The sequence below is a fragment of the Molothrus ater genome, chromosome 7 (genome assembly GCF_012460135.2).
Source record: "Molothrus ater isolate BHLD 08-10-18 breed brown headed cowbird chromosome 7, BPBGC_Mater_1.1, whole genome shotgun sequence".
NCBI classification, from domain to species: Eukaryota; Metazoa; Chordata; class Aves; order Passeriformes; family Icteridae; genus Molothrus; species Molothrus ater.
In genome coordinates, this window is record NC_050484.2 from 24,467,849 (window position 1) to 24,539,937 (window position 72,089).

The 72,089-nt window shown below is 40.4% G+C and overlaps 1 protein-coding gene across 1 annotated transcript; it reads right to left on the reverse strand.

Annotated features, from left to right (window-relative positions):
• Window positions 1-22,858: 22,858 nt before the first annotated feature.
• Window positions 22,859-51,079, reverse strand: GYPC (glycophorin C (Gerbich blood group)). Its single transcript, XM_036386346.2, has 3 exons — window positions 50,919-51,079; window positions 25,988-26,038; window positions 22,859-23,733 (listed from the first exon to the last, which is right to left on the reverse strand). Exons 1-3 carry the CDS (start codon window positions 50,950-50,952, stop codon window positions 23,537-23,539), a joined length of 282 nt encoding a protein of 93 aa, XP_036242239.1. The 5' UTR covers window positions 50,953-51,079; the 3' UTR covers window positions 22,859-23,536.
• Window positions 51,080-72,089: the final 21,010 nt, after the last annotated feature.

Here is a 72,089-nt window from a genome sequence, read left to right on the forward strand (position 1 = left end):
TGTATTTGCAGTCATCATGCCTGTTCCCTTACACCACCTCAGGACTCTGTTCCTGAAGCTTTAGTGGCTCATGCCTGTTTTTGCAGGGCTGCTGTTGGGTTAAAGCTGTTGCTGCAGGCTGCTGTAGCTGCAGGGCTGTAGCTCCAGCCCTTGGACAAACCCTGTGTCAAAGCTGTGGAGCACCAGGCTGCTGCTGTCATGTATGAGGAAGAAGAAGGAATGCCTGTATGACCAATCCACCCCCCCAATGCCGCACCTTGCACTTCCCACTGCCATTCTTCATCCCCTCATCTCTTTTCCCTTTCTGCAGCAGGAATGGTCTGACCCAAGTGATCTCTTGGGTGAAATATTCCACTCTGCCTGCATTTCAGAGAAGTGGCCTTTCCACTCACCACAGTGTAGCACAAACAGGGGCTTCCCCCATAGCTCCCTGCTCTTGGCCATGAGCTGGATGGAAACCATCACTGACAATGGCTCCTCTGGGTTGCCTGATCATCCCACTGCCTGGCCCAGCTCTTTCACAACAAAGCACAGAGACAATCTACACACAAATATACATTTGAAAAATCTAGTCTGGGAGCCAGAGCAAGATGCAAGGCTCTTGGCACCCTTTTTTTAATTAAAAAAAGCCTATTGAAATATTTTACAGCATTTAAACACCTGTCATTCTCAAACTGGTAGATAAAAGAGCACAGCTGTTTATTAACTGTACCACTGCAGAAGTTAGTTCTGCAAAAGCATGCAGACTGGGCAGTTGTGAAATGTTCTTTGATTTAAAAGGCAGAAGAAGCAATACTGAGCTTCACTGCTTAGCTGTAATGTTGATATGTTTCAGTCTCTAAAAGCTTTCATATTTTTTCTAGTTTGTCACAAAACCTCTGTACCTTGCTGTCATAAATGACTGGAAGAGAGGAGCCAGGGGTGGGATCCTGTCAACAATGATGCCAATAGGAAATTCCAAGATGGGGTGCTGCCACACACAGAAATATGATCCCAACCTCCAGGGCAGCTATCTTCATATTTAGCATCATTATTTACATTCCTATTATTTTTCCATTATTTATTCAAATTCCATTTCAAACCCATGTCAGCTTTTGAAATCAATGGCTACGGCAAAATCTGGGCCAAAACTTTATAGCAGGGCTGCCTAGCATAATTTCCTTAAGTTTTCCTTATTTCTTTGCTTTAGATCAATAAAGCTGTTAGATGCAATGCAGCTGAGCTCTTCAAAAGCTAGTGGGAATCTGCCAGGAGGTGCAGGTTGTTATCTCTCTCTCCAGTGCTGCTGCTGGCACAAACCCACAGCTTTCCCCAGAATGCCATTGGTAAAACAGGGTCAATAAATTCCATGTTCACCAGCCTGGAGGGGATCTCCTGCTCGCTCGCCTATAATGCACGTTAAAAGCTTTAACAGGATTTATGTAAAGCTTAGTCCTCAGGTAAAATGTGTGAGTTGGGCTCTGGTTTATCCTTTCATGCGTGAGTTGCTGGCATGCAGAGCATAAATAGCCAAGGAGGAGATATATCTCTGAAAGGACTACACAGTCCCATTCCTGGTTCAGTCCACTGCTTAAATTGCAGTGATCCCAGCTCAGGCATCCTGCTGCTTCCTGGGAGTACCCAGGCATTGATCAGATCATCAGAAATTACCTTACATGTCTCCCAGCTGGCAAGAACCTGTGTTTATGGCAACACTCAGGACAGCAAACTTACAAGGACAGCATTTTTACAGTGAAGTTCAGAGCCTCAGTCAAAAATAATGGACCATAATATTCCAAACTGCCCATTGGTTCAAACAGAGGGTTGGCAGTAAAAATGCTTTCCAGTATCCTGTGTACATCAGACCTATACAGTAATAACCGTGTAAAAAAGAAACATTTAATGAAGTAGCTGAATAAAGGACTTATATGGTACCCATGGAAGTCAGTGGAAACTCCCCTTGATATCATCAAGCTCTGAACCTTCAGCTGTGTCCCACATTATCATGAGGACAGCACATAGTGCTTGATCCCAAAAACAGATGCAGTTTTCAGTAAGGGTAACAATAATTTTTCTATTGCCTCAAAAGTGACAGGCCATAAAAATCAACAGCTTGCACCAAAGCTCTAACAGTGTTTAAAGTGAAAGGACTTCTCTTTTTCCTTCAGTGTACATAGGTGTTTTACCTAGTGCTGGAACAGGAGGGTGTGAGGACTCCCAGCTTCTTTCCCTAACTGTGCCTCAGAATATTTTCTCAGCTCAGAGGGCACCAGTTTTTATTTTTGCTGTGAGTCACACATAATGTTAGGAGTCAGGCCTGGGCCAGATGAAGTCACCAAATACACAGTTTTAATGGTGTCTCGTGGATTTCTTCTGAGAAATCCTCCATCTGCTCCTGATGGCAAATTCCTTACCTAGATTTTATTCTGCCAAAGGCAATGATGAAGAAGGATCTTTTCTTCAGAGTTTCTGCTCTATCTACCTGCTTTTTGTTAAAAACTAAATAATTCTGGTACATCTTCCACAGCTGGAGAATTTGTTTTCATTTTGCAGGGAACTCAGACAGAACTCTGAGGAATTGCTGTGTCACAACAACAGCAGCTGTGCTCTCAACTAATGCCCAAGTGTCAGAGGCTTTGGCTAAGCACACACACAGAGCATGATGCCCAAAATCTGCAGGTCTGATGCAGCATATTGCTGCTTTTAGCAGTGAGTGAGCTGCACTGGAGATGAAACCATGCTATGACACCCTGTACCACATAAGAACATGGGGTAAGGCACACAAGAGATATTGTCCTCCACAAACACCACAGTTTTTATGGAAACAATTTTTTATGGAAACGGACAAAATTGGCATGGGGTAGTTAATCTTGTTTCAGTCAAAAATCAATTTGGTATTTTTTATATTTTATATTTATGCAAACCCATTTTATTTTCTTTTGAAAGACCTTTTAATTGAGTTTTTTTCCTGTACTGGTTATGAATCATCCCCTATGAAAGAACCAAAATTAATCTCCCCTTTCCTAAACCCATGCTGCTTTGAATTTTAGTAAAACTCAAAGTCTGAAAGTCAGGGAGTGATGATCAGCTCAGTGCATGCTCAGCTACAAACAGCTTAGAGAGCTACATGCTTAGAGAACACCAAGATCTGGAAAATAGCAATTTGCGTGGTAAGGATGGGTAATGTAGGATAGTGGCGTCTCTCTTCTCTAATATAACTGGAGAGTCTCTTCAGATTTGTGGCTTTGAAAAGGATGGGGAGGGGCTCTGTCAAATGTCTCTGCCAGGTTTCACTTTGTTAGAGCTTCCTCCTCTCTCAACACCTCCAGTTTTTTCTGTTTTTTCAGGGAAGGACAATTAGTCTTCAAATTACAACAACCCCTTTAGAGAAACAGCAAGATCTCTCAGGGGAGACAAGAGCAGCTCAAACCCTGCCATGCAGGGAAAAGCAAATCTCAAGGTTTCTTTCTAGACTTCCCCTCCCACCTTGTGGCATCCTGCTGCTACCTCCAGCTTTAACCTCTCTGCCTTTCCCTCAAGAGGTTCAATTACTTTAATCTTTGCTTTTACAGGGCTTACAATGACCTGTCACAACATGAGCTCCCAGCAGCAAAAGGGAATATGCTGATTTAGACTGGGGGTGGCTGAAAGCTCACTCCTTTTATTCTTCTTTCAAAATCCCAAATGAAAAGAAGAAGTAAGAGTTTTCAGAGAGGTAAGACCTCCTGGGCTTCCCAAAATCCCAAAATCTGTAGGTGCCTACTTCAGAGCAGTTCATCTGCATTTTACCAAGTATCCTATGATCATAAGTGATTTATGCAATAAATAAAAGCAACCCTGCTATGCTGGAATGAAACTTAATGATCAGGTATCAGACAATTGTATTTAATTCCCTTGCAGGAGGAGGTCAGCAGGTCTAAAATCTGATTATGTTGATATGCATGGTCTATGCTATTTCTATCACCTTTTAGTCACTTGAATCTTAATGTCTCAGTTGTCATAAAGTCACACTGAGATAAAAAGAAATTTATTTATGCTGGGTAGGGAGGGGTGGCTGCAAAAGCCACCCCCAAGTCCATGTCCTCCTGTTTGCACTCATGCTGAACAAAAGCTTCTGAAAAATTACACAGAGGAAGTATAGAAATACCTCCTTCACTTATTTCTACTGTAGTGTTGCCTTGCAGGAAGTGTGCCAGGACTTTTGGCATGTACTGCCCATTGGGCTGAGTTCACAGCCCAGCAAAAGCTAAATTTAGGGTTGCAAAATGCTTAGAATGCTTTGTGTCCCAGGCATGGTGAGAGCTCCCAGTGCTGCAGTGAGCACTTCATCCAAGAAAAGGGCAGGGATCCATTGAAGCATTGCTCTAGGCAAGAGTGATCTAGGGTATATGAGAGAGAAGTTCTTGGGAAAAGGATTTAAAAATGCAGCAGCCTGCATGGACACAGAACAAAAGAAGGTATCAGTGAAGAGCTGCTAACACAAGTGGTCAAAACCTTGCTCTCCCAACTCCAGGAAGCTTAGCAGGAGGTGGGAAGGAAGGATAATCTTGTCATGTTTTCAGTGCACAAATCAGGTGAGAGGTGCAAAACCTGATTAATAGAAACAATTATGATTGTGAACTAGTGTGGGAAAAAAATTCACAACTGCATTTTCAAAGCAGCATCAGTTAGTTCAGTTTTACTTATTTTACTAAAAATCAATCTGCAAATAGAATTTTGATGGAGTGGCCAATAAAATTTTAAGTCAGGTACATCAAAATAGGTAATTTAAACTTTTATTTTTTTCAACAAAGAAGGCTTTTCATGTAGGAGTTTCGTCTAGATAGACTAATTCTAGCTGAAAGCTTTTCTTTCAAAGACAGCAGCCTTTTTTTGAAAGCTAAAACTTTTTGGTAATAGAATTTCCATCTCTCTTTAAAACACCAAAAACTTAAGAAGAACATCACAGAAGTGTTGCTAGAAGTCAAGGTAATGTGCATGAAAAGGTTATTCCGTCTGGTCTGTCACAACTACTTAGGCTGAGTCTCCTGAGAAGTGCTGTAAATTAATCTGTTGAAAAAACCCCACAGAGTACATGCTACTTTTGGAGTTCCTGGACTTCACCTCCAGCTCTCTTGATTTTTCAGGACACATATTAATTTCCCTCAAAACACTTTTGAACTCCTCACAAACGTACCTGGACTAATTTGGTAGGAAGAAAAGCCTCTTTAGGACAATGTGTACAATATGCCTATTTATTTCCTGCCTACTCTGAGGGCTGCTGAAATAAATGAGAGGTTTTCTATTGATGACCTTGGGCTCTGGAGCCAGCCTGTGCTGGGGTGGCATACTTGCACATGGTGGTGTTAGAAAGAAAGGTAGATGAAAACCAAATTTGCTAGAGGTATCTAAGATGGGAGGTAATTTCACTGGGCAACTGAGTTATGAGATAGCAACAGAGAGGTCCTGCTGATTTATAAGTTGTAGATCTCTGTACTTTGCTGTGGGGACCCAGTTTTCTCCTGCCTATTAACTTACATAGTTCAATTTGCAAATAGGCAGACACATGTAAGTTATTTTGGGCGTGCTGCTATCCAATTTGCATAGCAAATAGAGCCTGAGACACGAATGAAAAATTCCCTGAACAAGTGCACACTAGCTTTTTGAAACTTTGGTTCTGCCTTCTTTAGACATGCAGGTGCCTGAGTGTAATCTCAAGGAAAGGATGAGATTTACAACATTCCTTTTACAGGTGTTTGCTCAGAAAATAATATGCTAAGGTTGTTTTGGAGCTCCCTCAGCTTAAAGAATTTATGACACAAAGTGTAGGTAACTTCAGTGCAAATCTGGGGAGAATCTTCACACCCAACACTACAGAAATTTTATTCCTGTATAGAAGTGCTTCCTTCTATGGAAGTGTCATCCTTTCCATGAGTAAATTTGAAGAGGTGTTCATCCAGATTCCCCTTAATCCCCTTAATCACTAATTATAGTGATGCCACACTTCCTTGTCAAGATGCCTTTATTACATTCTGACTAATTCCTGTGGTTGCCATTGGCAGAAGGTCTCAGGTTTCCAGAGTGTGGATGACACGCTGGAGGAGAGGAACCATCCTTTGATGCACTCTGAGCTGTCCTCTCTCCTGCTGTCAGCCAACTCTCCCCATGGCAATCCACATGGCTGCTCAACTGGAAAAGAAACACCAGGAAAATATTTATTCTTTCAGTGTCTTAAAGGAAAATTAGCTACCTGAGAACGAGCAGAAGCCAATCTCAGAATGAAGTATCCTTGGAAGATCACAGACCTCATTTCACTGACCTGTGCTACCTAAATTCATGCATGACAACCTGCCTGGAAGAACTTCCAGCCTTTTGCCATAAGGCAGCCACATGGTGTTCCTGGAACCAAGCTGGCTATGGTAATAACCCCTGTGGCTCCCAGTAAATAATTCCTCCTTGCATACCAGACACACAGAACAAGCAAGATGTACTGCAGCTAAATGACTGCGATGGCAACAGTGATTATGGAACTTGGGAAAAGATTAAACAAATTTCAGACCCCTGAGTCACCTCCTTTTCCCAGTATCTAACTGGGATTAGGCTCTTCATTCTTCAGCTGTGAAATGAGGCCCACACTGCCTCCTTTCAGTGATTCAACTATGCAGCACAATATCTCACTATCAGCAAATTTTCATTAAGAATGAATTTTCCTTCCCTCAGCTTGGTTTTACTAACTTTCTCAGTCAATTTCCTCCCCAAGAGATAGGTCTACATGTCCCAGTTTTTCTAATATTTTCTTATAGATGCTTAGATTAATAATGATACTCTTTAAAACTTATTTTGCCATTTAGATATGTCTACTGCCTGGTAATCTTACCTAGACAGAATTTGAGGATGCAGGACATTTGTCCAGAATTTCTAGCTGTACTATACATATGCATGAGCACAAATGACCCAAACCATCCTGTCTTTCACAGTTTATTCCTGATTTTATCTATTTATAGCCTGGAAATCTCAGCTTGAAATTTAGGAGTCCTGTTGATCAGGCATAATCTCCCATATAGAGTCTGCCATTGCACCAAAACTGAGTAAGCAGCCCAGATCAGATAGAGCAGAATTTCTCAGGTGTGGGGTAGAGCTCAGGTGTACACACAAGAAGTGCCTAAGGCAGGGCTCTAGAAGAAGCTACTCTGTTGGCAACAATGAAACATGACCTTTTGCAGGCAGGGAAAAGGGATCCAGGTTATGGATTTAATTTGGAGGGGTGATCTGTGAAGTATTGTATCTAGGGGAATCTGAGGCAAACAGTATTTGCATCAGCTTCTACATCTCTGCTTTAGGTGAATTCTCAACAGTAAGACTATTCATTAATTAATCTCTTTCATCACCCTATTCGTCATTTCCCTTTTCCTTCTCTACTGAACTGATTCAAGAAAACCATAGCATCTGAAGCATGTGCAGAGAAATTACAGCACCTGTCTTTAAAGTGACCTGCTTTTCTTTTCAAGCAGTTCTACTCCCTATGCAGGCTATGGAGGCTCTTTGCTGGATAATGTAAAATGACACTAACTGGGCTATTTATGTCACTGCAAAGTAGCTCATGATGGGATAATTAGCAATGCTTTATCTGCTGGAGTGAGCGATAACACTGTAACGTGTTTTTGTGTTAAGCAACACAAACAATACCTGCAGGTTAAACAGCACCTGAGAAGCTGAGAGGCCTCCTACACTTTTATTTCCAGGAGGCAATAGCTACTGGCTTCACTCATTCATGAGGCACAGCTATGATGCTGGTTGTATTACTTCTTGTGGTACTTGCCCTCTCTGAAGGAAAGTGATTTTTGCAATCAGGCTTGCTTTGGGCAAGTGTGGGTATTCAAGACATTTTGTGAACAGGGAAGGCTGTCCAGATTTGTATATCTGGTAACAAAATATCACCCTTGGATGGAAAAGACCAAGTGCTTGGCCACTTTTATTCCTGGATGGAGTCCAACAGCCTGAACTGTGTTTGGCTTACATATTGCTTCAGAAATATGTAAGACAGCCAGTCTTGACCTGAATCCATAAAAGTGTGACTGTGATCCATTTAAGTCCACATCTAGGCTGAAAGACTATAACTTTGCTAATGAGAGCCCGTTTTTTTTTTTTTTAAGTATTAGCACAGGCACATAGATGAAGAACTTGCTATGCTCTGATTCTGTGTATTTTGGTGGTTAATCACAGTCATTAAAAATGCTTAATATGAATTTGCTCAATTTCTATTTCCGTTAGTTTTCTGTTATGCCTTTCTCTGCAAGATTAAAAGATGATTTTGTATATTCTGTTTTCTCTTGAGGGAAGTTACTAATCCACCAGTCATGGTTGTCTCAGTACCTCTTTGAGATAAGATCAAATTCGCTTCCCATAAATATTTCTCTCCATCCCTTGAGTTAAGTTTGTGACTCCTCCCTACGCACCCTGTAGTTTTTCAACATCCTCTTTAAAATGTCAACACCAGAACTGGACATGTCATTCCACTATGCAGGAAATGTGTTAGCATCAGGTGAGCAGGGCCAAATAGGGAAAAAAATCATTGCAGTTCTTGTCTGCTGGTGCATCCAAGCAAGGTGCTCACCCTTTATATCACCCTTGCAAAGTATGTTGAGTTGTTTCGTTGTTATGAACTATAAATATAGTTCATGATGGCTATTAGCATTCTGTTCCTCACTTTAGATCAGTAATATTACATTTCACTTAATGAAAATGGACTTCGTGAGATGGACCAAACTTTAAATGTAAAATCTGTAACTATCCTTATTGATCTATATTCATCAAATCACTGATGAGGAGCAATTCTGTATTTACCTCCCACTCACTGATGTGATATCCCATGGGAAGGTGGACTAGGACTTCTACAGGCTTGAAATTCCCTGGTTCTAATGCAGAGCTGATTCATGGTTCATGAAAACACAAGAGAAGTTGTATTTAACATTGGTAAAGAACAGCTTTATGATTGTGAAAAGAAACTGGAGATTGATGTGTGAAACTCCAGTGGGTGAAACATTCTGATAATATTCCCATGCTGTCAGCTAGTGGGAAATTTGCTACCTCCATAACTAGAATTTACCCCACCTGCAGCCTGCAACTGCTTTGTGTTAGCAGAGATTCCTGCCACCAATTTATCTGGATACCATAACCAAACCCATCCAAAATAAGACAAACTTAGGGCTCAAGTTTCTCATGTACCCATCAGTGCTTTGCCTTGCAAATTATCTCAGTTCAGTCCAATGAGTTCTGTTCATTATCTGGGAAAGAGAACAGCTTTACTACAAAGTGTGGAAGCCAAATTTCTTTTTTTTTTTACTATCAAAACTACACGAGAAGACAGTCCTGAAAACCCTCTAGTGGTCTATAATAACATGAAGATTAAAATGCTGTCTGTTGCATAGAAGCCATGGATTGCAGAGCATTATATTCTAGAATAAAGCTGCTGCCACAAAGGTGGTGTCTTGCTGACTGTATTATGCAGAGAATGGATGTCAAGCTTTAAAAGACTCATTGAACAGAAGTTGAGAGCAATACAAAAAAAAATCTAAAGAACGTAACTTTCCAGCTAATTTAACATTTTTTGAAACTGCTGCTGTGGTTTTCCTCACACAAGACATGTCATGTTACTGCTGCTGTTTTAAATAGCTTTGTCGAGGGTCGACAGGGCTTCCAAGTGATGTAAGGACCACCAAGGAAGTTAATGGAAATAACTCTTCCTCATCTGTTCTGATGCAAAGACTATCAGGAGTCTGGTGAGAAACTTAGGGAAAGGTTCAGAACAAAGAAAAGAAAGCACTGCTTTATTAAATAAATAAAATAGTGTAGCTTATTGCTTCAGCATGTCTGAGACACAAAAAAGAATGATGTTAATTCAAAACATAACCTATTATTAATGAATTAAAAATTAATGGAGAAAAAAACTTACAATCTGAAAATAAAACCTTACTCTGATATGAGACATCTCTATATCATAAATATTCAGAGTATGTTTTAGAGAAATTGCACCTGTTTTTGTAGCCTTTCCTTATAGACCTGCTATCAGTAAAGATTTGGAGATGAGGTACCAGGTTAGGTGGACCTTTTTTGTGTCCCACTACAGCTGTCTTACAGGGCTACACCCATTCCCTTCATTACCAGTCAGCCTGTAACTGCTTCTGAAGTTTACTCAGATGTCACTAGGAGGAAGGTGGGAGAGATTTGCTGACCTGAGTAATTAGAGACAAAATAAGCTCAAAGAAAAGCTCACCACACAGGGAAGCAGACTCAGTATTCACTGGTGGGAAGCAACCACTCTGGTAGCAAAGAAACAAGGGGTGGACAAAATCAAGATATTATTGCAGGGTAACAACAGGAGAGCAGGGTAGGAGAGGCACTGCCCAGCACACACCAGAGTGTGTGGGCTGTTCATTCCTCAAGGGGAATGGTGGAATGCTGAGGTCTGACTGAAAAGTCCACTCCACACTGGATGAGGTGAGCACAGAGAGAAGAGAAGGGTGAAAGAAATTGCTCTCCCTCTAAGTATCCTGGTCTGCCAGAAAATCAGCCTTACACAGAAAAGCCATTGAGAATTATATAGAATTATGGATTTGCTCTTTTAATTCAGTGCTCTGTTCTCCAAGAGCTATTTTTAGGTGCTCTTCACTAAACATAACTGTATTTTCACACTACAGTTTTTCTTCCTTCAAACTTTTCTCCATACTTCATCTTTGGCTACAAATACATTCTGAAACCCAAATGAAAACCATGCTGTTTTGCACCCCTCTAGTCAAATCAAATGATGACTGAAAAACTTCCTTATAAAATCTTTTTCCCAGCTGTGACTATTTGCTAAATAAGAGAGGATTTGCTCCCTAGTGGAAGCAAGCGGAGAAAGTTAACTACACCCAGTTGCTGTGCTAGATTGCAAACCCTGGGTGACTCCTAGGATTCGTGACTCTTGGATAATAGCAGCATTTTGGGGAATGAAGTCCAGGTGTGCAGCAATTGAGTCAGTGTTAAGAAGCAAGGTGTGCTGGGAGCTCTGAGTCATTGATAAAATGCTTCTGGTCATTGAAGCCTAAAATAGCTTTGGTGGAATATGAGTTTAGGCGAAATGAGTTTGAGGCACTTAATGGCAAAGTGCTATTGTCAGTCTTAGCAGCAATGCATAAATAAATTTTTGGGTATTGACCCTACTTGTCAGTAAATCCAGGCTTTCTGAGGTACCTCAGGTGCAGAGGTTAGCTCTCGAATGCACCTCTGTTCAATTTTCTCTTAGGTCTAGAGCATCCAGCTGTGTATCTCTATTGCTTACTCTGAAGCAGCTACTGATAGGAAGGCTGCTTCTGAAGATAGGCTTTAACTCTGACTTAAAAACCCTAATCAAGTCAGGGGTCGTCAGACAGCTTCTGTTCTCAGTTATCTCTGTGGAAATTGAGCAGCTTTATCAAAACCAGCTGATAGTTTAAGAGCAGAATGGTGGGCAGCAACTGCTCTATGTAACTTTGTCTTCTAAATAACCTTCCTTGTACTGCTACTAAATCACTATATTCCAGTTCAAAGAGTACCTGAAATCACTGCTCTGCAGAACCAAAGGAGCAGCAAAATTCGAAGTATTCTTCTCGATTGTGTTTTACTCAGTCCTGCACTTAATTAAAAAGAAGAAGAAAAAATAACCTAATCATTCAAAAATAAACAAAACTAATTTTGTGAATATTGGACCTTCACTTCCGGTTCACAGATTGGTGTGGGAGAAGAATGTTGATTTTCCTTTCATTTTATGATTTAAGGGTGATATCTTTGCAAAGTGCTTGGGCTATGTATGATGGTAGAACAAATTTTATTTTCCATTTCTAATTTTATCTGTGACTAACTCAACATTTTACCATACTTTTCTATGTGTGGTAATTCCTGGCCGCCATATGAACAGGATTAACCATTTGAAGCATGAGAAATCCATCAGTCAACTCCCAGATCACTGGGAATTTTGAGTCAGAAACTATATTGTATGTGGCCTTTTAACAGTAATAGGAAACTTAAATATAGTTGGCTTTTTGAAATGTATTTTTTCTAAATCAATGACCTTCTAGGAATTTTGATCAAAAGTAATTGCACTTATAAATCCATATTTTTTTTCATCTGTTTCAAATTCTTGCCACTAACTTATGCTGTTACTCTTCACAGAAAACATGACCAATTGTCTTCTTAAGAGAAACTCTTCAGCTTAAACTTAATGCAAGATTTTGTGCAAGAGGTGAAAAATCAATTAAAACTATTTTTTTGGTCCTCTTAAGACATTAAACTCTTGTGATGTAAAACTTACAGAATTTTTCCCTTGATCTGAATATTCCTGTGAGGTAACTAACTTTGCACAGGCCCATAACAGTAAAACATTGTCAGTAAGTCTTCCTTTTCAAATGAGCAGAAAAACTTGTTTAAAGCACCTTCCATCTCTGAATGCATTTTCCCCCTCATAAACCTTGAAGTGCTACAGCAAAGCTGGCTCTGTCTGCATGCAGCAGCCTGCCTGTCACTTATGGAAAACTCAAATTTCATGTATCAAGAGCTTGTGTGAAAATTGCTTTGAGTGTTAATTGCCCAAATGATTCAGCTTTATAAGAGCCTCTCTTATGTACTGAAGTATGTCTCATAGCACGCTGAGTGCCAAGCTCCAATAGAGAGCCAGCTGTGCTTTGCTCCCAGATGTTTGAAGAAGATAATTCTTGCCCATCATTTCAGTCCTCCATCACAAAATCATGAAAATTTTGTTTAATGAAGTCATTAATGCACAATAGCATATTTCTTCCTTTTTTTTTTTTCATTATGGTCTCCCTAGAATGCATGCAAGTTTGTCTTGGCTTATAATTACAGTAGCACATTGTCAGATTAACTGTGGTGAGGAGATAAAACAAAAGCCATCAGTTCTGCAAAATTAAGACTCTGCCAACATAATTTAGAAAGGATCAGAACCCTCTGCTTTCAAAGATGCTGGTTTTTTGCAGTGTTTAAGGTCATTTTCATTCTCTGGTTTACCTATTGCAACATTAATTTTTCCTGGAAGCCTAACAAAATGTACACTTTAGCCCTAAGTGCTGGATTCAAGCCTTTTCATAACTTCTCTTCATGCAGATCTCCTTTTTCAATGTGTTCATTGGTCCTTGACAAATTTACATGAAAGTTTTTTTTTTGTTTTCTTGTTTTTGGTTCTGTTTGTGGTATGTTTTTTTGAGTCCAAGTAGCTGAAGTGAATGGTATTGAAGTGAAAGGACTTGTGTTAATTTATACAAGCTGCTTGTGGGCTGAGTCAAACCTCTGGATACAAATAAGAAAACAAAGCTTTTACAGGGACATCTTGCTTGGACTTTGCTTGTCAGTGTGCAGGTGCAGAGAATTTCATGGAGAGGTTTTCTGTGCTCTATGGTGATAAAATATTTGTGAGAACCACAGCTTGATCTTCACAGCAAGTGACTGCCATCAATTCCTGCTGCTTTCTGACTCAGCTGTCAGAAAAGATTTCTCTTAGATTTTGTTGTAGCCGAGTTTGAACAACCACAGATAAAGGGGGCTGGGTTAATTCAGCCTGACTTTGTGGCCATACTGCTCTTGAATACAGGGATATAGCTGTGTTTACACAGTGAGGTGCTAGGCAGCATGAATTCACTTTTCACCCTTCCCAAGATACCAGGGGAGAACTCATTGCTTTCCCAGGTCCATGTGTTGGTGTGCTCACCCACAAACACAGCATTTCAAGGTCAGACGTTGCTCTGGTTTTACCACTTCTAATCCAATTGCTCCTACAAGTTATGGACTCTGCCCAGCATCTGTGGCCTCTTTCAGCTATTGCCAAAGCTAATGCAGAGTCCATTTTTCCGTTTCAGTTGCAGGTAATAAGACCCTCTGGAAAGCATTTTGTCAGTAGCTGATGGCCCTCACAAGTTGGTGGCAGATGTTGGTGTGGAGGTTACTGATATCTGAGACACATGAAACATCAGAGCTCCTTGTGATAGAGATGGGATGAAGCAGCTGCTCTGTTACAGAGCTTCTGGCTCTCAAACAATCCAAAATTAGGGCATACACGCCTGGGGCATGTATTAATTCCCTGATAACAAAAATAAATGGAAAAAATAATGATAAAAATAATTCCCTGATCTTGTTCAGAATGGTGTTACTGGGAACAGTGGAGCAAAGCTTAATTTTCTCTATATGGGCTTAGCATTAGACCTTAAGAATGGACATGTGTATGTTCTGCATCCCAACAGCTGGAGGAGAAGGCTCTGTGTCTTTGGAGGGATTATCTTATTTTACTCCTATCAGGAATTTTGCCAGGCAGGCTATACTGCTGTTAGGAAAAACCTCAAAAAACAGGAAAGAAACAGGCAAAAAACCCCATAACCTCCTCCTCTTTATTGAAATCCAGAGCAAACCTAGGCACATGCAGAGGCATTCCTCATGGGACTAATGGAGTTTCTCACTCCTGTTTTCCCAATTCATTGTAGACTCTGCTGTCTTTTTGGCTGGGAATTCCAACTTGAGAGAGATACATGCTAAATATACAATTTTAGGAAACTGTATAGAATTTTCTCAGCAGTTTAATTTGCCATAATAATATCAATAAAATGAAAAAGAGCACTTAGAAAGTGGGAACTTTTGCCTGGACTTGGAGCTAGACAGTGAATGATTATATATATTTTCTCATCTCCACCTTAAATACAATTCATAGAGAGAGAAAGGGCAAGACCCTGGAAGACACTGCACAAAAAAAATGTTTATTAGCTAAAATGACATGAACACATTTCATGAATGTTCCTGCAGAGGGAAGATGAAACAAAGTATTAGTTTCTTTGTGCAGTCTAAACAAATTTTACTGTACAACATAGAACTGCTGGAAAAGAAATTGTTTTAGTGAATAATGACCTCTTATTCATCTGGTTGATTAAAAATACTTTTTCTTCAGACTGATTATTTATTTACTCTTTATTTAAGAGAAAAGACAATTATGAGGAGTTCTGAGATTTATTTTTTTTCAGAAACAATTCAACTTTGGCCAAGAGTTTAGTTTATAGAAATATATTCTTTGATCCATGTCAGAAAAATATTCTGGTACTGTTTTCTTTTAAATCTTCAATGCCCCTATGCTTTGGGGAGGCAGGTTGATCTTTGGGAGTATGACCTTCACTCACAACTATTCCATTATGTTCCTTACCAAAAAGCCTGACCAACTGGAGTTTAACAAAACATTTTTTTCAAGTTTTAAGGTTTTTTTGTATGGGAAAGAACCCTGCCACAACAAATACAACAGCAGTCTCTTCTCTCCCCTGAAGATTGTGTCCATGAAAAGGTCAGCCAGAGTCTAATAAGAAAATTCCTAATCCTACAGCAGGAGAGGATGAAAACAGGACTTGAGGGCTGGAACAAAATGAAAAAATGAGGACAGGTTTTCAAAGCTCATGTGACTTATACCTGTGAGTAAGGCTAGGAGTGAGCTGACTTGGTGGGTCTGATAAGGTTTGAAGTAATCTGATCCTGAACTATTTGCTCTTATCCTTGTGCCTGTAATCCATTTTTCATTGCAGTCAGTGAAGCTGCAGAGATGAGAGATCTGGTTAAAGTTAAGCACAGCTGCCAGATGTTTCTTTGCAGGGAAGAAGGTGAGAAAGGTATTGAATGAAAAGAAAAAGAGAAATAATTCTGTGGGGGCTTTTGGCAAGTGCTCAGCATCTTGCTGTTCAGGGGAATGCACTTGCTCCTGATTCTGTGCTCTGCCTTCCATTTTTCATTTTGCCTTCTTGCATCCTGGTGTCAGAAGCATCACTCATGTCATGCATGAAGAAAGACTGAGAGAGTCCTGAGCTCCCTTCACGGAACAAGGGTCTTTATCTCTTTACCAGAAAACTGAGAGATGTAATAATCTCTGATTCTTCAACTTTTGTTCTGCTAGGTAAGTTGTGCTGCTGCTGAACAGAAGGGAATAGAGGTATTTCTGTTCTATGGAAGAAATTCTGAGCACAAGGCTCCATTTATGCAGAACATTACAGAAATATGAGAAAAGGTATGGAGAGCCCTGAGGGTCTCACATGCATTTGTGAAACAAAAAACCGATGAATGGAGAAGAAGGCAAAAAATTGACAGTAAAGAATGGCAGAAAGTGTAATTTAATTGAAATACAATATAAAATCTTATTTATGTTAAATATGAATAACAGGGGGCTTTATTAAAATGCTATTGATCACTCCATTAGGTGTTAGAATGAATAAAGGTGATTGTTTCCAGTAACTAAGAATGTGATGCTGAGTTGCATTTCATCAACATACTCATATGTCACACGGAGAAATCCTTCGCAGTGAATTTGGTAGCATTCCCTCAGGGAGATTAAATACTTTCTTTACAAGGTACTGGTAAGTGAGTGACCATTCAGGTGTTCCTGGTCATTAAGCAAACATTAGAAATTAAGAAACATCTCTGTGTATAGTTCTAGCAAGATTAGTAGCTAAGGTGTGAAACCTTTCTTTTGAAGCTGAAATAGAAATGTTAATCAAAATATTTGCTGAGAAACAGATTTATTACTTCAAGGTCTTTCTTGGCGTAGTCAAAATATTTTGTGCTGAAGCTTTAGGTTGATAGAATAGGTATGAAGCAAATCATATGCATGTGTAAGGTCATGCTATATGATGGTACTTCATTCTGAAAGCTCTTATTTTCATGTACTGCCCTTTATTTGCTAATCTTTTCTTTATTCACCTCTTTGTTTCTGCTGTAAACTTGTCAACTACTGGCCATCCATAAGGGATTCATTTGGTGTGAACACGCTTTGACAATTCCTTGGCAGTTTAGCCTGCGGCCAGTCTCCATGGAATTGCCATGCAGGGTCACTGGTAACTGTAAAAGACACCATAGATTTGGGCTGCCAAATTGGAAGCACCTCCAGTAACACTGGATCCTGTTGTCTGATGTGGTACCAGGGTCCAGTTTCCACAGTGTGCTGGCCAATAATGAAGGATCTGGTTTGTAGTCTTCAGGAGCATTTCTTCTCTGCTTATCTTTGCTTCAGCATTAGAACATTGCTGATGAACCATTTGGCTGGTGCTGGCCTCCAGTCTACACATCAAATACCATGGCACATTAAAGACCCATTGGAACAGTTTCTCCACAGATATCAAAATGGAGGTGATCCACTGTCCTTCTGGACCCTCCAGGTTTGACCACTTTGAGGTACCATCTTGACCCAATAACAAATTACCTGAAGAGTTTTTCTCACTGACAGGAGTGATCTTTGAAAAAGGGCTTGGCAGTGGCAAGATTGTTAATGGTTGGACTTGATGATCCAGCAGGGTTTCTTCAGCTTTAACAATTCTATGATTCTGTTACAATACTTGTTATACCAGGCATATCCTCTCAATACTCTTTAACTGGGGATGTATAAAGATAGAAGATAATTTGAATGGAAAGCATGAAGAACAAAGCAGAAGTATTCACATTTGGTACCAGCTGGGTGGAAGGCAGGTCAGCCAACAGCAAACAGCCATTAGATGTTATAATCTGCCCAGAATTTTTAAGAATACCATGCTTTAGATCACAGAGCAGTGCACAGGTCCACACTGACATCCACAGGGTAATGTTTCTTCAGAGAGAACAATTGTTTGATTTCTCATTTGAAGGTTAACTCCTTCTTAGATCTATCAAAAGCTTCTCTGGCTTTTAATGCAAACACCAGCAGTATATCTTTTACGGTTTGTATGCTCTATTAAGGAAAATTCTAGCTGACTATTCCTTTTTGATCTCCATTCACATGAAAGTAACATAATTGGCAATTCTAAAAGTTTATGATGTTTTGAAAAGGAAGACAAATATGACAAGAGCCTTTTAAATGCTGAAAATTAGAACTTTAATTATAAAGTTATTAATTTCTTCATTTTCTTTCCATTCAAAATATAGTAGATTTACACCATCAGTGTATTAATAGCTTTGGTAAATATAAACATTATAGTCAGCTTTAACATAAAATCAGCAGTAAGCTTTGGATGCTCTTTTTTCCCGTTCTTTTCATAGCAATGCTGCAATCCAAATAGACTTTAGTACAACATATCAGATATTTTCCATCATACATACAGTTTGAAACAACAGAAAAGGTGTAAAGAAGTTATGCTGAAAGATCAGCACTTATAAAGATTGCATTTTAATTTAACGTGTTTCTTTCTGACCTGTGTGGAAATACAATTTTTTTGCACGGAGGATAAATATGATCAATAAAATGCTTGTCCCACTGAATGCAGTGGGATTCTGTCCCAACCACACAGGGAATGGGAACATAAAATAGATTCCCTATTTAAATTCAGTTACAATACTACTGTCTTTAAATAGAGAAGGATCTCTATTACAACAAATATCTAACTTCTTTGCAATATGGTTGGAATTTTTGCTCACCATCTATGTTTTATTTTGGTATTGTTGTCGTCCTTTATATACCCAAATTTCCAGACATCAGATGTGGGTCCATTGCTTGTTCAAGTATTTAGTATTCTGTCCTGAGCTGCTGCTGTGAGGCTTCTGCACTTTCTAAACATACAAAGCTTTCTTATGTGAAGAACAAGAGATTTTGGAAAATGCAATAAACATCTTTTAATACATTTAATGGGAGTGTCCTGTTAGTGTGTATGTACTATCATTTTTTGATTGGACTTGCACACACAAGTATCCAAACATCTCATTTAATTCAAAGAAAACATCTCATAAAATTCAAAGAAATTTGTTGTCAGCAGTTACAGTGAGCAAATACACTGATTTATCCAAACAGCAATATCAATTTTGTTTGAAGAAAAACTTCTCTCCATCCCTATTGGTATCAGATTACCTTCTCTTGCTCTGCACCTTCTTACTGATTTTCTCAGCATCTTGTCTCAGTGTTTCCTCTGTTCTGTAAGGAATTTGTGCAGGCTTTAACTAGTGCAGTCCTTTTCTGGTTATCCTGGGACTATAAATGTTTCAGCACTTTGTCTACATTCTTTGTTGAAAGAAAATAGTCCTTTTTATTTCCATGTACTGGTGTTTCCCTGTGATCCCTAGATTTGATTTCAGAGAAAACTTGATGTTCTGAGAAATCCCATAGTCCTATTTTTAATAGTATCCCAAAATGATTTTGTCTTGGTATTCTAAAAAGAAAAAAAATTACACATCTGTATATCTCTGTATGTCTTGTTTCCTTGACAAGTGGCTGACTAAATTCTCCTCAGGTATTAATGCGCAGTGGCATATTGGAACTGGGGAACACCTGGAACAATAGAGGCCAAGCCCTAGAAAAATGCACACCAGGTCCCTGGTCTGGTTGGCCAGACACACAATTGGGACTGACTTCTTTTGGACAGAATTACTCTGCTGAGCTGTAATGATGCTTCAGAGGCTGAGATGGGCAAACAGTCATTTTTGTGCAGGGAGGAACTGTCAGTTATGCTCATAAAGTTATTGAAGAAATTGAGCTCGAGATGTTAAGACAGAATGTCAGAATACTGAATCTGTGAAAACTTTTTTCAAAGACTGACAAAAAGAAATGGTTTAAAGGAGATTAATTTCCCTTTGCAAGGGATTATTTTTATCAGTGAAAGAATTTGAAAGCTTCATGAACCTGCTCTTAAAGCTCACTAATGTCACCAGAAAGACTATGTTTAATGTTTGTAATTTCCATATATCTTAAAAAAAATATCACGTGTTCCTACAGGATTATATTTATTTTCTGCCTGCCAACTTCAGCAAATATTGGTCATTTTGGTGCACTGCTTTCCCATACATCATTGAAAAAATGACTTATACTTGTAAATGTGGACCTGTGACTTCCTATGCAAAGTGGGATTCAACAAGTTTTCACAGGGCATTAAGGCATGAGGACAAAATCTAGTGGCTTGAGGGATCATCATAATGATGCCTTGTTTAGGGAGAAACATTGGAGATGTTATAGCAGATTTATAGCACTATATTTCATAACTACAGAACTTACAATGCTATTCTCAGACCTGTTGTCTGTAAAAATGTGGCATATGTGATCACTCTGTAAATCTGTCTCGGGTCAGATTAGTCACGTTTGCTCAAATTTGATGTAGGATTGGCTATCCAAACCTAAAACCTTTCTGAAAATTTTTATTTGCTAGCATAGAGGAGCAGAGCAACTTCATAGCTAAAAATAGATAAATAACTACATAAGTAAATGACTAATCCTTTGCCATAGAGAAGGCAGTAGGGATCCAGATGGGAGCTGAGGGAGTGCAAGCAAGAACAGCAGCCACAGCTGAGAAAATGAGGCACCAAAGAGCTGCAGGACAACAGGCCACAGCATTAGGGGGACCCCACATGGGGGGAAGAAGAATCTGTTTCATTAATTATTCTATTCAGGAAGCAAACTGTAAAAATCATTTAACCATCAGTGATGAAAAGCTATGGCTGCCAACTGAGATGTGTCAGAGCTGTACACAACGTTTGTTTTAGCACAGCATGCTGCTTGCAGAGGGATGTTTTGCTAATTAGTTGTTAAAGTTATAGGGAGTTTGTAATGCACTCTTTTCACAACTAAATTGAATGACTCAAGACAGTAGAGTTATTGTATGAGTAAAAAACAGCAGGATGAGGCCATTAGAATGTGCCAGTCACCTGATATCATGAGATTTCTTCATTATAAAACCAAGTTTTTCCTGAAGAAAACAAAGAAACAGAAAATCTCCACAAACCATTTCTTCTCTCTGTTGAGTGTGCTTGAGTAATTTCTAAATACACAAGGCCCTGAAACCCAGAAGGACACAGTGAAGAAATAAAGTCACTGAAACCACAGCTCATGACAGAAATGCTGCTGCCCAACTATTCAAAGTGGCTTGTTACCAACAGGGAAGCTGTTCCTGAATGCTTGGACTGTTTGTCAGCCTAGATAAATAGGGAAAATGGGATAAAGATTGTTAACTAAGCTACAAAGAAGAGATATAGTCAGAGAGCAGAAGTTGCATTCAGTTGAGATTTAAGGGAAGCTATGACACAAAGTCTGAAGTTGACTGACCTGGTAAGAATTGCCTGAGCTCCTCTGAGCTCATGCTATAACAACAGAAAATCTGGCCTCTACAATTCCAGTGTGGCATTTTGTCTAAATCATAATTTAAAAGCTCACACCCACACCAAAAGAAACACAAAGTCAGGTTCCCGTGTGTAACAGGTACGACACAGGTGTCTAATTAAAATCTGCAAGCTCAACTTGCAAAGGCCAGAACTTCATGACTGAGGAGAAGCAGGAATTTATTCCCTATGTCCATCACACTTTTCTGTAAAGTCAATTTTCTTTAACAGCTATGATAATGTTACATGTTCTGAATGTATGAAAGAGGACAAAAGGCTGGTCATCCTCTATAGGTCATGCTAGGGCTTGAGGAAAATTCTTTGGTACTCCCACACTTTTTGTGGGAGATGCAGCAGAGCTCAAGTCACTCCAGTTATCTTTTTCCCAAAGGAAATATTTACATTTTTATTGAACTGGAGGATCAAGGGTCTTCAGTTTTATAAACTCAGTCTTACAGTTAAGATCAGTGATTTTTTTCTAACACTTGTCCTAGAGAAATAAAATAGTTCCTATTTCAGAAGTAAAATGATTTAAAAATTATTAATATTTTAAAATGATTAAAATACTAATGGGTCTAAGAAGGAGACAGGTGCATAATATCAAACATTTCAGATCTGTGTTTTGTGCATTTTCTACTGCACTAGCCATGGAATAAAATGTGGTTCTGCAATGGTATGTTACAGAAAGTATCTTAAGCATTTAATAAATTTGGCACGAGTTTCACATTCTTTGGTTAAAATGCTAACACATGTGGATTTAAGATTCAAAATTAAAGGTACTGGGATTCTAAAAACAATTCAGAGTCCATCTTCTTCAAGTACTGACCAAAAACTCAGACTGTGATTGAAAGACAAAAATATCTTGTTTCTTCAGTTGGGTCCTCGGAGTCTTACCTTGCTCAGATCTCTTACAGCATTTTTGAGGCCAATGTCAGTAATGAACACCAGAGTCCAGGAGCTTCCCAAGCTTTGGTGCCAAGAAGAGAGCACAAGTGATCAGCAACAGTGTCTTGAAATGACAGCTGTAGATGACTTTATATATATGTACACACATATATAGATCAAAGCATAGGAAAAATATATCAACTTGAGCAGAGCTCATCAGTATCTTGTTTGTTATCTTGCATTTCTCCACCTCTATCTTCAGTAGTCCAGGGCACCATGACAGCTGTGGATGAGCAGGTGCAGAGAACAATTATCCTATTTCTGGAGGTAATTGTGGGCTTCAATTAGGAAGCCAACTTACTGGGGTAAAGAAACTCATCACCGTTGATTCTCAGGTGAGAATAAGATCTTTTCATGTGACCCACCAAGAATATTCTATTTATTTATTTATTTATTTATAATAAAGCATTGATGTCAGTGTAATTCTCTGGTCTAGCACACTGCAAAGAATACAGAAGCCATACAGAGTGAGAAATGAAGCCAGTGGGATGCAGATGAACAAGCTTCTTTATAGTGACAGTCATAAAGTTGCATTTGTGAAAGATGTACTCATATCTGCACCAGAACTGAATTCCTCTCCCTGCAGAAATCTACAATCCTGCTGGTGGGCACTCAGAGAATTTTCTAATGCAAAATAAATAAATAAATATTCAGGTAAAAATATCTTACATGAAAAAAATATAGCTGAGCTCCATTGTTTCAAAAGGCCTGCTCAAACCAGGATGCTTTACCTTTTAATATCTATCTAAATATGCATGTGTGCAGAAAACCTATAGACTAATTGGAATCATATTTGTTTATCTACTGACTATTGTATACTATATTGTAAATTCCAACATTTCGCAGTTCTCAAGCTGCCATGCAGAGAAAGTCAGTAATAAATCCTTCACTCTTACCTTTTCCACATTTTCCAAGAGTTTTATTTCTTTGAAGTGTCTTTGATTTTTATGTATGTATAAAATTCAAATATTAAAAAAAGAAATCCCAGTGTAAATCCCCCCCATAAACCAACATAAACTCCCCTGTGCCAATAAAAATGCACATTTAAGGGGATGGGCGGGGATATCTGGGCTATAGATTTATTTTTTTTCAAGCTAGATCACCTTTATCTAGTTTAATGTTTTTTCTGTTACCATTTAAAATTCAATTTCAGGTAGTTCTTCATCATATCAGAATAGGATGCATCATTAACTCTAAGAGGATGTTTTCATTTGGCATCTGCTATTTTCACCAAATGTCAAGGCTTGACATTTGCTATCTTTATCTGGTTTTGGTGTATCACTCATACTGAGATTTTGTTTCTTCTTATCTGATATTGATTTCAACTGTGACCAGCTGTGTTGCTAATAAAATCAACAGGCAAGTATCTGGCATTTAGTTCTTCACTGCTAGAGGAAAAGAACCCAGTGACAAAAAAAAAGTAGAGAGATACTTTTCAATTAGGATGCTCGCCTGTATCCTCGTATTATCCACCTCTTAGTACTTCTCTTGATGTTACATTTCTGATTGATTCCCTCGGGGAAGTCTCCATGGAAATCCTTGCCTCTCAGATGAAATATTCCTTCTTGCTCTCATCCACTGCTTCCTGGAGAGCGGGGTCGTTTTTCAGAGCGGCGTCGGCGCTCTCGGCGAACTCGGTTCCCTTGGCCTCGTTGGTGTGGTAGGTGCCCTTGTGCCTGTACATGTAGCGCACCATCACCACCAGCAGGCAAATGAGGACGAATACCACGGCAGCAATCACACCTAGGGGAAAGAAACCACTTAAATCTATCACCAGTGGTAAACTATGAGAAGTGTTGCACAGCAAGACATCATGACCTGAGTCGCTGGGTAGGGAAAAGCCCATGTGTCATAAGGGTTTGTATGTTGCAGTGGCCAGAGTCAGAACATGCTGCAAAAACAAGATGGGATGTAGATACTGTACGAATACTGGAAAAATTCTCACTAGCTTTCTTTTAAATCAATGGCTTGATTTGATTGAACATATTGGAGCTAAAAGTTCATTTCAAAATGAGGAGAAATAAAAGAACATAAAGGAAAATCAATAGGTTTCCTTCATCCTTCTGGTAACATAAACCCGGGGTGGGGGGTGCTGCAGACAACCCAACACTGCCTTCTCAAGTGTTCTAAATTTCAGGAAATGTTCAGGGCACTGAGCATTTCATAGGGGACATTTAACAAGTAGCAGGAGCTGTGTGACTGGAACTGCTCTGTATTTGCAAGCTGCCATTTCATTCTGTGCTCTAATTAAGAAAGTTTGATTGTAATGAATGTGAAAGTGACACCTGGCAGAAGGAAGAGGTTCTGGGTAGATCTTTCTTGTCTCCTGAACTAATTTCCAGCTATGTGTTGACTGGACAAAAATTTCTATAGATGACCTCAGTGTGCATAGGACTAAATGGTGAATGGAAACACTCTAGTGAAAAAAAGTAAATTCATGATCCTTTTCATTGTGAAAGGTAGAAGTCCATAAAAGAGACAAGTTCATGACAAGTCCATTCTTAAAAGACCTACAAACTCTATCCCTTTCCTCCCAGATCAAATTATTGACTTAAAAATTCTGACAAATTAAGTATTTTGAAGTTTATTCAACTTGTGTGAACTTTTAATTTTTTTAACATGATTTTTTAAAAAAAAATTTAACATGATTTTTTGCATGTATCCAGGATGTGCTTATAAACGTTTTTACTGTGATTCTGTATGAGTACATGATACTGAGCTGATTCTATATTCATATGAATCCAGGAATAAGCCAAATATTAAAGAAATACACAATAAAAAGAACTTGAACAGAACATTCCTAGGGCTTCCTCTGCTGTCAGTGTGTGTGGGGTCATTTTTTATAGAAGTGAATTTTATGTTTTGTCATAAGAATTCCTCCCTGGAAATGCATACTACTTTGCAGAGACAAGGAGGGGAAGGTGGAGAGTACCTCTTTTCTACTTCTTATATTCAAGATAAGTGGCAAGAGTGGGTATCTCCAAAGCTTTAGGTTTATCAGCATCAGTAAACTGAGTGTGGATACCCTACTGACATAAAACCATAGGAACAGACAGAATATTAACAGGGTAAATAAAGATTATAACTCTGTCTTTAAAGATATAGTCTATATAATGCCTTAACATTATCCCCCAGATTTCATGGTGCTTGGTTCTGGAAGGTAAAGTTACTGCTAGCAGAAATGAAATCGCTTATACAAAGAACTTCAAGTTGAAAATAATATCATGGTTGCACCATAGGCTTCATCAATTTTTAGGACCTCAGTGGTATCCCTTGACACAAGAGGCTCTAACAGGCTTTAGATGTAGCACAATATTAATAAGCCTAGGGGACTAAGTACAAATCAATTTACCTGCTACTTGTTCATAGAAAGCTGAAATTAAAGTTACAGGAGATGGGACCTGAGGGAAATATAGCAGAACCTCACCAATTTGCACTAATGATTGGTATAGCCCCTTGTGAATGACTGAAATTAGTGTGTTAGCATGGAAATGAACAAACACAATAAAAATAAAAAGACAGGTTCACTCCGTGAATGTAGCTTTGCTCATTTATTCTGACAACTGTATTTAGTTTAAATGCATGAGAGAGCTTTAATGGAACACCAGGAAATAGAGTGGTGAATTCTGCAACAATAAAGGGTCAGCTGGTATAAGCTAACATCGCTCATATCAAAGGTGCTGCACCAGTTCTGTGCTAAAGGACAAGCTTGATCCAGTGAATACGGAGGGAAATCAGAGACTGACTTTTCTGCTGGACTGCTTGGTATTTTGTCCGAAAATGGGGAATGGATGGGGGTGATGCTGCTCAGTATATGGTTTGTGCTCATTAGCTCATCTTGTTATCTTGCCAACAGCCCCTCTGGGAGCAGATTTCCCACTGGCCTAATTAACTCTAATTGTGCCGCTCCTGTTGTCTTGTCAGGGAAGCAGGGGTTTTGCAAAATGCAAGAAATCAACAAACCTGCTGTTTTAATTCTTATGGTGCTGCTACTCACCTCCAATAACAGCCACATCTGCTCCAGCTGTGGGGCTCTCCACTTCTCCATCTATAAATAGAATAGAACATAAAAAAATTAATCATAAAAAAGAAATTGGAGGAGCAGTGACTGTACCGGCAGTTTTGTATTATTTTAACCTGTGAAACGTGGAACTTAATCAATATCTCTTGTTAGCAAAAGACATTTATGAAAATTCACATTAGAGTTAGCCTTACTGTAACAGTTTTCTGCCATCACAGTACTGGAAAAGAAATAGCTAGCACATTATGCAAACTATCATGGCCCCCAGGGAAACACCTACTGTGTATTATGAGCACTTACCTGTAACATCCTCCAGTGAATGCTTAAATTAAGAGCATTTAGGTACTGTGATTATTCTCAGAAAGGTAGTTTTGGGAAAAAAAGGGTTGATGTCTATTTATTTTCCCATTTATGGCTCTTCAGAGCATGGTCTGGATCTTGATTTGGTGCAAATTAATCTATGTGTATTGATTTCAATTAGTATTTATTTATCTGTAATGTCCTGTTTTTAATGTTTGCATTTGTTTTCTTTTCAGCTCACATCTGAAATCACGGCAAGCCTCTCATGTGTGTGGTATAAAACATAGTCCCAACACAGAGTAAGTCTGAATTCAGTGCTGATAAATCAAATAACATAATTGCATTATAACTTATTAGAAATTTTATTTGAAATTTCCCTTTGGTAAATGCAGTACATAGAAACTTTCTCTGGAAAAGGTGAAAATGTAACTCCAAATCCTCTCTAAAGTGACACTATAGTTGATACCTGGGTTGCTTTTTGCTGTATCTGTATATATGATTCAAGGACAAAACACTATCAGCAGAACTCTCCTTGCTCATTCCAGTCTCTAACATCAGCCAGCAACAAACTGAGAAGATCTGAGATTCAAAGCATCCACCTCTTCTCAAACATGGAAGGTGCTTTTTTTTTTAGAAAGTAAGAGCGCTTTTCTCTCCCCTAGAGATCCTTCCCACATTTTCTTCCATCTATATACTGATGGAAAGATTGAGCACATCTTCTGTAATTTAAAAACTCTTATTATGTCTATGTCTATTCAAAATCCACGTGCTCAGAAAAGATTAATTGCCTCAAGGTCAAAATGCTCTGTATTTCTTCACACACCAAATACATGCTGAATGCCAAAAAAGCAGGCTCCTCTGCAGCAATCAAACACTTGAAGGTGTGAATTCCAAAGTGCTTCCCAAGCCACACAGCTTGCTGCCAAACATTAATTCCAGATCAAATTATTATCCCCTTAATTAAAAAAAGGTTTATGAGTAACTCTCTGCTCATACCTGGCATTCTTAGGTGCCTCTCAGATTCAGATAACAAGCAGGTGCCTTATCTCTAGGACTTACCATCACAGTGCTTTTTGATAATGGATTACAGTATCATCACTTTGCAGAAAAGTCTTCATTTCCATCTTTCTAAGTTTGCAACAGAATGCAGGACTTATCTTGAGCTATGGTACAGCTGGCACTAATTTGCTAATCTGGCAGTGCTGTGACCTCCAGCTGACACCCTGATGTGGCTTCTCTTAGCACAGCTCCCATTTTACTGCAAGAAAAGAACGAGACTGACTACTCCTTTGTGTGTGTCTCCTTTTGGCCACAGAACAGGCTTGCTGTCCTCCCAGACTGACTTTTGCTGCATCAGTTGGAGTGCCAGAACATTGCAGCTACCACCAATGACCAGACAGTCAAGGTCTGCTCCCCAGATCAGTTCTGGAGCAACGGTGATGTAGAGCACAGAGACACCCTTAATCCCTGTTTCACTGTCTCTGAAATTTCACTTTGCCCAAAAATAGCTATGTGATTTATGGCAGTATTACAGTATTGCTAGGCAGGTGTGAAAGTACTGGCGTTGTTTGAGGTTCAAGCAGTGTCGTCCTTCCTGAAATATGGCTGAGGAGCACGCAAGGCATGTGTGATGGAATGGGACCATCTTCCCTGAGCAGGAGTTAAACAGTGGCTGCTGTCCAGAAGGGAAGCTGTGCTTGCCCAGGAACCTCAGCAAGGCCTCTCTAAACTCACTCTGTGTGAGAAATACAGTGCATTACTGCACTACTGAGGACTGCGTCTTCACTTTCTGAGGCAAAAAAGACATCCAGCTTCCTGAAGGAACCTTTAGCTCAGCAATGGCTTTGGCCTTCTTGTACCTTCTTTATTCTGCTCTTCTTCACATGTAGAGTCCTCAGAGGTCTGTGTTTCAATAGCTGCTGTTGCACCTGTATTGACTGTTTCCCTTTGTTTCAAGGACATCTTTTGTGTTACGTGTTGCTATATTGTCATAGCAAAACTTCCTCTCCCTCTTATATTGGCCCTTGTCCAGCTACAATCTGGTTCTGAAAGTGCTTGAACAGTTTTGTTATTTACTGCCACTGGTTACCCTGACACACAGAAATCAAAAGAGTGTGGGGAAACATGTTTTTCATAAAATTTCTGGCCATCAGAATGAGTTGACCAAATCAAGAATAGAACACACAAATCAAATTGTCTGTTGCTGGAAAGTATGTTTCTAAAAGCCAGAATGATAAGAAAGAAATGCTTTTGTGTCATGACCTGACATTCATCAAATTCCAGTTTTGCTCATAAACTTACAGATAAGAAATTTTTGCAATAGAATGACAATTGCTACCTGTCTCATTCTCATCAATCACATCCTGCTGAGAAGGTAGCAGCTTGTGAAACTCCCAGAAATATTCCTGACTTAAATACTGCAGGCAGATCTCTGGCTTTGTTCTTCACAGGTGGCACACCAGTGCAACTGACTTGTATGTTAACATAGCCAGTGGTGACTTATTCCTGCTAATTTGTTGGTAAATTTGTTAAACTACCTCTTTCAGGTGCAATTTCCAATAAAACTTGATTTTTATGGATTTTAGTAGTTCTCCCCCTCCCCTTTGTTTTAATCTATCCCCTTCCATTTTGGCTAAGGAACACTTGTTTGAAGTGGGCAGGTCCAGCAGTGAAAACCTTTGCTTGAGGTTCAGCACTCTCCTGTTCTCATCATGCACTTTTCTGACAGTTATAATGATTTCTTTTGTTCTATAAATTGCAAATCTGAACCACTAAAAGCCATAAATCACTTCCTGCCCCAAAATTCTGACACTAGCTTTAAAGCAATTATTTTTTTAACATATACACTTGCTTTATATCTGAGCTTCATTCAAGTAGATCTTTCCAGTTCTTCTTTACAATGCGTTTAAAATGCCAAGGACTAAATGTGCTTTGTGGACAGAAAGTAAAGTTTTGGCATGATTTTGTGACACCAGAGAACAGGTCTTTAAGGAAAACACAAAGTATAATGGCAGTCCTTATCAGCGAGCAAGACTTCTACTTTAGAAGCCTAACCATGTTAAGACATTCCAACTGACAAGCTGTTCAACTTATATGGTGGTGGGAAAGGGCATATTCATCCCCCAAGTACTTTCTCCCATTCAGCATAGAAAGCTCAGAGTTTAGGTTTTTTTTTCTCCTTGCAGGAAACAATACTTTTAAGTGATTCTGTGGCTACTATCAGTGACACATGGAATAAACTTGTAGAAAGCTTCAAGCTTTCTAATTTTCAGGCATCATTTCTGCCGGCTAAATTTCCAGAAAAAAATCCAGTATTTTTACTCTTAGTGGTTCTGCATTCAGGATCTTAGTCAACAATTTAAGCACCTACATGTTTGATTGCTATGGATTTACACATGGGAAAAGCATGAAAGGAAAACCATACCTGCAAGGGGATCCCCATTTGGCACATTTGACAGGAATGCATGGGAATGACCCTACAGGATAGATCTAATCTACTGGTGTGAACTGCCAAATCACTACTGTGCAATCCACAAGGACAATTTGATGATGTCACTGTAGACCTTACCCCAGACTTCTCAAGGCCTCTCCAATTTCCTAAAATAAAGTTCCAGACTGAAGCTGGCAGTGTTGAGAAGAGAATGAAAAGCCCAAGATTACAACTCACATTGTCATGGTTCCCATGCATGATGGGTGATCCTGCATTTGGGAGTTTGTCAGGCTAAGTGAATATACAGATATCTGTGTGTGATAAGCAGCTCTGACAACAGAGGTTTCAAAGCCACTTGACAGCAGTCAGGCAGCACTGCTCCTGCTCCTGTCTTTCAGGATCTTCCTACCCACATGCTTGTGCTTTTGATTCTTAACAACCCCAGCATCTCTTATCACCATGCTCCATTGCTGACTGCTAGGTTACAATCTCAGACAAAGCCTTGGCTGCTAAATTACACTCAAGTAGGTTTTTAAGTGCTTTCTTGTGCAACCCGTTCTCTCTCGATGTTCCTGTTCATTGCCTGAGAAGTGGTTGAAATTCATTCAATCCATGTGAATGATGGGTTGAAATCCTTAAGGCAGTCATTTCCTTCTCAGGGCTTTCCTAGGCATGCAGACTAGGAAACACACAGGAAGATTTCAACTTGAATCAGCTCACCTGATCAGTTTATGAAAATCTGCTGCTAATGGGACTTCCCATGTGAGGAACAACCCACCCTTACCTCAGTGTATCCAGGGATACCACCCCAAATACTGGCTGAGTTGTTGCAGGCAGTGCTGTGTAAGCAGTCTCTTGTAGGCTGAAATGTGTCTTTAGAATTTGGCTATTAAGTGTTTAATTGTTTTGTCTTAAACATTCCTACTATCTATCCATGCATGTCCAGTAAACAAGGGAGATGTTCAAATTGAATGATAGTTCATGAATCCAGTTTATGGTTCAGGCCAGATAGAGATGGAATTCAGAGGAGGGTTTTAACTCAGTACTGATTGTTCTTTGCTTCTTCCATACATTTGAAAAATAACTTTGGTTACAGTAACAAGACAAATGAAATGCAGTTTACTCAGTAATATAGAATCTAGTACATTTTTCTCTATTTTTTGGCTTGTATCAATTGATCTAGCACAACATACCATACTAATCCTGCCTTATTTTTAAAAAGCTTAATTTTAAAAGAGGACTGCCTTTTTATGTAAAGAATTTAGGTGAGGTTCTAATTGTCTCCACTCAAGATGATACTAAGGTATTTGACTGGGTTCAGTAAAACAAACTTCTGAAAGCACTGAGGAGTATATGGAGTCCACCAGGCAGCTTTTGCTGTTGTTAAAAACCTTTCCTGTAACTACTGCAATTTAATTTTTTAAAATATTCTTTATATAAAAATGTATTTATCATAACTGTTCCTTTCCAAGGGGCTCTTTTTGTTCTTTGTATGCTCTTCTGCAGTCATGGTTCCTCTTGACTGGAAAAGCAAGTCCTAATGTGTCCCTGTTTTCTCCACTGATGCAGGACTTTTCTTATCACACACTTAGTATAGAAAAACTAATGAAGTCTTAACACCTCCATTGTTTATGCAACTATGGTATGTCCTCCTTGCCCTTTGGTTTATATTTGTGCCTTCCCAACACACTGCATTCATGAGAAAATCATTAATCTATTAACCTCAGCACACCAATTTAATTTACAAGCTATAGTTAGAACTGGTTCACTGCAGCTGCGTCTGTAAAAATGAGTCGAACCAACTTCTGAAAACTTCATGTTAGAAATATGTTAATTGCTCAAGCTGCTCTCTGGCCCGTTACAATATCAGATGCATCACACTGAGGCCATTCTGAGTGAAAAAAAAGTCATTACCTATTTTAATATTTGCCAGTAAGTGTGCTGTGCCCTGCCAGAGCTGGCATCTCTTGTCCCTAAGGGTCATCAGCCTGAACCCATCAGTTTGACATATTCAGCTGAAAAAGTCATCACCATCTCCCATTAGACTATGAAACACATTAAGGCTGCTCTTTCAAAATTAAGGAACAGTTTCTCATCTGTCAATCTGGAAAAGAGACAGAATAATTTGGCTGCCATTTGTATACCAAATTATTACAAGGAAAATAATGGTGTCATGTAACAACAACAATCACATGATCTTTTGGACAAGTAAATGGATTATGTTGAAAATGAAAGTTACATCATGCAGATTAAAAATACCTATGAAATTAAGGGTTATTTTTGTACTGGGTCCAATTCTCTTGTTATCCCAGCTAAAAAGCACTTTGTCATTAATTCTAAGCAGACAGTTTCATTCAAATAAAGGTCTGTTCAAGATTTTTGACACTTTATAACATAGAAAGGATAAAAATCAATGATCAAATTAGTTTAATTAGATTGTCACATAATTTTAATCTCATTTGATTCTAGTATACAGCGTTAGCAAAATAGTTTTTCACCATTCTAGAATGTTATGGAGTAAATAAGAGAAAATCTGTTTTACAATGTTTGTGGAAATAGTGGTTTAATTTACACACAGTTTCTCCTTAGGTGAAGCTGAATTGCCATTGGGTCTTGAGAAAAGCAGAGATGGAGAGATACACTAAAAGTCATCTTGTCAAAAAATAATCATATGATATCCCTTAATGATAAGAGGGAAAAGGAGAAAATATTAATGAAATTTGGGAAACTATTTTAGGTTAAAAATAATAAGGATATTTTAAAAGGAAGATATTCTATATTTTGAAATTAAAAAAAAAACCCACATACCAAATTTAAAAAGAGGAAATAATTGTTTTAAAGGAGTATATAAACTAAAAAAGCATACGGATTTTTTTAAACTAACTTTTTCATTTATCCCCCAAAAGAACTGAAAAAGAACTGACAGTGCCCTCAAATTCCCCTTTCAGTTTGAACAGTTTGAACCATGTACTGGATTCTTTTTTTTTTTTTTTTTTTTTAGTTTGAAGTTACTGGAGACTTTAACTTCATTGCTCAGGGTTGCTGAACCCTGAGAATTGCCACCAATTCTGATGGCAATTAAGTCCATCTGGCAAGTGTATTTAAATGGTCAACACCCCCTTACAAGTACTATAATGTTGCAGTGACCAGTGTTTGCTGTGCTCCTAAGGGAAAGCTGCTCAATGTCTGAAGACCAAATGTTGCCTTCTTATCATACAAAGCTGCATGAAGTGTGAGAACCTGGAAGAAAGTCCAATTTATTGAAAAAATGCTGCATGTGGCTATCTGGAAGTTGTGTCCTGTTTTGTCTGTTTCATATGTACAGTTACATCACTGCGAAACTTCCTTACTCTTCCATGGAAATAAGTTGATGTAACCAGGCCATCATTTACATTTTTCCTCTATAGCTGTCACAGCCAGCTCATATACAACATCTTCCTGGAGAAGATAAATTGACCTGGAATTGTTTCATTGAGAAAGGAGTGACAAATGGAGTATGAATCAATCTCTCACATACAGTCCATGATTAGGATATTTTCCTGCCTTTGCCTCTCCTCCTCCGACCTTTTCCCTCTTCATCAGAGCAGAGTACTCCTTTTGAAGGCTTTATAATTGAGAAGGTTTTGAAAGAAACACTAAATATCCAGTGAATCTGATGATTCTTGCTAATTTCTGCCTGACTTTCCTCCAAAGTCAACAATTTTAAGTTCTATTCATTTTTGTTGAACCAAAATGGGAACAAACTAGCCATTTGCTCCTTCACTGAGGTCAAAGCTGAAAAGACAGGAGTTGCTGGCTTAACTGGTTAATCATTGCAAACTTGCAGATGACCATAGGTAATCCAAGCAGCTGACCTCAGACATAATGAAAGCCCATCTCATGACCTGCAGCTGATATTTATCTTATAATTCTCAAGAAACAGTTAATGAAAACAGCATACCCCACTGATCTAAACTTTTCATGTTAAAAACATAAGCATAAAAATTTGAGTCAGAACCTTTTAATGAACAGTCAGAGGCTAAGAGATCTTGGATAGGTGATTATTCCTTCCCAGTCCCTTGTGTAAGTGGTTACATGAAACAGTAAGACAACTTAACTGCTAAACTGCTTGTAATTATTTACCAAGACAAGCTTTTAATTTGTACCTCACAGGTCTAGCAGCCTCAGACCAGACTTTCAAGCCTTTTGATTGTTTCTTAAGAGGATAAGGTGATCTCTGTTTCTTAATGTTGTTGTGCTTGATTTTATGACCGAAATAACTTCTAAAGATTAGGTTTTGGTTTACATTTGAAACATACCCTCTTTTATGGACATGGCACTAAGCATTTATGGATTTGGCACGAAGACAAACATTAGTTAAAATTAGTCCCCTTAACTAAGACAGTCAGAACTACTTGCTAGAATTTGAAACATTTTCATCAAACACATTCAATAGCATTTTTGCACTGATTTTCTCTGTTCCTGCTATCTGCCTGACTGTCCTTTTATCCTTCACAAATTTTGACTCCATTATTCAACTCCAACTGTTTTTAAACGAAAAGCAGGCAAAGATAAGGACTGCTTCAATTTTCATGAAAACTGTAGACTGGAGAGAAAAGGAGACCAGAGTAGCCCAGCACTAAAGGAAAGGCAGTGAGGACTCAGCATTTTTAAGCTCTGTTTAGCAGCAGTCAGTAGTGCAGTAACCTCGAGCTTTCCAGCCATCAGGGACACGGATCCAGAGACCCTGCAGCTGCCCCTCCCCATGGGGAGCTGCTGAGGGAGGGAGCCTCTATATACTGGGGGTGGGAGTTAGGGGGCATAGATCCAAAAGCAAGAGTGTTCCACTGACTCTGTTGCTGGCAGAAAACTGATTTTAATAAACACAGACATGCTGAGATAGAAACATGGCCACTATTCTACTGAGGCTGATAAATGCCTATTTCTCATTGAGATGCAAAAGCTTGACCTTGTGCTTAAACTAGAACTGATATGATCAAACTACACATAATGTCACCTAGAAACCACCTAGAAACTAGTGAAAGCCTGATAAGTAATATTGTAAGAGTTCAAAGAATGTAGCACCAGGCTCCTATCCTTAAAAAAGTATAATAATTTTCCCAACATGGGCAGGTTTCTTCATTTATGCTCATTCCCACTGTCAATATTTTGTAGCAAAGCAGTCCAACAGGTGATAATTCTTGGAAATGGGAATTCTCTGTGCTCTGTCCCCTGGCTTATTTGATATGAATTGTATTCAGCTCCATCCAGCTCATACACCAGTGCTTGCCTAAGGCTGTCTACTGTGCATTGCAAGTGGAAATGTCAGGTTGTTTAGCATATGTTCTTCAGGGACACAGAGATCTTTCCTGGAGCACAGATGAGATTAATATTATTAATGGAGATATCTGTAGTGGAAACAATCTTCCAAATGCTTTGAATATTGAGCATATTAAACAAAGAAAATAAAACATATTGAAACACCTTAGAAACTTGCAAGGCAAATAGTAGCTCAGGGCAACAATATTTCTTATTTCCCAAGGTTTCTTCAATGAATATGGAGATTTCTTCTGCGTATTTGCTCTAAAGACAAAGGCCACATTATTATCTGAAAAGCATTTACGTATCAGTGCAGCTGTCTGAACAGAGTTGAGGAATTTTAGCAAAACTTCTTTACGATCTATCATTCATCTGAGCTATTCTAGACAAATTGTGCAATAATTGTTGGGGAAAAAAGGAAAAAGGATCATTTGTGCATTATTTTTGGACAACTGTCTGGAATTATTTGGAAAATAGCATATTGAACACATTAACAGAGCTAAGCATGAAAAGACCTGCACTGAAGCCATGTACTGAATGTTGTTCAGCACAGATTTACATTGTGAAGTTCATTAACAGTTTATTGCTAATGTCAAGGACCATGTAGGTGGGAGGCTAATAACCAGCCTGACGAGATGTTTGATGCTGGAAAGGAGTCTGTGTGAGCTCAGCTGTCTCCACAGGTGCTACAGGAGGATCCTGATAGGCAGCTGGTCGAGATGATAGCTGTGTGTCTCTTCAACTGGAGCTATTCCGTTCTGTTCTGTTCTGACATGCCTTCTTCCAAGAAGATCTATTCAGCCTCCACACAGTGTGGTGAATCCAGGAGTATGGTGTGGGAATTTCCTTCCCATCAACCAATAAGCAAACTTAGAATAGCTTAAAGAAGCCTAGATTTCTAGAGTCTATAATTAGGGAAAACATTATTGTTAACACCTCTTAACCATCCCTCTCCAAAGCTTGTGCTGAGGGCTTAACCTTGCTATGAGGTAGTGAGACCCATTTTTTGTTGCAGAGCTTTCAACATGCCCTGGTCAGAAGGGCCTGATATCTCCTGTAGGTGCTTAAATGGGGTCTTACCCTCTGTGTTTTCCTGTTAAGTTGGAGTCATGTTTATGGAAGGAAACTAATCATGCCAAAACTTGATGCTGCTACATTCTTAAGTAGAAAAGAACTTAATTTAGTTTAATCCCCCAATAAGAGTCCTTTTTACTGTTCACTTGAATGGCTTTCTGTAGACAGTGTTGACTTACATGCAACATGGAAAATTACATTAATTTCCAAGGCTCTTGTTTCTCTTTCAAATCTGGTTGAGACTGGTCAGTGGACCCAAAAGTTCCTGATGAGAACTGGCAGATGGATGAGCAGATGATTAGGCACACAGATAGACAGCAGGAACACATAAGACTCATCTCATTAGGAAACTGGGCTGAAAACAGAAGTAGCAGTGGGTACTTGGATAATATTCATATTCTGGTCACCAATTTAAAAAATGCCATGTTTTTGAAACCATTTCAAAGCTCGTAGATGACATCCTTAGTCGTTTAAACAGCAAAGGGAAAAACAAAGGAACATTGCTGAGACTTTTTTCCAGCTCCTTTTTTTTTTGGTCAGAATGCTACATTTTTTTATAGTTTGGATTGCATTTTAAGCCTTTAAAGCCAAATTCAGCTTGGACAGCCCTAGAAATTTCAATAGAGGATTAATGTGTGTCATTAAGCAAAGAAATATGGTCTAGTAGTTTTCAATAGCAACAAATGCTTGCTATGGTATTTCTCTGATCAACATAATTTTCACTTACTGTAAAGCCTTTGGGCTGCTCCAAGTGTATGAAATATCCATGGAGGAAAGCTGACAGTGAATTGTGATTTGAGCTGGCCACTACATTCCTGCAGCAAAGGGCATTCTTGTTCCTAAACATTTTCCTTCCAAGCAGAAAACCAGCTCATCAAAAGGAAAGCCTCTTCCCCCATTTAATATTGATTTATTTATTCATATTTACTCTTTACTTAGAAGGCTATTTACTTATTGGCAAATTGATTCAAGTCAATCTGTAGTCTGACTGTCATTAACAGGGAGAGGTTTGCTAGGTGCAGACAGAGAGGGCAAAAAGCAGGAATGCTCTTTTGAGTGGTTGAAGTACATCATAAATCTACCTGCAGGGAAAACAAGTTCCCCAGAAGAAAAGCATAAAGACAAAAGCAGCTGGTTAAAGCTGGAGACTTCTTTTCTAGAGTGCTCTGAGCAGAGCAGAGAACTCTGGACATTCAGAGTCCAGTGACTCCTTTGAGCTACAGGAGCTCTAGAAGGCCATGGAAAGAGTTGGGCTTGGTATTTCCTATGTAAGATTATATTGGAATGCACTAAAAAGTCAGGCCCCTCTCTCAGCTGTCAGATGGGGACCCTAGAGCAGAGCTGTCACCCTGTGCCATCCTCCCTTCAGAGGTGCTGCTCCTCCACAGCTGCATCAGCAGCCGTGGGGCTCTGTGACCAAGCAGCAGCAGCAGCACTCACTGCTGGCCCTGCTGGCTCAAAGCAGGGCACTTTCCCAACACACCAAGCGAAACACCGAGTGGTTCACACCCAAGGTGGGATTTGCAAGAGCTCTCGCTGCTAAACTGCTTCTGCTTCCTTTGAAATCCGTTCTCTCACACATTCCACCTGCTCAGTTGGGCTGGTGGTGGAAGTTTTGAAAACTCCATTTTATGAGTGTGAGAAACATGATAGAATCAAGCCAGAAACATAATATATAGCCTCTGTACACCTTCTCTGCTTTCCAACTTCCTAGTTTAATTCACCAATTGATGCTGCCTAACAGGTTGCAGAAGTCTGCCTTCTCAAGCAGTCATGAGACAGCCTGAAAATTTCTCAAAGCTCTTCTATTTACCACTGCCTCCAGAGAAGTATGCTTTGGAACAGTCTCATAAGGTCAAGTTATCCCACTGAAACACCTATTACTATAAAGAGAATGAAAAGAAAAAAATAAAGAAAAATGAACAAGCCAACAGCAGCCGCACAGCCCTGGAAAATATGAAGTCATAAGTAGAGTTCAGCCAGAGCAGACTCCCATTAAATTTTGTTTAAGAGCCAAGTTCCACCCTGAGATATGTGTGAGCTGCAGTTTATTTCAGGGGGAGCTGTGCTGTACTTCATGCCATGGCAGGGCTTGGACACAAGTATGTATCTGTTACAAGAGAGGAGAAAAGCCCACTTCCTTTTTGCATTTTTTTGTTCTGTCTGCATAGATCAAATGGAAAACTTAAAGGAGTGGATAAAACAGGCCTCAGGCCCCAGCTTCACAGGGCCTCTCTGTCAATTTTAATTCCTTCTTCCACAAGACCTGAATGTCTGCCTTTCTAACTCCACCCAGCTCCTTTCAAGGGATGTGGCAGTCTTTCCCTCTTCTCCTGCTTTGCCCACGAGAGTTAAACACACAAGCTGCATGGAGCTCCAAGGACTGTCCTTGTAGCTTCTTTGCTCTTGAGAGTCCCCTTAGGAGACAGCCAGCAGGAAGTGCTCCCTAGGAGATGCACATGCTTTATAAAGAAGGGTCATACACAGCAGTCTGCCTTTAACTCTTTAAGACCTCACACTGGATATTTTTGCCTGAGAAGGAGGAGGCCTGATTAATGAGGAGGGAAGAAGGGGTGCAGAGATATTCCCTACCCTGGCTGCATTCCAAGACAGGGACTAGGCTTACCAGCACCTCTGTGCCGTGCAGGGTTGCACAGCTGGCTTCAGACAAAAGCCTTTATCATTACTGGGATGGGCAGCTGCTGCACAGATGGAGGGGACAAAATGATAAAGTCATGGTCACACAGCCCTGCAGGCACTGGAGTTGCCTGGAAGCACTGGACAGAGGAGCTCCCTGCTCCCTGCCACCAGCTGTGCATTCAAGTAATGCTGAGCTTCAAAGGTTGAATTCTTTCAACTCCAAGTTAAAAGATCTTGTTCAAGAAGAGCAGCAGACAAGGCTCAGTCCCGCCAAGCGCCAAGTCTGGATGTGAGCAGGAGGTTAAAAGTACTTCATATGAGAAACTCTGGTAAATGCAAAAGCTTTTATACCCCAAGGCACCCATTTAAACACTGAATTACTAATTCTGGCTCAAAACTTTCCCATTCCTCAGATCCCTTGATGGTTGGCCTGTGCTTTAACTCTCCATTAAGCATCTGCTACTGGCTCTAGTGGGTAAGACAGCCCATCAGCTCCATGCAGAACTTCCATGGGCAGAGATTAAAAAGATTTTAAGTCCTGGTTAGTCAAGAAAACCCAGCACTATCAGGATCAAACCCACATTGGCCATCACTTGTCATGGACTCTGCAGCAGGTGGGAAGAGGTGGCACTGTCCCTGGGAAAGGAAGTCTCTTTTCCTTCATGCTGGTGTAACCTGACAGCTGGTGAGGGCTAAGGGAGACACAGGCAGCTCTGCTAATGCTACAGCATCACTTCATTGTGCAATGGCAGTGAAACAAAGGACAGGGAAAATTGGTACCAAATCCCATTAGCTAGAAGATGGATTGGGAATATCCCAGCAAGGCTGGGGAATGGAAAAGACAGATGTGTGTGGCCCTGGGAGTCTGGAGAGACATATAATCCTCGGCCCCAGCTGACATGCCATGGCTTTGTGCCTGTTAAGGGAAGGAGTTTGCATTTCTTGCTACATCTCCTCTCACCAAGGATATTTTCAGTGGAGAGGGGAGTGGGAGGAAATTATCCTCTAAGGGATATGGATGCTCATGTCCACAGACAGCAAGCTGGTGCCCTGAAGTGCCAAGTAGTGGAAAACAAAATCAATTGCAAAGCTGAACACCCACATTTATCTGTATTTCCCTGGCGAACTTCCCACGGCCACCCACAAGTCCTGGACCTTGCTCTGTGCTGCAGGCAGCAGGGCATGACTGGGGAGGGTTGGTGCCCAGCTTCTTCTCAGGTGTGAGCTGTGAGGGAAATCACTTGGCTAGAAAAGGGCATGTGCTACTTGTTCTGGTTTCCAAGTCTCTTTTTCTCATTCAGTGAGGAAAATCTACCTTTCTCTTCTGGAATAAATCACAGACACAATCTTCAATTACAGAATATGTGCTTTTCCCCCTCCCACATCTCCCCCCAATGACTGCTGCAGTTTCATATCTGGCAAAAATAGCCATCCAGACCTCCAAAGGGAGGAGCTTGTATTTCTCCCTCTGGCCATCTTCAGCAGCTGCCAGCTCTGCAAGGCCCTGGGGCTGCACCACGATTGAGGTGGGGGAAGATTCAGCCAGAGATTTGGTACTCAGGTCACTTAAAAACAGCACAGTGGGAGCAGCAGCATGGAAATTACACTGCTGTCTGTTCTGATGCTGGACTCTGGAGAAAACAGGACACAGGATATGCTTCCTGTCTGGGGAGGGCTTGTAGCAGCCTGGGAAAGAAGGCATGACCTTTTCCTTAAAGGAAATGCAATTTGTGGAGAGGGAGGAAAAGTCCAGGCTGCATTTTTTTCTTAGAAGCAGTGTCATGCAGCTGTACCTTATCTCACTTTCTCCCCTGTGTTCAAAGCTGATCTTTATTTATTAAACGATGCCACATTTTAAAGAGTTTCATACGTCTCTGCCAAGCCATTGTTGCTCCAGTCAGTCATGAACCTTCTGACACAAGTCAGAGGCTGTCACAATGAAAGGTTTCATTCATTGCAAGCAAAGGAAGCCAGAGGAGGTACCTTGAGAGCAGAAGGGCTCAGCTCATGCTCTGCTTCCAGCTCACAAATGGTTATGTCCCCGGGAAGCTGAGATTAAGCATCTCACACAGAACGTGGGAGGAGGAAGAAGAGTCTTTGTCTGAGATTCACAGATTTTAATGGATTCCAGAAGGGAAATCCTTTAACCAGGAGCAACAGCAAAGTTCAGAGAAATGTAAAAGCATTTATCTCGCCAGTTATGTTCCTTCCTGCCAAAAGCAGGAGGGGTGATTTACTCCTCCTTGGTACAAAGAATCCCTTATGGATCATTAATCCACAGGGGGAATGAGCTCAGGAGCTGCAGACATCTTTTCTTAATGTGCAAGAACCTTGAGTCAGCAGGAAGTTTTCTTTGGGAGCATACAGGATCAGTTTATCTTTATTTGCTCGCCACTACCCCCAGTCTTCAATAGTGTTTCCTACAAGAGCACTAGCTACCATTCATAAATCACTTTGCCTTCAATGAAATCTGTGGTGATAGTAGACAAGGCTGCTGTGAGCTAAACCAAGCAGAGTAGTATTAAAAAGTTTGGATCTGAAATCAGCAAATTCTGATACAAAGTCCAATAAAATCAATATGAGCAATCTCAAATTCCAGGGCACAAGTATCTCAACAACAGATTTCAGCACTGCAATGGCAGCTTGCAGGAAGTAAGGTATTCCCAAGAAATTCTGCAGAAACAGGAAGGACACAGAACTAGTTGTGTATTTGTTTACAGGCCAGGACATCAGGCGGTCTCAGGTGATGAAGTTTTCAACTTACAGCTAGAGCTGTACAGAAAACATGCACAAAAACTTATGGTAGGAAAGGGATTAGATCTGGTGGACACCACTTGTTAATATTTTCTCATTTCTTTAGGAGTAATGAAAAGAAAAATAGTCTCATTTTGTCTCACTTTGACTCTGTGAAAGCACCTGAAAATATTTATATAATGTCTCAGTTGCTAAGTGAGGAACATTATAGACTGTGTTTCTCTCTATATATTCACAATATGCAGATATTTACAATATGCCACTGTTCTGTGGTGGATGGCATTTTATATTTTTTACCTCAGCAAAAAAGAAGTGCAGCAGGGAATTACACTTCTGTATTCAAATCTCTCAAGAAGCACTCCATACTTAGATTTGCCAGGTTCCACATAAGTCTGGTAAATACATGTCCTTGTTACTGGAAATAATACTTAAAAGATTTACAAGATCAAAAATGTGGCTGAAAGGGAAAACCCAAAGCTGGCTGGTGTCCTTGGGTTTTATGCTCTCGTGTGTGTCTGCATGTGCACACAGCATCCTTTATTTTGGCTCTTTGTCACACAGTTAGGCTTTGACAAATTGAAAAGTATTAAGATTAGAACAATCATGTTTACAGGTATTACCACCTGCTACTTCATTTCTTCCATGGTGCTTAAATGTTCAGGCATGTGGCTTTGAAACACGGTACTTTTAATGCACTTAAAAACCCTGCTGGATTTCTGCTCTCCTTGATCTCCACAGTCTAGAGACTATCTCAGAGAATACAAATAAATGTGTTTAGGGGAAAAATATTTTCAAGGAGAAACCCCTAAAATCCTTCCAGCTTGATATATATTACCAGTTGATGTCATACCTAAGGTTGTTTTTTTGCATTTTATCTTCATGCTTCAGGTGGCTGAAATCTCTACCCAGAATCAGCAACTTGATGAGGTAACTTGAGAAGACAGATGTGGTCAGCACCACATGAGCACCGAAGTGCCAAATAATTATTTGGTGATTCTTGTTTAGAAAGGAGATGGAGGGAAAGATCATTCTGCCCTGAGAAATTTACAGACTGAACAAAGTAAAAAGAATACACTTTTGCAATGAAGAATATTGTATTTTGTGAAGAACAAATGGGAAGGAAGTGAGTGGAAAGCTTGCTATTAATCATGAGTAGGAAGGAGACATTAATTGGAGAGCTGGAGACAGAGGAAAGACTCAGATAACCAACGGTATTAAAAAACCAGCTTATTTTGGGGGCTGTACAACACCAGCTTTTCCATCTCTCACCATGCCAATTCACCATGTGGTAATGGCTTGTATTTGTAGTAATTTCAAATTGTCCCCTGTACAGCAAGTACAAATCAGATCTGAGTTCTTGGGTCAGGATGTGGGATGGTTGACTTGGGAAGAGGTGTTGTGAGGAACCAGATCCATTTAGTTATAGAAAAGATAAGATATAAGGGTATTTTTCCCTTTTTAGAGGATGTTTGTGGGTCCAGTCACTACCTATTGCCTGAGTTGTAGGTATGATGAGTAGACAGCTCTTAGAGGGAGATGGTAAAGTGCCAAAGGCAATCAGCAAGGTGTCAAAAGTATTCATTTCTTCACATTAGGTGGAAACAGGCTTCATGAGAAGGACCTACCAAGCAGCCTTTGAATCATAGTATCATGGAATGGGTTGGGTTGGAAGGGGCCTTAAAGAGCATCTGTTTCTAACCACACCCCCACGGTCAGCTTCATCTTCCACAAGACCACATTGGTCAAAGTCCCAGCCAACCTGGCCCTCTTCTCCCCAACCTGGTGGTGATCTTCCTGGCTTTGGTGATGTTAGCAGAAGTTGTTCACTCTTCTTCATGACTGGAGCAGGGATAGGTTGAGTAGAAGGAAAAATGACAGTGTTCAGAGCATACTGAGTGGTTTTGCAAAAGAGTGAAAAACCCCTTTTTTCCCAAAGCAAAGGGGAAGCTGGGACTTGGTTCCCAACTACAGATTTGTTTCCTGGTGTACACAATACATCATGCAGGGTTTTCTGTAGAGAGAGATTCAGCCTAATTTTGTGTATAGCCCCTCTTTCCATCAATTGCCATTAATAACTGGTAGCACAGTTTCTTTAAACCAAAAAAAAAAAGGTCCCTATGAGTTCAGTATGGGGAAAACTGGATTTTTATGCAATAGAGTCCAAAAATCAAAGGCCATTGACGTAATTATGGAAATTCAAGAGAGATAGACAATAATCATCTGTCCCAATCATAAAAAATGTAAAAAGCATGTCCTAGTTGTAAATAAAAATTGCTATGTGATGACAGGAAAGATCTGGAGACGGGAGGTGTTGTTTCATAGCAAGCTGTGAAGATGAGAGAGCAAAGAGAAATCAGCAGAGAAGAGGGAGAGCGGAAGAAAGGGCAACTCCCAAAGGAAACAAAGCCTCAGCCAGATGGTGACAGGGAAAGATCTATGTTTTCCTGACCTGTTCTTTTCTTCCTTCCCACTGGCAGGACTGTGGAGGGTCCTTGAGAGAAGGGGGGAAATAGCATTTAACAGCTGGGACCTGTGTGTCTCTCGTACGTTCAGAGAGGGCCATTTACTTGTGGGCTAAGAAAGGGACAGACAGGTAGGATTAGGAGGTGCAGAGGATATCTGAACTAGCCAGCGTGAGAGAGCAGGTGTGAGAGAGGCCACAGATACATCAAGGATTTAAATTTCCTGCTTGCTTTGTTGGATGGGACTGGGAGTGTGCTCATTACACTGGCATGAACCATTGACAGAAGAGCAACCTCAGCTAGCTCATGAGTGCTCCTTTTAAAGTTTCAGGAAATGAAAGACTAGACTGTTTAATAATAAATTGGTAAACTTCTAGCCCTAATGCATGCTAAGAAAATCCTGAAAGCAGAATTCAACAATATATTCTAGAAAACAGAAATAAAATATAAATGCATGTAATTTTAAACATCAGAATTTTTGAAAATGTACAAAGTTTCCTGAACCCTTGGATGTCTACATTTTATGGTAACTCTTCACCATCCACTAGAAATATTTCTTCCCTCTACTCATTCAGACAGATAACTCTTTAATCACTTGCGTTTAAGTGATTTGTGGTCTATCTCACCTAAGGATTATTTGGTTTATCTAAAGTCAGCCATGAAGACCTGCTTTTTCATCCCTTCTTAAGTGACTGAGAGTTTTGAATCATCCAATTAGCAGATAAGAAGCATCTTACTTTTGTCTTAGTAAGAACACTTTTCAAAGAAAATGAGATGAACCACAGAAAAGTTTGCCTACAAAAAAAGTCAAACTGGACTAACAATTCTTTAAAATCTCTTCCAGCATAAATTAATCTTCTCAGTTGTTTGGGGGGGGGGGTGTCACAGAATTATGTAATAGGATTGAATTGATTCTTGAATAAGTATTTTGTTTATTTTGTTTCCGAAGGAGGGTAGTTTTTTTAAAGAATAATTTTGGTATGAATATACTAATATGATCAGCATTTCTAGAAAACTGTCCTAAAGATGCAACTACCAAATTCTCCCAGCACAGATAAGCTAGAAGAGGAATATAAACCTGAACAAATAAAGCCATATAAGTAGTGGAAAGGATGGTGGGTATAAATGCGCGTCTTTGTAAATGTATGCATACAGATATAAAGTATATTGTATATACACACACTCTGTGTGTGTGTATAGATGTGTGAACAGAATTCAAAGTAGTTTTTTAGGTCTGGTGTTACTGAAAGAATCTCTGCTCACAACTGTAAACACCTGCACATATGTAATGACGATGTCTGATTCTGTATGGCTGCGAACTAGTCACACATGTCCTGTACGATGTGAACTGTCTCATAAAACTAGGTATTTTAAACATGTAGTCCCCAGTAAAATAGGCATTTATCACTCACAATAACAAAGAACTGTCTCAGGGTGTGTTCAAATGCCCCCCTGCAACTTACTGATAAAAAGCTTAACTCAGTTCCAGGGCTTATCTGGAGAAAAAAGAGGTAGAGACCCTCATGAAATAACTGAATTCTTTCTTCCCTCTTAAGATGAAAAAGAGAGGCAGAGGAAAGGAAAGAAAAAAATCACTTTAAAACTCTAATGCAGCAGAACGAGTTTAACCCATTGAGATTTTTAGTGAAGTTTTCTGCTTCATCAGGAAGAACCCTGTGGTGAAACATATGTCAGAAGAGAAGAAGATATGAGAAACTGGCATCCTTTGCATATGAGATGATTAATTAAGAGGAAAATCACTCAGCCAGCTGTCTCATTGGTGAAACTACATGTGCAAGGTACATCTGCAATAAGGGATCAGTTTAGCACAGGCAGTGCATTTGATTTCCATGCTAACATAGCAGAGATAGGAATCTGGTGTGAATTAGATTGTGCTGACTCTTCAAGAAACAGAGGAGTCCAGGTCTTATTTCAGCATGAAATTATGAGCTGCATGTCTGTTGTTGTAGCATGGCAGAGTTGGTACTTGATGCAGTTACCAGTTACAAATAAATTATCCGGAGGAGAGAGGCTTTTCCTCCATTTGTGTTCATAAATTGTTGGCAAACAAGGCCTGATTTCTCCAAGTGACACTTTTCTCCAGTCTCCAAGTAGTTTTTCAGAATGCTTAGCAGCTGGTGAATTTTTCATCTACTCATTATTGGGGTAATGCTGTCAAATTCATCTAACTTTGAAAATTAAGGAAGTAAAACACAATTGTCTCCTGACTGAATACTTGCCCTAAGGTGTTTCTATATTTCCTAAGGTGTTTCTATATTCTTGTCACTGTGGCATCTGGGTTTTTCGTACATTTTCTATCACAACTTGTATGTGAAGCAAAAAATTGTAAACAAACTTCCTACTCATGTCAAATGCTGTTTTCAGAAGTTTTCTGATCTTTTTGTGTGAAGCAAGCAGGCCAGTTGCTAAATAACTTCTGAGCTATGTTTTTTTCCCTGAGCATGCATTACAGAATTAGGCAGTGGGAAGCAAAGAGCTGTTGCACCAGTGATTCTGCTGGAATCAAACCAACTCCTTCCCCCCCAGCTTTTCCCACCTAAAAGCTGCCTCACCAGCAGTGTCCATGGAGAGCAGTCATTTCTCTCCCACCTGTAATCTCTCTTCTTTACCAGCCTTTTGAAGAAGAGGTGACTGTACAGCACCTAGTACAATCAGATCCCTCTGTTGGCTTGAATTTCTCTACGCTATAGGAATACTGATCCCTCCCCAACAATAGAGGCAGGCACTGCACAGAGCACACACACAAACAGACTTTCATTAGACAATGCAGTTCTGAAAGCCTGTTTTACAAAAGACTTTGCTGATTGGACTCAGTCATTTGAACAGCTATGCATACAGGGTATATTACACAAGAGCCTAGAAAGAAAGGTGCAGCAGTAGCAGCAATGAGATGCAGACACTGCATAATTGTATAATATTAACAGGCTTAAGCACACAACTAGCCACAACCTGAATCTTTAAAATGTACTTTAACATCTACTGTGTATTTTTTCTTAAATTATGCCCAGCAATGCTGAAATTGTGTATTTTAAACAAGCAGACTCCTATTTGGGTCGACATCCTCCCTATTCTCTCCAGCTCAGCGGTTTGCCAACAGTTCTGCTGTTAATTACTGAAATTTTAGGTGCATTCTGCGCCTTTCAATTCCCAGACTTTCACAGAAATATGTCAGACAATGAGGGCATCAGGAGAGCCCTGGGGTATAAAGCCAAATTTTCCAATTCATATGCATAGTGGTGGGAAACAAACATACAAGCAGAGACATTCAATTTACATCAATGCTTGTAGGTTATGTTTTGAGATTTCTGTGCTAAAAATGAGAGGTTATTATAATCTGTAGGTTTCCTTGTGTATAAATGCTCACAGGTTTACCAGTGAAGACCAGATTTTATTAATCAAAAGCCCCTGTTTTTGTTTATCACTTACTGTCAGAGGCAAGCACTTCCGTTGATTAAGGGCAATGAAATCACATATATTGCCAAGGTGTGAATAACACAGTTTCAAACCTGAAGGGTTGATTCAAGGCTTTTCACAAGCCCTTTGTGAAAGGCAAGTGGTATTGCTCCAGGAACATACAAAATAACCGGTTTGCAGCCCCAAAATATATCTCATTATGAGCTGAAGATGTGGCAAGGCTGTTCCCAGAACCACGCTCCCCATTCTCAGCCAGAGTCTATCTGCCTTTATCTGAGGCCACCTTTGCAAGGTGGCCTCTCTGAAGGGACAGATACATACGTGACTCACTCTGCCAGCAGCTCTGACTGTCATTGGGGCAGGGGGAGAAGCTTGGGTTGATGGAGCCAAGACCTCCTGCTTGTAGAACAGAGGCAGCACCAGACTCTGCTCCCCTGAGCAGGGCAGCGCCTGGGTTACTGCTGGAGCACGGCTGGCAATGCAGAGGGAGTGCATACGGCTCAAGGAGGCTTTGATTCACTCTCTTCCTCACCCTCTTCCTCCCTCTGCAGCTGGGGCATGACCTGAGGACCAGCCTTGCTTCTTGGTTTCCTTTTGGGCCAATTCTTCTGCGTTGCACACATCACACTGCTTCCCTATCCCCCCAGGACGAGGACCTTATCTGTGGATGGGTGATGAGGAAGAAAAGCCTCCACAAACTGTTCTCCTTAACCACTAACTCCTTTGACAGCTGGCATTTGGAGTATAAAAGAGCCCAGATAAACATTCCCAGACTGCTGGGTACAGATGAAATCCTGTAAATTGCAGAACACCTTCTCCAAAGGGGTGAACACCTCTGACCCATAAAGATGTCTTTGCATGGATCACTGCCTGCCCAGGTTGAATCTTTGACTTGGTGACGTTTATTGTCCTAATCCTTCACCTCATCTGAGCTGTCCCACTGCCTCAAAATAGGGTCATTGCAGTCTAACAGGAAGAGGGCAAAAGCTGCTAGCTGAATTGAGACTGCCAAACCTGTGGAGTTCCTCAGGTTTCATAGTGAAGTCAGGCAGCTACTGATTGTACATGTGAGCAGGAAGCAAATGCATCACAGAGTTGCTGTCTCCCTCACCTCTGGTACAGAGGGCCCACTCAGATATCTGGGGGATATCTGAGCTGGGCATGGGAAGTGCCCAAGATGAGATGGTTGGGCATCCCCATATAGGGGCAGAAGACATTTACAGACTCCACAGAGTTGAATACTTAAAATCTGAAACAGTGTGTGCTCCCCCCTGGATTGACAGGATCATACTGCATTTATAGCATAAATAAAATTCCTTATCAGCCATGGGTAAACACAAGGAGATAAGCAAAGTACATGAGCAATTAGGAAACTTAACACTGTTCAGTTTACATCAGATGGCAGCTGCTCTGTGGTCTCACCTGCAGGTATTCAGCAAAGAATTCATATGTTCAGAATATGTATCAAAAAGTTTTTGATTATTATTTTATGCATTTTCACACCCATTTCAAAGATTTTCACTGTGGCTATGAAGCAAATTTGTTTTCCCAATTATTCTGCTTCTCTAGCAAACATCTGCTGTCCATGCTGCGCAGTGCCTGTCAATACACTGAACTTTCAATTGTTTCTTGTCTTGTTTCTTGCAAAATTAGCAGGAATTTTACTAGGAAATAAGATCCTTTTCCCAAAGACTTTTCCCCATAACTTCAACCATCATCAATGCACCAAACGTGCCTTATACAGAAATACGGTACTATCAGACTTCCCTTTAACTTTTGTTCCTAATCTATAAATTTTATCCATCTAATTAAAAAAACCCAACAAAACAAAACCAAAACACCCAACCAAAGACAATATATTGTGACTATTTTTCAGCCAAAATACTCCTAGCTGGATTGCAAGCAATTTATTTTCATGGAGAGCATCATATAATCTTAAAATAATTCAAGTTGAGGATTCCACATACATCTGTCTTTTTTCATTATGAGCAGACAAAAGGCCCAAGGGGCACTAACTCCTCATCCGGCGTCCCCCCAGGGCCTTCTGTGGGGTCTGACAACCTGGGTCTGCCAGAGAGGTTGTCTGTAATGTATTCAGAACTGCAGAGCTGGTCCTGGATGTGTCACTTGGCCAAGCCTGTCACTAAATATACAACATTGGGTCTGGACCCTTGCTGATATTTCACAATACACAAGAAGAACCTCAGCGAGTCATGACAACCCTCCTGGACATGCTTGGAGAGCACCAATAGCAGTAATTTACACAAGCTGTGCCAAACCCAAGCTCTCAGAATGCTGAATTAGCCTGCCTGTATCTTTCCTGGCTGTAACAGAAAGCAAACTGCAATAGACAACAAGCTATAATATTCTAAACTGCAGAATGAAGGTAACATCTAATCTTTCTTGTTGGTTAGAATCTGCAAAAAGGACTAAAGGGTAAATAGAAATTGCCGGTTGGGATTCCAGAGATTCTGCTTGCTGTGTCTTTTCTGCTGGATCAGCCCGCCTCATTCAAAGCTTGGGAAGCATTGTCAGTGTCTACAGCCATACAGAACAAATATCCTTACAGCAGTATCTGGATCAAACCCTGAATTGCAGGCTGCTCCCAGCAGTGCTGTCTGTACTTTCTGCCTTCATTAGTGATGCCATAGTACGATAAACAATTCTGCTATTGGCAGTTTATTTATTTAAAATAAAACAAACTTTCTTGAATTAAAACAAGAAAGATCATACTAAAGCTATAAGAAAAAAAAAATATATTGCAGCACCAAAAACTCAAGAGTTTTTCACATCTTATCAAATCATAATCCATCTCTTCCTGCACCTTCTTTTTAAGACTGTCCCAAAATGAACACTACCATAGTGCAGCTGAGGATCTGTGCTCCCTTGACTGTTCGGGCCAAATTCTCTCTTTTAAAATTTATTGAAATATGCAGTGTTACACAAACACAGGACTTGCCCTCCTGTACCCTCTCTTGCTGAAAAACCAATTTGCTTGTCCTTAAGCCCGTGTTTCTAAATTTCCAGGAGCAGAAACACATTGTGGCTTTAAATATAGACTGGCAGTTTGTGGCTTGGGTCTCATGTTACACACAGACAGCTTGAGACTCCAAACGCAGGCTGGGCAGCACCATTACTATCTTAGAAAAGCGTCAGCACGCTTTCAAAATACTCTATAACTTCACTCCTGAAGGCAGGGGGAGGGAAAAACATTCAAATGAAACTTTTCTAAGCTGGGGTTTAGGCGGAAACGTTGCTAACTTTGCTTGGTCCTGTTCAGGAGCCAGAGTTTGCAGAGCCTGTTCCAGTCCTTCCCTCACACACGCGCACACACAAACACAAAGAATTAAGAAAGAAAACAGCTTCTTCCCAACTTTTTTTCCTTCAGGATTAGTCTTAGGCATTCCTTATTTTTTTTCCCCCATACGAAATGCGTTAGACAATCTGTTCCTTAAGCGGCAGGCTGATAAATCCACTCTTATAGTAAGGGGGGAGGGGGGGTAAGGGTACTCACGTGGTTGAGATGTCGCATTGTTTGGGGAACTCATAATTTACGCCTTTGAAAAATGCCTTATTTGTGTTGACAGCCTCTCTTCCCTGCTCAGAACTGACGGCGGGATTGAACAGAACAGCTGGAAGAACCCAGGAAAATGCTCCTCTTGTTCGGGCTCTCCTTGCCTGGCTCCTGACCCCTTTGCAACTGGAAAAGGAAACAGCACATGTGTCATTCTCTTTTGCCTGTGTAGCTCACATGAGCGGGGAGGGGCACCCATTTGCAGATAGCAGTAACTGTATTCAAGTTTTGCAAGTTGGATGTATTCCACCCCTCTGCTTTTATTAGCCAGCAACCAGTGGAAAGAAAATGCTCTTTTCATTCTTAGCCAAATCTAGACACACCTATTAAATCCACTTCCCAAACTCCTATCCACTGCTGTTGATGTTATTTCTTTTAAGTGCAAAACTTGCTGCTGACTCCTTTTCCTAAAATGTGTACCATTAGTGGGTAAGATTGAAAGTAGGACTTTCAGGACTTTCAATTTTTGTTGCTCATCATCCCCCTTAACCCTCACAGTCTGACTGATTCTGTCCTTTTAACAGGTGAAAATTGAGGATGGCTTTTACTGGGTCAAAGTAGCTATGTCAGCGTGTACCATGAATCTACACTGTGCTTAAAACAAGCAGGAACCTGTGGCTACAGCATAGGCTGAAGCACAAGTGACTCCAGTCATGGCTCTGACACAGGCTTCCTGTGGCACCTTTGGCAAAATATTTAATTTCTGCTCCAGTTTGCCATTGGTAGAATAAAGATGAGACACCTGGTTTCTCCCTAGTCTTGGTATTTTTATTTTAATGTACAGGCAGGTGTTACTTGTAAATAAGATGTATTTATTGGGCTGCAGAGGTTAATTTGCATACTCCACTGTGAGTTTTTCAGCCTGGACTAGGGTGCCAGCTGCCTTGTTTATATAGCTGCCATTTAAAGCTATCTGTTTGGCTGTGTGCATGCTGTGCTGCAGTCATGCACACTTACAGTGGCATGTAGTCACTGTAAGTGTGCATACACAGCCTGTCTGTAGCTGACATGGACTAGGACTTCTAGGTTATACCAGAATACAAGCAATTTTTAATGCCTATGCCTTAAACACTAAGGAGAGTGGACAAATTTTCCATTTTCCTGGTGTCTGTTATGGAGTCAGGATGAATTAACAGCCTGCCTGTGACAGCAGAAACACAGTCACCACCAGGATGGAAGTGGAAAAAACCAGAGTAATGAAATTCAGGCTGGGACCATCCTGTTTTGCAAAATTGTCACAGGATACTTCTGTGAAATCATCTCTCCTACAAGAAATCAGTGCCACGAACTTGGCTCACAGTATTTATTTAACAGCTATAGGATGGAAAGAACAGTGGCTTATTTACATGCCAACAGCAACTAACAGCTTGTTTGTGAACATGGATGCAGTAAATTACTTCAGTCAGCATTTCCACACTTTGGGCTTGTGGTAGAGATCTCTGGAACTTTTAGTGATAGAGCAAAGCAAGGCACAAAACAAAGACAGGGAAATAATAGGAAAAACTCCTGACGTTGCTGCACTGGCTTCAGCTCCATAGCGTGACATTCATTTACACTCGATAGGTTCTCTATGAAAATACTGATGGGTATGTTTTTGATTACTGCTTCTTCTGTGTAAGAAACACAATGTGCACAGGTAAAATAGGGGCTTTCTGATCTGAGGCATGAGAATTGTTGTCATGTGAAGTTTTCACATTTTAATCTTTCATCATCATGATCAAGGACAAGTTGGGTGGCCTTGGAGCAACCTTGTCTAGTTAGGAGGGTTGTAACTAGATGATCTAATCCAAACCATTGTATGATTCTACGATTCTGTGATCCCTAAGGAATTTCAGATCTTCTATTGAGAAAAGATTCCCTAGCTGCTGCAGATGATGTGAAGGATGGTAGTTGTGATGGCTTTATGTTACAGCCATGTTACAGTGGTCTGGACTGTCTTAGGAATTTTATGGAAAACTACTCAAAACGGCATGCACTGTTAGATCCTGGTGCTCAACCCCTCTGCATCTGTGCAACACTTCCTGCATCTGTCTGTGTTCTTATTAAAGTTGCTCTCTCCCCACCAAAATCACTGGAAGAGTTATACCCAAGTTATGTAGGAGGATTCTGGCAGATCCAAACTCACATGGGAAAGCCCCCTTTAATATGTTGTTATCTTCACTTTTCTTGGGACTTCTGTCTTTGCTTATTGAATAGACTGGGGTTCCCAGAAATCAGAGAGCCAGTTCCCAAGGCTGTTTGCTCTCAAACAGGCCATTAAAGAGAACTGCCTGACCTTTTCCACTCATCATTAATGGGAAATATGTGATGTTGTCAAGGGAAGCACCATGCAGCCCAGCATGCTTCCAGGGGAGCCTTGAGACTGGGCACTGAACAAAAAGCATCTCAGTGCTCTCAGCCAACTGATCACGTGGGACAGGAGGCCACAAAGGAACCCAGAGCAAAAGATGGGAGTAGAGTGCTGGTAGGGAAAATGTGTGATTAATCATTAATTTTCAATTTGACTGAATTCTCTCCTAACCTTTAAATAGCAGTTGCTTCTGACAAAAAAAACGAAAGCTCCCCTAAATGGTTAAAAGGAGAAGATAACAGAAGGGTATCTGAAAGTAATTTTTATCTAAGGATTGTGGCATTCATACAGGATTCACCAGGTCTGTGGGATAACACAGGTATGTTAGGAAATCTGTGTCAGCTCTGTGGTTTTCATCAGCCAATTACTTGATCTTGAGGCCACAGTGTTCCCATTAACCTACAGAAGAAGTATTGCTTTCCTGCCCTGGTGAATACTTTTGCATCTCCAGCCTTTGAAAGAGTCTTTTTCTGAATAAGGAAATGAAAATTCCCTTTTTTTCTCAGTAGTGCTTTCAGATTTGACAGCACTTTCAGGTCCAGGAGTGTTAGCTCAAAAGTGGGACCTCTTTTGCCTCTGATACTGCAATTTATCCTACTCCTCCTAAGTACAGCTATGTAGTGAATGCATGGTCAGGCCCACATAGTTGTTCTCTTTGATGCTATCTTGCTCCAAGATAAATGATATTTCACAGTCATTCAGGCTTGGCAAGCTGATGCTGCAGGCTGCAGCTGTTGTTCCAAACAGGAAGGGAGGGTTTAGGCTGCACTCGGAGGAAAATAAATAAATAAAACAAAGGAAGGAGGCTTTCTCCAGGAAGTTATGCTTTGCAACAACAGGACATCACACTAGAAATCCCTCTATCTGATGGATTTTCATGGCAAAACATAATGCAAAATCTGTAATCTCATCCTGTAAAGGCAATGGCAAGATTGAAAGAGGCTGAGTGGAAAGCTACCAGTTATATCCTTCACTGCCCACCCTGCACAGCCTGCAAGCTTCAGAGAAGGTGTTTGGATCCATCACCTGGACATTTGAGGAGAGGATTTAGCAGCAGTTGTGCTTGGCTGTGAGTTCAAGATGGGCAGCACTGGTGGGCACATTCACATGAACCAGAGGCTTGGTGCACCACTGGGCTGCATGCCATGGTCACCTGGCCAGCTGGCAGGAGAGGTGGGGTTGGCTTCCTCCTCTCCTTTCCCGGCTACACACTTCAGGCTGTCTTGAACATGCCAACCTGCTGAGCTAGGTGAGGTTGGATAGAATCCCAAATTTTGAAGACTTCGTGCAGGCCAAGCACAATCAGGGATTTAACTGCTAGGCTGGGTCCTGAAGGAGTGGTTCTTCATAGGAGAGCATTTGGCTCTGGGCATCCCATGAAATACTGTTTTCTACTGATTATCTTCCTGTCCATCTCTGTAAGGAATAATAGTTTATTTATTTGTTACCTTGTGTGTGGGGTTCTCCCCCACCTTGTTTCCTTTCTGTTTCCCATCTATTTTTGTGCTGAAAGGGCAAGGAATATTTGCCATAGACTGTGTGGACCATCTCAGATCTGGTGTAAAGTCATGGAGAATGAAACCTGTGTGATGCAAAAGGGATCAATAGAAACTTATTACCCAGGATGGACTGTGATGCTGGTGTAACTCATGTCTTATGTGGTGCCTATGCAGCCTGTGACTTTAAGTGCAACAAGATTGTGAAATCCTTGGAACACAGAGGAGGAATTTTCTGTCTGCATTCATAACACTGAACTAGTTCTTGACCCTCATACAAGGCCAGAAGAGAAGAGTTTACCCTGGAGATAAGAGATCAACTCTCCTTCCTACTTTGCATCCCAAGCATTTCTCTTTATTTTTACCACTCCCCTGACTTCTGCTTGAACCTTTGGAATATATTCTTATCCCTGGAACACATATATCCCCTGCTTTACCTTCTTGCACAATTATTTGCAGATAAAGGATGTAGTGTGCCTGTTTGTGTTTAAGGTTTCCACTTAATCTATTAGTTTGTTTGGGCCAAACTCTTCTCCATTTGTGTCTGTACTCAGGGGAATCTCCAGTGTCACTACAATGCAAATACTTCTCAAAATGTGCCATCTCTCTGTGAAATGGAAATATAAGGAGGCTCTACATCTTCCCTGTAGCCTGGTGCTTGCTTTCCATGAACTGTGGTTCATTTAATGACACCATAGAGGGAAGATGTGGAAGGTCAGGAGTTCAGTAGACAGTGGTGCAGAGTCTCTGTAACTCTATAGTGTCATCATAAAGGTCACACAGAATGTCTTTGAGCCACTGTCTCCTCTCTAATCTAATTTCCAACACCACTGGAAAGCACATCTGCTCGCACTCTAGACCAGTCAACAGGATGTTGACATGCAGTTTGATGGTGCATTTTTGGAACAGTGGTAATGTCATCTGGGTAGGTGTGGAGAGGGTGAATCATACTATCAGCTCTTGCTGAGTTAAGAAATCGGAGCAGGCTTTGGCACATGGATTTATCATAACAAAAGAACAGAATGATAAATAAAGTGAATCATTCTGCAATTTAAAACAAAAGGGAAGACTTGCTCACACAAAGAAGATTTAAACACTGAAAGTCGTAATTCCTGGAGGATCTGGTGTAGTTGGACCTTCAGTTTGACTGAAAATCTTTACTCTTCCTTGCATAGATGGGACTGTTACTGTAGCATAATTTAAATAAGTTGGGTTTTTTAGTGGCTGCATATTACAGAGCATTCAAAGGAGGGCAGCCAAGATGGGGAAGAGTCTTGAGGGGAAGCCAAGTGAGGAGTGGCTGAGATCACTTGGTCTGTTCAGCCTGGAGAAGAGGAGACTGCAGAGAGACCTCACTGCAGTCAGCTTCTAGTGAGGGGAAGAGGAGAGGCTCTGATCATTCTGTAGTGACCTGTGATAGAACCCAAGGCAATGGCCTGAAGTTGTGTCGGGGAGGTTTAGGTTGGATATTAGAGAAAGGTTCTTCACCCAGGGTGTGGCTGGGCACTGGAACAGGCTCCCTAGGAAGTGGCCACAGCACCAAGCCTGACAGAGTTCAGGAAGCGTTTGGACAATGCTCTCAGGTACAGGGTGTGACTCTTGGGGATGCTGCTGTGCAGGGTCAGGAGTTGGTCTTGATGATACTTGCAACTCAGCATGCTCTGTGATTCTGTGATAACTCTGAAGGCCAGAAAATTGAAAGTCAAGAGTTCTGATGATTGTGGAGCCTGCTTTGTTTTGTTATCAAAGTGTTAAATTTTGTTTTCATGGCTATTTAAGTGCAGGTGAAAATACTCTCAAAGGCTGTTAGTACAGCATCTGGCCTGTCCTCATGTAACATAATGGCCTCATGGCCTTGTCTCAGTCTGAGCTCTCGGGAGATTGGATCTCCTGTACTTTAGCAAGGGCTTCGGCCTCTTTTCTACCCTTTTCTAGCCTGGATGTATCAGGCACAGAGGAGATACATCTAAAGCAGAGATCTTTCTAATCACAGTGTGAACTGGGTTACATCCAACTAAGGGTGTGGGTTTAAAATCCATTCCTGAGCCTGCTTCCCCCCTTGCAGCAACACTTAGCCAAACAGACTCAGCCGACTTGGCTGATGGTATTTCCTAAAATATAATAACACTGAGGCATTTGCTCTTTTAGCCTGCATGTACTATTCTCTCCAGAGAAAAAGGCATCAGTTTAAGATTACTTTCTTCTATAAGCGCAAGAGCAAAAACATTGTGCTTCTCTTCAGAGATACTTCAGTGAAGTTTACTTTTTCAACCCTCTGTCTGGGCAAAAAGCTGGCATGTGGTAAAGTCACAGTTACACTGAATGAAACTAGGGCTCCATGAGGATGTGTGTGATGACCCCAAGACCTGTTGCTTAGCGCTGCTCCTATCACTGCTTTAAAAATAACTGCAAAATTATTAGCCCAAAGGAGGCTCGAACTTAATTTTTCTCATAAATAATGTGACTTGTGTTGGTTTTACTTTAAAAGAACCTTAAACTTCAATAATTTTTCTTTAGTTCTGCAACTTGTTTGTGTTTACTGACCTAGGTTGCTTCCTTTGTTAAGTGATTAGTTAAAGAAATGCAGTCAGCAATCCTAATGGAGTTCATTAGAATCCCACAAATAACTTGGCCCTGTGGGGGGAGGGGGGGAAGAAAGGGCTTACAAGAGATTAGAACAGACCTTAGTCCTCCCAAGGTCCCTGAGGGTGTTTTCTCCTCTGCTTCCTGACTGTAACACTTGCAAATCCTTAGGCTCTTGGAGATAATTCCCGAAGTGGCAAGTGGTTATCATATCCTGCATGCAGAGCATCAGTACTTTTGTGTTGGTAGTGTTGGTTTGGCTTTTTTTATTAGTTTGTTTTTGGTGGTGTTTTTGTCTGTTTGTTTTGCTCCTAAAATGCCATTGGTATAGGATCCACGTAGCCCTGGGGTAAACTTACAGCTACAGTCGAAATACGTTTTTGTTTTCTGCTTACCCCTGCTAAATGGGTGGCTGTAGTTCTCTCAAATAATAAAATATTAATCTCACTGAAGTGAGGTTCCTAAGCTACAGATAATAAGTTTGTTTTATTGGTCTTATACAGGGTGTGGGAGAGAAAGAGCTCCCCAAGTGCAACTAAATGCCCTGGACATGGCTATCCTTGAGGTCCACTCTCCAGTGAGTCCAGCTGAAAATAGGATATGGTTTTAAAGCCAGCTAATCTTCTGTTCCTTCTATTTGTGCTGAGTGAGTTTTTATACAAAAATGGATATAGCTGTCTGCTGTGATGGAAGTAAAAGTTTAGAATTGTCTGTTCTAATAATAAATTGCATGCTGATAATTTTTCTTACTGCAGTAAAGGCAATTCAGCTGTATCTGATTGGCACTAGTTCAAGATTTTTGATGTTCAGCAGGAGAATATACAGCTGCAAGAAACAAAACAACGCTAAAAAATCTCAAACTGCACATGCTGGGATGGCAGCAAGCCCAACTGCAACAGCTCACGCTCGCAGCGACTCGGGCACTGGGACACACAATGAACGCTTTTGCTGGCAAAATTGCACAATGAGTTTTGTTTTCTTTTCATGCAGAGTCCAAATGGGCACAATGGTTTCCCTCTGGGTGCAATGTCATGGACTTCCTTGAACCTTATTTAAATGGCATGTACAAACGTGGTTGAAGATTTCAGCTGTCAATTCAGCAACACTCACACAGATCTACTTTTTATTGTCCTTGTGTTCCTGTTAGACATGGTAAATGTTAAACTGCAAGGGAAAGATGAGATGCTGAAAGACAATGTATAGAAATGACTCCTTTCTTGAAGTGAGCTACAAGCAAACTCAACTGAGATAAATATATATACTTCACTATGAAATACGCAATGCTTTATTTGGAAATAGTTTTCTTCCTTATTAAATCAAAGAGCTGCCCAGGAAGTTATAATTCAGAACAATAAACATAACTACAGGGAAAATATCTGAATAATCTAAACATATCTTTTCTCTACGAGGGAGATAAATATGAATTCTCTCTTGTGAAGTCAGGCTGAAAAAAAGTGTTTCAGGGAGAGTTCAGGAATGGAATTGGTTTATATCAGGCAGTCTTGAGAAAAAACTTAGTTCAGACATCTTTAGGATCCCTGGATCCTGTCAGCTTTTTCAAACATTGAAATAAGAGTTGGAGCAATGCTGTGTAGCACAGTACTGCACTACTGATTCATCTCTGGGAGCTCAAACTTTATTGGGGAAGCACTGAAGAATGCCCTTATGGCCACCAAGATTTAAGAAAACACAAAGATTCCTCTAAGTTTTAAACACATGATTAGGTCTTGTTACAAGCTGAAAGCATGCTGAAAGATTTTTCTGATTACCAAAGGCTTCCTACAAATATTCATAAATGGACTCTTCCTCTACAACATCACCCAAATTAAATTTCCTAATTAGACTCTACAATGAGTCAGTCTATTGAAGAAACTTTCTAAAGATAAGGAGGTTGTGTCATTTTATGTCAATTTTGTGTTTGAAATATTAGTCACATAATCTATCCTAGTCTTCTGCATTACCCTCTGGAGTCAAAGGAGGAGATTGTGGTTTCCAGAAGATTATTCATTCTCTGGCTAAAATTGGGTGCAATGGATTACATCACATTCAAAAGTTTTATCTCTCCCCTAAGAAAAAGCCAACACCCTTCTTTGCTGAGATCCAGACATAAAGGATGTTGTAGCATTTCTACGAATATTTAAATTTGCTGTTTCTATTCTGGTACTGTTTTGTGCTCCTCCCAGAGGCCATTCTGCTTGTACTTAGCAAATACAAATGGGCAGAATCCCTGTCTTTACGATGTGAAAGTGCTGGTATGCTTTGGAGCAGTGGGCAATCAAATCCTCATTTAGTGAGTGTAACTGATTACATGCACTATGTAGCACAAATAAACACTCTGTGTTAATTAACACTCTCTATCAATATTCCACCATTTGAATTTTCACCTGCCACAATCTTCTGCTTTTTTTTAAGTTCAAAAACTGATTCTCAGATGTCCTCTGAAATGTCTTGCTCTGGTGGGTTAGCCCTGGATAGACTCCAGGTGCCCAGCAAACCTGATCCAGCCCTCCCTCCTCAGCTGGTCAGAGGAGAGAAAATATAATGGAAGGTTTGTGCATCGAGATAAGGGCAGGGAAGGATCAGTCATCAGTTACTGTCATGGGCAAAAAAAAAAAAACTTTCAGGAAAAAAAAATCTTGCCAATCAAATCAGACTAGGATATTAAGAAATAAATCCAAATCTTAAACCACCTTCTACCCACACCACCCTTCTTCCCAGGGCACAGCTTCACTACTGATTCTTCCTCTCTCTTCCCCACCAGTGGCACAGGGGGACAGGGAATGGTGTCGGTCCATCAGATGCTGTCACTGCTGCTCCTTCCTCCTCAGGGGGAGGGCTCCTCACTCCTGCTCCAGTGTGGGGTCAGAGGAGAAGCTGCAGGAGCTGGGCTTGTTTAGTCTGGAGAAGAGGAGAGGGGATCTCATCAATGCATATAAATATCTTAAAACTGGGTGCAAGAGAATGGGGCCAGACTTTTCAGTGGTGACCAGTGACAGCATGAGGAGCAATGACCATGAACTTAAACACAAGCAAGCAAGTTCCACCTCTACATGAGTAAGAACTTTCTTATACTGGAGGTGGAAAAGCCCTGGAACAGGCTGCCCAGGGAGGTTGTGAAGCCTCCCTCTCTGGAGACATTCAAAACACACCTGGTTAAGGTCCTGTCTAATCTGCTCTAGGTGACCCTTGCCTTGGCAGGGAGCTTGGACTGGATGATCTCCAGAGGTCTCTTCCAATCCCAAATATTCTGTGTTTCTGTGATTATGTGTTTCTAACAATTCTCTGTACTCTGCCAGTATGCTGATATTTCAAAATTGCCATAGGCAGAGACCTATTATTTGGATCCCTTAGAGGAACAAAACATCATCTAAAATGTACTGCCAGAAAAGGTTGGAAATGCTGAGTTTTTTGATCACTGGGGAAAAAAAAGATTTAAAAACATCTTGCACTGCAAATATTATCTATAAAGAGAAATACATCTGCAATATTGAACTATAAAGGGCTTTTCTCCATTTAGAAGTCACATTAGTTTGACATAAATAAAGTAAAAGAATTTATGTCAGAATAAAAAGTTTACCAACATGGTCTGTCTCCTTGTAAATATGCACAAGTACAATGAGAATTAAGATCATGTCCACTTTACTCTTAACTGATGTCTTTGCCACAGATAGATATTGATAACTCTCTGCTGAGAAGTTAACCTTCCACTGGGGTCATGGCATAGTGCTGTGGTTAGAGCTCATTCTTTGCTGATTTTTCCACTATCAGTCATCTGTTTTGAGTTGTGCATTAATCATTGTGAAGGTAGAATGTTTGCTGCACAGGATTTCCTTGGATTCCTATTTGGAGTTTCCCTGAGCCCCACTGTTTCCAGGCTGGGAGGTCCATGTGGGAACCCATGTAGTGTTAGAGGGTCTGATCATCCCATGGAGAAACAGAGGTTAAGGAGAGCACAGGAATGTGTCTCTTAGGCTCACTAACTTGCCTTTTGGTGTCATTTAATTTTCCTCCGTTGACTGTACAGGGACTTTAGCTCCCTTTCATATACTGGCTGAAATTCCTGGCTAGGCCATTTGACTCCCTGAAACTGAATGTGTCTTTCCACTCCTACAAATATCTCTCATCAGCTGCAATTCTTTGTAAAAGTCTGTGATGGACAACCCATGGCTGACCTCACTTATTCTGGAAACTGGTGGCTTGAGCTAACTTCTGTGATCTTGTCTACATTTGAAGAACAAGAAGCAACAGCATGGAAGACCTCTCTCTTTTCCATCTTTAAAGCATGGAAGATAAATATCTTAAAGTATATTGGGCTCATGATTCATGCAAGGCCAGGGCCTTGCTGCAGAAATGTCTCTGTTTACCTTATCAGAAAGAAGCAATATGTTTATTACTCACAAGAATCTCAATGAGAAGCAAAAATCAGGTACTAAAAGAGGTTTTTAATCTAGTGGAGTAAATTTTAATGAATGTTAACAATTGTGCAATTACTCTTGTAATTGTAAGAATGCAAGGGATAAAAAAGAGACAATTTTTAGCAATCAAGATTTGGAAGAGAGCACTGAGAAAAAGGGTGAATTTTTCTATTTCTTGAAGTCTTACAGACACCTTCCTGAAAGATTTATGAGTCAAACATAAGTTATTAGTTCAATATCATTCTGTGGCCGGAGTGGCCTTGAAGATATTAATCTGTGAATCAGCCAGTGAAAATCTATGGCCTGTAAAGGGCAGAGTATCCAACAACACAATCGTGATGTCTCCTCTTCCATACAGGCCCCAGGCAGGTGAAACCATCTGTGTTGGCTCACTCCAGAGCTCACTGTTGTAGCACTGCTCAAGAATCTCACTGTAAATCACCCTCTTTGTTCTGCTTTTTTGTGCATATAAGTAGATTTGGGACCTACACATTCAGTCATGAGCACAGAGGGTGCGGGGTGTCACCAAGCAAGCTATCATTGTGACATTTTCAAGCTGCTGGCTGACTGCAAAGTGATATGTAAGCATATACATGAAGCATATGGGGAGGCAGGAGACGTATATCAGACAGCAGCTGGCATATCAGGTCCAGGGCAGCTTCTACTGGGAAAAGAAAATAGATTGCAATTCCAGGCAGAGTGGCTTAACTCTTCTTTCCTTGCCTTTGAAAATTTTAATTTCTTATATTTGTATAATCCAAATAATTTATGTCCAAAGTTAGTAATTTTGCAGTATTTTTCATCTGTTCTTAATGCACCAAAGCTCAGCTTATTTTCTGTTATCTCCCTGTAAAAGTGGGACAAACCTGTTGGATTTGTGCTCAGTACTCTAAGCTCAAGAGTAGAGTAACTTCAGATTTATCACTGTGCAACCAAGAGTGATATTAGGTGTTAGATTTAATATCACCCATCCCCGTGTGAAAGAGAGGGCCAAGTTCTCTGCTAATATTAAAGCAATAGGGACTCACTTGCAAATAAAAGAGATTCTGACCTGGTATTGAGAATACTTAGAAACTACCCAGAGAGAACAACTGAGTAGGAAGATATATTGTTTTCTACTTTATTCCATGCTTTCAGTACAACTGCTTTTTTCAGCTTGAGCCCAAGTCATCAAAGTTTCTCACTGTAGAGTCGTTCACTACAGGCTCTCTCTGCTACCCTGCTGGGGACGATGCCATGGGCTCTCTTTGCACCTGCAGCTACAGCTCCTAAACAGACTGGTGTCCTCTGGAAATCATGAAATATTTGTCCTTGCAGTGCAACCTCTTCTTTCCTGGTGTGATGAAATGTGCTCTACCAAAAATAACCTGCTTGTTGTTCCTTTCCCAAAACGCTCTCGGATGTGGTGTTACCAGCAAAGGTTATATTGACAAAACATGTGGCAAACAAGGGGGTCATGGGTGGTTTGGTGCCTGAAAGTGAGAAGTAGGAGATTTAGTGGAAGGTAACAAGATAAAAAATAGTAGTAGTTGAAGTACTTTAGCATATGAAATTGTTGTAAACAGATTCGGAAGTTGCAAAGGGGAAGAAAAAGGAATGGAGAAGAAATTCTCTTTCTAGAAACAGTCAAAGGAGGAAAAGAGAGAGATTATTTCCATTCTGTTCAGTGTAGAAGTGTACTAAAGCTACGTCTGAATGAGATGATCTGTCTGTCTCTGTCCTTTAGCATTCAGGAACCAGGGTAGGTGTGCCAATACCATGGGGAGTTCTGGAAAGGAAAGCAGCCCTGGCAGAGCTCTGGACTCCTATTGCTGCTGGATGTAGCTCTACTAAATAAGTGAGATTTTCATGACATGCCCTCCCCACACAAAGCAAGCCTCTTCTATGTGCCCTGTAAAGGGCTGACCAGGAGGTTCAGTGCGGTCATCTTCCTGAACAGAGTTCAAGGACATGAACCACAAAGGCTTCCACCCTCTTGTTTAATGTAATCAGAAAGCCAGTTTTGTGTTGGGGCCAGATTTATGGATAGTCATGCACTGAGCCTACTCCCCACTGCCTCAAATGTTTCTCAGCAGTGAGAACTGGAGTCCTTATTCCCTGGTATGACTCCAAGGAATGCAAAATATACGTCTTTTTTCCTGTCCTCCTCCTTCTTTTTATAACTTCATAATATGTGTGGTTCATATTCTGTGTCTGGTTTGTCTTGAAAATTGTTGTCACCTCAATTTTCAACACTGTCAGAAATGTTTATCTCATTAGAAGAGCTGGAAAAGCAGTGCAATAAAGTAAAATTAAACCACTATAGCAGCTTGGATATTAGTAAAAATGTAGGAAAATGAAGAAACAAGAATGACTGAGGTGTTTTTACAGCTTCCCAATGCTTAACATTATAGCAGCTCTTCAAAACAACTCTTATTTCTTTTTCATGTTTGCTTTTAATATCTACTCTTTTTTTGACACCAGATTCCTCCAAACAATGTAATAATGTTTCTTCCTTTTATGCTCTATGAAGTCCTCTGGAGTCCCTGGGTTTTTTAACATCTGAATGCTATTTATGAGGCATCTGTTTTCAAAGCTGAGGGCACCTGTCCTTAAATTTCCTCACTTTGAATTAAAGGATGTGCAATTCCACTGAAGTTTCTGGAAGGAGCTTGTATCAAAGTGGGTCCGTATGCCTTGGGATGGGGCTGCAGACTCTGGAAACAAATGGCAGCCCCTTTGAAAACTCCTTTATCATAGTGCAGTTGATGATTTGCCAGCAGACTTCAAAGGTCTGTGTGCATTTCTTCAGGAAGAAAATATATCCTTGGGAGACAATGAAGAAAAAGATGGAGACCAGTGCTGATGCACTGTCACTGAAAGCCTTTTGACAGAAAGGAGGGCTCCAAACCAGCAATCCCAATGATGAATCTTAGTACTCATTCTCCAGACTAGTGCTGGTGGATGTTTTCACTAGAGAAAGGCTGCTTTGTTGATGTCTGAGCACTTATTTTATTATTCCTTTATGCAGAGGAACCTGCTATAGTTTTTCATATATAGATATGCCATTGCTTATCTAAGTGTAGCAGTAAAAACTGTCTTGACAAAAAATCTTGAATCATAATTTGCCTTTTGAGATGTCTTTTATTACTCCTTTTGCTGTGATGAATATTTTTCATAATTTTAAAACTCTTATGTCTAGATAATTCTATACCGAACATGTGGAAATTCCCGTAATTCCTGTCTGTGTAGAAATATCTGAAGACAAAAGAAATAAATAACAAGATCTCAAATGACTGAAAACTTTGAGGGGAAGGTTATGGCAGAAATTCATCATTTTTTCTTTGAGGTTTGCTGATACATAAGTCAATTAGGATATAATGTGGAAACAAAGTGAGTGTAATTACACACTTATTACGTGTAAAAAATAGTGGCATTTGCACACCAGCCATCCAGCTATTCCTTCTACTTCTCAGCATGTGTAGGTCCTACACACCACATTCACAGTGGGACCAAGTCCCAGCTCTGGGGCATTGTTCTCTCTTGTGGTGTCACAATCCAAGGCCAGAAGGGAAGGCAGCCTCTCTCAGCGTGTTTCACACAGCTCAACCCCTCCAAGTGCTGAGGACTGATGGAATCTGCCCACTTGTGTCTCGTGACTGGCTGCAAAGTGGTCATGTCTTCAGTCACACATTTGCACCCTGCTGGCTGAGACCATGCTAGCAGCCATTAAAGTTTACAGAAGCTGAAGAGTCTGTGCCCCTTAACACTGCAGAGTATGCAGCCACTTCATACAGAACAATGTGAAATGTCCAGACAGAAAGGAAATGTTTCTAAACAATATATCCCAAAATGACAGGAGTTTCTTTTATGCCTCTTCTGGTCTCTCTGACGTGTTGTCCACTTAGAAAAGCAAGCTGAGTGCTTGCTGCCTGCTTTCAGGTTGTCCTCACTGTTTTTTCCTGTTTAAAAACAGCAGATCTTTCCTTCCTGTTCTAGTTTTGGAGCTTATCCATGAAAGGCAGGACCAAGGTTTAAGGGGATTCTCAGAGGCAAACCAGCTGGGTCACTCTAAAGAGCTGCACTTTCTCTTAGGGTGTCTGAAATGGAAGTGAAATCACCTAGAAGTTTTCTTTCCTATATTCAGCATATTTATTTTCCTGAGCTTTCTGTGGCCTCTCCTCATTTGAGAGGCTGTTCACCCTCTGTCCATTCATCTACCAGGGGATGTTACTGAGGCCTGGCTCTGTGCTGGACACTGTTAATGGTTCTGGATGTCTGTAACACAAAAATACTGAGTAATATACATGGATGTAGTTATTGAATTGCTCGTTCACAGCCCCACCAGTTCCTTTAAAAGAAATTGAGGGTTTCTGCTTAATTGAGGGTTTGTTTTTCAGCTTTCTGAAATATTGGAAATCTGTCCCCTCATCAGTTTGTTATTCCCCAGCAAATATGATTTGCAATTTTATGATATTTTGTTTCAACTAGTACACTTAAAGGTTGACTGCTCCAAACTGAGGGTCTGACCCTGTGTATCCTGACCAAATCTCATTTTTTCCAGTGCTACCATTTATTGTACCAATCCAGAACCAAGCCCAAGAAAAGCACAGATAAATAACAACAGACCCTTCCTTTCTTCAGATTCTCATGCTGTGTTTGCCAGCAATGATTTCTGTGTCCTTGCAGTGCCTAAATGTTACATCTTTGGACTTCCTACCAAGTTCCTAGCTCTTTTCTCTGTCTTCACTGATCTCATTCTCTACCTGCCCATGCACAACAACGTATTAAATCCTGCTGAAAACTGTGTAAGTCACATCCACTACCCTGAATTTCCAAGGATGCTGTATTATGCCTTCAAAGACATGCTTTATGATATTTTCAAGTGATTTACTCTTCCTTGCCTGATAAATGTCTTCACTTTCCTGGTAAAACATTGCTCCAACTTAAGTGAGCAACTCAGAATGCTGCCACTTACAGTAAAGTTACCCAAATAAACTTATAACTAATTTTTTGTCCTCTGTGACCCAGTTTTGAAAGTCAGAGTTATCTGGCATTATCCAGCTAGGTCTTACCCTTCTGCTGACATTTAGCATGAAGGGAAGGGGCTTAAGCACTTAATGCAGCCTCCAGGGAATGGTGACACTTCCAGGAGTGTGTTTATGCCCATGAGGTCAGCAAACAAAAGTAGGACAAGATGTGACTCGGACACTGAGTTCAGTTTTGGGCCCCTCCCCACAAGGAGGACGCTCAGGTGTTGGAGCAGTTCCAAAGAAGGGCAGTGAGGCTGAGGAAGGGTCTGGATATTGATGCACATACCAATCACATTGATTCATTTTATGGCTAAGGGAAAGCAAGAGGTGTTTGCAAGCCATGATTCATCTAGTCCTTCTGAAACATGTAATTTAGGCTGTGACAAAACACCACTGAGAAATTCCTATTTTTGTCTACTGTCTCTAAGGGGGAGTCTAGAAAACCTCAGCCATGGATGCAAACCCTGAAGACTTTACAAGTTAGTTGATGTGCATGTCATCTGTGATGAGACTCTTCTCACCTGTGTTTATAATGCTGGTTGTTTTTTGGCAATAGATGTAATAATGTGGACTGAATCTGCATTAGTGCTGCAGTACATGGTCTAAATGTGGTCTGGAAATGTTAGCTAGGAATCACAAGTGTATACACACAAAATATATCAGTCACAAGGAAACCACAGTGAATGGCACACAACAATAAAAAAGGGATTTTACTGCATTAGTGCCTTTGAACAGCCTAGACTTCAGTTCTTTATTCGGATCAATTTTCCTAATAAATCTGGACTAGATTTTTTGGTTTGTTCTCCCCCTCAAGTAGCATGTCCCCATAATCTCTAAATAATGAGACAAGGGGAGTCTGGCATGGCTGGACAAATTATTTTGTACATCCAGGAAGAAGGAAATGACTGGGTTCATCACTGGTGGGACAATACTAGGAGACTATTTATGTTCTTTAATAAGAAAATGCATTTTACCAGGCCCCAGGTAAAAATGAGATGCTGCTTTGTGCACTTTGTATCAGATTAGCAGCAAAGCAAAGAAGCAGGAGAAACAAGGTCCAGCAGACTCTCAGGCAGGCAGTGAGAAACACTGAACAGTCAAACCTCACAGGGCATTTTCCTGTTCCTATCCTCTGTCCTCAGTTGTGAAAAAAAAAACAAAAACATGAGAGAGAGAAAGGGATGCACAGGGACTTTGTGAAATAGCAAAAGAAAATGAAGGGAGAGAGGGAGGCTTCTGTGATGAAACATATCCAGTGGGTATCAAGGGAGAGAAATGTAGTGATTCAGTGATTCCATCTTCAAAAAGAATAACATTTTGCCTGTAATTCTGCAGGCGTATCACCCAGATCATTTAATATTTTCATGAATAACCTTCCTAGTGCAATAGAATCTATGTTTATTAAAACTGTAGAGGCACTTGCAAAGATACCAGAGAAGAAGATAAGAATTCAAACTAATTCTGGTATGTTGGTGACATGGTTGGGAAAAATCTCTAATGACGCAACATAAAAAGAATAAAAATGAGATGCCAGAATGAGAAAGCAAAAATTTAGGGCACAAAGACAAGGTGGAGAATAAGTAATAGGTTCTTCAGACAGATGGAGAGTTATAACAATTGAACAAATCATGTTGTATTCATGATGTCATGGGGAAAGCAAACATATAAGCAGAGGTATCACCGATAAAATACAGAGTTATGTGAGCATTGACAAGGCTTCACATGAACTGCAGTGCAGAGCTTTCTATACTACATTATAGAAAAGATGTAAAGCAACTGAAAACTGCAGGGGAGATTGGATGAATGATCATTACTCTAATAAACACAACCTGTAATTAAATGTTGGTCAAAACAAATTGGTGGTTTAGGCCCTTGGGCTAAAGAAAAGATGGAGAGCAGAAACAATCACAAATATACAAATTTATAGAGGGATGCTGTTTTTCATGACTGCAGGGCCAAGACAAGAAGTAACAGAAGCAAAATGCTGTAAAGGTAGTCTTATATCAGTCAGTATTAATGGAGAAGAAAAGGGCTCCTTAGTTCACTGCTTCCATACAGGCTTTCACACCTAGGTTCTGTGCTAAACATTTTATTGCCTTGGCTCACTTTGGGGCAAGGCAATAAAAATAATGTTTATATTCTACCCCAACATCTGGAATGGTAGAGGGAAAAAGATAATAACAGGAAAATTTGCAACATGAGGAAGAAACCTAAGTAGTCTTAGATCAATACAGAGAAAACATTATTTTCAGCATGCATATTTTTAAATTTCATGTTTGTTTAAAAGAAATAATTTCTCTCAGCTGCCCATTTGGAGGTTTAAAAACAACTCCAAACACTTATTCTCAAACTTAGTAGTATCAAAAGGAATTAATTAATTCCCCTTGGTTAATTAATTTGGTTTAATGGACTTCAGCATTGCAAGGCAGTGTGGCATATTAGATTAGATTTTCCAGCTATGTTTCAAGTCATATAATCACAATAATACAAATCCTCTGTTTCATTTTGAGTACTCCTAGAGAATAATTTTAAAGCCTTAATTTAAAGTGGGTGTTTGTCTTTCCAGACTGTAGCTTGGATTAATTTCTTCTGGAGTTTGAGGGGGTGAAACTGGGAACACTCACAAACTGTTCAAAATTAAAGCCTGTCTCTGGGAAGTGAGGAACATCATATTAGCATTTGTTTTGAAGAATCTCTTGGTGTCAGCAGGAGCTCTGGGGTTTTTTATTTGCATTGAGAAGAAAACACAATGCAACTGAAGTAGAAAGTTTTTTTCCCTGGGAAAAACTCTGGTTATCTTAGGTCTTGGTATTTAAAAGCACACCAGAATATTTTCCTGACCTTTTTTCCATCGCCAGCTGTCTTATCTCTGAAAAATTTTGCAATATAACATATTCCAAATTATGATGATGATTATTATTGTTGTTGTTAGTATTGCTAGTATTACTATCTTCCCCTTCTCTTCTTTGTACTTGAAGAGCTAATTTTTATCATGGTGAGGTCCAAACACAAAGACCCTGAAGCTGAAGCACAAAACCAGCTGCTGGAATCATTTCTATGGGAAAGGAAAGGAAGGGGTCAGGATGAAGTCCTGGGATCCCTAACACTTGCACTGGCTTCCTGGTCTCCTCTTAGATTCCACTGAGAGGAGCTTTGCAGTCACTGGGGCAGGAAGGAGAGTTTGGCAGCCGCTGCTTTGCTCCTGAGGAAGAGCAAGAGGAAGGATAGAGCAATGCCTGGATAGTTAATAAGACAGGCAGGCAAAAATATCCTTGCCATTTTGTCATCCCAGTTTCTTCCCTATGCAGCTCTGGAACCCCAGCCTGTATGAGAGCCAAACCCCCAGGGTGAGAAGATGGGCAGTCATCCTTCCTTCCTAGGGATGCCCTGGGCATCCTGCACAGCTGAATCCCTGCCCATATAGGGCAACAGTCCACTGATGGAGCCGCACAGTCATATGCTGGAAGGCATCCTAAGGGAGATATCCCAGTATCTTTGTTTTTTGTTTGCTGTTCAAGTATTCCCCTTCAGAAAGATAATGGCTTGAAGAATGTAGAACTGTGTTTCCATTTTGAAAAATCATTACTTTTTCCTTTTTTTTTATGTCTAGCTTTGGTCTTGTTCATTACTTCTCTCCATTGCCTATCATACCTGTTTACTCTTTTCACCCTGCTCCGCTTCTTTCAGTTTCTGATTTCTTGTTTTCAAGAAAACTGGAAGAACTCCTTGCATTCACTCAAGCCTCCTTACTTCTTGTTTAAAGTCTCTCAACCCCCAAGAGCCTTTTTTTTTTTACATTAGAAAACAAACAATAGGTTTAGCATCCTTCCCCTATCTCTGAGCTAAGGCATCCTGAAAGAGGAAGACTCAGATAAACATCTATTCATCTCCACAACTCCCAGATGCAGCTCAAACAGTTTCCTTTATGGATTAAAGATAAGACACTATCTGTGAGCAGCTGTAAAACAAGAGCTCTGGTCACCAGCAAGGGAAAAGGGATTGCTCAGGCCCTCAGCTTCTGTGGCACAGACTTCTCGTGGGTCAGAGGTGCGCTGGGAGAAGCACGTCCCTCTGACACTGTGAGGTAGCATAAGATACCCTCACAGCCCAAAGGCCAGAAACAGAAAATAAACTTGTCTCTCTACTACATGGGAGACCTTCAGGGAGCCCTGGATGCACATCTGAGTAGGTGGGTGGCTCAGCACAAAGTCTTGTGAAGGGAGATTTCCGTTCTTATGTCCACAGAGCTGAGTCAGCCCTGCATAAATACAGCAGAGGAGGAGGAGCTCTGGTCTCCAGGAAGGAAAATACATTCCAGCAAAACCTTGGTTCTGACTCCCTCCTTTTTCTCTTTGCCTTGCTTCTACCACAGCAATTGAGTGGCACAGCACTCTGCTCTCAGTAGCCCTGAGTGGGAGGGAAGGATATCCTGAGTGCCAGGGGTGGATGTTCGTGCTGCTGCCCCAAAGCACTGCAAATCCATGCTTTGGGACACAATGTGTTTATTGGGGCTAGAAGAACCTTCAAAGATGCAGAAAAAGGAAGTCCAGGGAGGAATGTTGGTATAAATGTCCCACTGGGGGACTAAAGGAGAGGTCCTGCAGTCTGAATGCCATTCAGCTGATTTGTGTTTTCCTTGCTTTAATCTGAAATAAAAAATTAAGAAAAAGGAGAAAGGAAAAAAAAGGAAAAAATTGATTCTTGAGGAGGAAACTCTACCAAATGACCAGGACACCTGGGTAGGATGAGGAAAATGTTCTTCTGAGAGCAGAGGGAGGTACATAAACTGGGTTTTTTGTGGTAGGAAACTTGACAGTGAAATTTCAACATTGAATTGCCTCTTCATAAGGTTTAGGCTGTTTACTTTCATGTAAGGTTGCCTCTCTTATTACTGTCAGAGGTCAAATCTTGAGCAGTTAAAAGAAGTATGTTACTTTAAAGCCTTTATATTTCCAGGCAGGCATGTAAGGCAGGAGTGGCTTGCCCACAGAAGAGTCAGTGAAGTGCAGGCTCTTTCACATCTAGGAAATGAGTTGGGTTGGGTAGAAATGAAGAACTGCCAGTGCCTGGCAGCTGATGGCCAGTCTCTGTGCAATGACCTCCTTGCTCTGACTGCTCTGTGGGTGAATTAAAGTTGGCAGTTTCAGTCTGCAGAAGGAACAAAGAGGTCGGGTTGGCTGAGTTGTGCTGTCTGTGCCTCTGGATCTCTGACACTTACCTGAGCAATTGGCCCCTGGTCCCAGTGTGTGCTGCTG

Bases quoted from the DNA above. Each gene is read 5' to 3' on its own strand.
- GYPC (XM_036386346.2), bottom strand. From the start codon at position 50,952: ATGAGTTCCCCAAACAATGCGACATCTCAACCAC. The intron at 26,039-50,918 runs GTGAGTACCCTT...TTCTATTTATAG, and splicing joins CAATGCGACATCTCAACCAC to ATGGAGAAGTGGAGAGCCCC. The intron at 23,734-25,987 runs GTGAGTAGCAGC...TCTTTCCCCTAG, and splicing joins AGATGTGGCTGTTATTGGAG to GTGTGATTGCTGCCGTGGTA.